Below are 72,089 nucleotides of genomic sequence, written 5' to 3'. Positions count from 1 at the left end.
TAAAATGGTGTGATAGTTAAAACTTAAAAATACTTATTATTGAAATTTTTATATAAAGATAGGATCCATATATGAAACTTATATATATTCTATTATAAGGGTGTGTATATGGTACATTTTAGTGATATACCCTTGTGAGATGATAGAGTGATATACCCATATGAAATGATAGAATTAACATTAAATTAGTTCACCTCCTTCAAGATGATACATTTTTATAAGGGATCTTCTGATTTTAATCCATTGACATATTGAACTAAGATATCATTCTATAGTTCTGTGTGGTGCTCTTATTTTGGCAAAAATACATAGTAATTGTTATTCTCATTAAGACCATATGGGTTAACAGAATTAAGCAAATAAATCCATTTGCATTCTGCCTGGAGTAATGCATCTTCCAGGTCACCTCCTCTAATTCCTAGTGATATTTTTTCTAGGCCAAAGAAAGATAAAAAATCTGTGTTGGAATCATGTTTATGCAGAAAATGTTTGGCTATCTGTGTAATTTTTTTGCCTTTTTTAAGGTCTGATTCAGCATTCCTTATATTACACATATGTTCGCCTACCCTCTTTTTGAGTAGGCGTGAGGTCATACCTACATAGTTTAATTTGCAACTACATTGTAGTACATATATCACACTTGCAGTGGTGCATGTGATGTGTTGTTTAATGTAGTGTGTTTTTCCAAATCTATCTTTGATTTTTTTCAATTTGAAAAGTATTTGGACAATACGTGCAATTTCGGCATGGATAGTTGCCTGGATGTGTGATTTTTGTCTTCTTCCTTACAAAGTGACTTTGGACTAATCTGTCCTTTAAATTCCTAGATCTACGATAACAGATAGAAATTCTATCTCCAAGACTCTCACTCAAATCTGGGTCATTTTGAAGAATATACCACGATTTTTGTATGATGTGTGTTACATCCTTAATTTGTGAGTTGAATGTAGTTATAAGTCTTGTTTTGTTATCCTTTCTCTTCGGTTTGGGAAATAACAGATCTTGTCTCGGGGGGGGGGAAGGCTCTATATTTTGCTTTTTTCAGGCTTCTATTACTGTAGCCTCTCGCTTTCAATCTGGTTTCCAATTCCTTTGCTCTTATTTTGAATATTGAATCTGAAGAACAGTTTCTACGTGTTCTCAGAAATTCGCCTACTGGTAATGATCTGAGAGTACTTTGGGTATGAGCACTGCTATGATGTAAGATAGAATTAGTTGCAGTTTGTTTGCGAAACAGATCAGTTGTCAAATTGCCACTCTCATCTTTGGTTATTTTTAAATCCAGAAAATTTACCTCTACTTGACTGCATTCGTATGTTAATTTAACATTGATGTTATTATCATTGAGTTTAATCATAAACTCATCCAGATCTGGTTTGGACCCTTCCCAGATAAAGAGGATATCGTCAATGTAGCGAATCCAGAGTGGTATTTGTTCCATTTGGGTGGCATTGATGTCTGAAAAAACTGTCTCCTTCTCCCACCATCCTAAAAATAAATTAGCATATGTGGGTGCACATGCTGTGCCCATGGCAGTTCCACGTGTCTGTAAATAATAACGATCGTTGAATACAAAAAAATTGTGATGTAATATGAATTTGACTAAATCAAGGATAAAGATGTTGTGTTCATGAGATTCAGTGGAGTCTAAATCAAGGAAATATTTTACTGCCTTTATACCTAGGTCATGATGAATGCTCGTGTACAGAGACTCAACATCCGCTGTAATTAGCCATGTTTCTCTGGCTACCTGAATTCCTTCCAATCGTTGGAGTACCTCTGTTGTATCTCTGACATATGAGGGTAATTCTTCTACAAAAGATCTCAGTCTCTTGTCCACATATATACTGGCCTTTTCAGTTAAGCATCCATTGCCAGACACGATCGGTCGGCCTGGCGGATTTGTTATATTTTTGTGTATTTTCGGAATTAAATATAGTGTTGAAATTCTTGGATTTTTAACTTGTAGGAATTTGAATTCTTTGTTATTAATGATATGGTTATCCTTGGCTATTTCAATCATAGTATCATATTGCCTTTCATAGGTTGCTGATGGATTGAATATTAGTTTTTTATAACAGTTAACATCATTCAGTTGTTTGCTTGCCTCACATAGATATAATTCAATCGGCCAAATGACAATATTTCCACCCTTATCAGATCCTTTAATCAATACATCATCCCAGCCTTCAAAAGTGCCTGTTGCTCTTGTAATGAGATATTAGTACCTTTGTTTTTAACAGTGAGTGAATTAATCTCATTACATACTATTTGGTTAAAGGTTTGTATATTATGAAATTGTGAGATGTTTGGAATGTATTGCGATTTATTTTGTATTAAATTACGCCATTTCTGGTTAGTTTCCAGGTCATCACTTTCTTTTAGAAGTTCTTCCAAATCTTGTAAACTTTGTAATTCATCTCTAGACCATTCTGTGTTGTCTGTACTATTTTTCATGCTATGAATCTTTTTAAGCATAAGTTTCCTGACAAACAAGTGAATATCTTTTGTTAGTAAAAATTTGTCAAGTTTGTTATTGGGGCAAAACGATAAACCCTTGGCTAATACAGAAGAATGGTGTTCTGATAAAATATGGTTAGAAAGATTGATTATGTTTAATTGTTCAGTCTGATATGGGAGAATGGGTTCACTGTTCTCTTCCTCTGTTTGGCCCTTCTGGTTTCCCTTCTGTGGTATTCTTGGGGTTTGCGTTTGGCCCTTGTTTTTGCCTCTCCCCCTCCTGGTGTGTCTGTTTCTGATCCTGAACTGTGACCTAAAAAACTAGAATGGGTGCGTGGTGGAATGCTTGTACTTGGGATTGAAACTATGTTATTTGAGTTATCAGAATTTGATGTTTCCGATTCCTCTCCATCTGTATCTGATATGTCAGTTTGTATGATGTTACTGGATGTTTTGTTATTTTTGAAAAAACCTTTTTGTCTCCATCTATATACTTTTTGATTCGCAAAGTCAGTTTTATCTCTGTACAGTTTTTGACCTTTTGTTTTGGTTATCTCCTCCTCCAACTTATCCAGTTCCTTTTGATATTGTTGATACAATTTCTGGAAATCTTCCAGATGTTCAAATTCTGTTAACTTAGATTTGTAGTTATCAATCTCTATTTGGAACCTTGCTACCTCAGATTTATCGTGTTTGACTAAAATGGACATTAGTTTTTGTGAGCACTCTGTTAGTGCTTCCTCCCATTCAGTGGTTAAATTTTTATCTTTAAATTGGAATGCCGGAAAAAGCTGGACACGTAGTCCTCGTGGAATTAAATTATTTGTAATGTAACGCTCAAAAAAATGATGATTCCACCATACTTTCGATTGTTTATATAGTGATTTATGTAGTTCCCTTAGTATGCTGTTCATATCTGGTGTATCATTACAATTTCCAGTAGGTGTGTTAAATACTGCATTTAGATCTTTCATTCTCTTTTGTTGCCTGGCAGCCAGATCTTGATCTAATGAAGTCATGGTAAGTATTGGTCTTATAATTACTTTCCTTGAAAAAAAATTTTTTCTAGGAGGGTAGAGTGTGCTCTATTGAAGAAATCTAGTGTAAACTAGACACAAAGTATGTATAAACAAAAAGGGAGATAATGGCACTACTCAGTTTATTGAAGTGTTTTTTACATTCCCCTACTAATTCGTACAGTGATGAGTATGCATAGTATTTGTATACTCCAAAATAATATGTCTGATAGGGATAGGTGCTTGTACCTTAAAGTAACTTTTACAGAAAATCAGTAAGAGACTGAAAAAAGGGGTACAAATGTACCACTCAGTGAATGTATTTGTGTATCACAGGAGGTGAAAAGAAATATAAAATGTAACTTTTATTAGATCAAATTAAAAACAGGGGATTTACAAACATTCTTTAAAAGATAGAAATTTGGATCCACTACCTATTCGCCAGATAATATCGTTACTGGCTAGTAGAGACACATACCCAAGTTAGGTTAATGTATGATCTCCTTATAAATCAAATGACAAGGCTATCCCTTGGTATATTATTCTGAGTACAGATAATCTGTTATTCGTGTAGGTTTGAATAAACAATCTGGCCTTGCAAAACTTGACTCAATAAATTGTGATTTTAAATAAATATTATGTTACCCACAATACTCTAGAAAGTAAGAGGTTTTGTAACCTATTTGTTATTACCCGTTAATGCCACACAAAATTAAACTTGGGTTTACTTAGGTATTGTGGTAAAGAGTCAGTTTGATACTAGAGTTGCCTTTTATTACCATTTAAATTATCACTGATACCTATATGGGTTACCTTTCATTACCGTTTTTGTCATTACTGATAAGTATGTAGATCCATAGAGGTAAATATTGTGATACCTACGATACTATAGAAAGTAAGAAGTCTGATAAACTCCTTGTATTACCTATTAATACCGTGATGAATTATACTTTGGTTTCCATGAGTATCGTGGAGATTTAAATCTAACAGAGACATAGTGAGACTGCCCTTTGATACAGCCACCACGGCGAAACGCGTCAGTGGCGTCCCCCTGTTCTTCCCTATCTGTTGTTTTTAATTTAATTTGTTGACTCACTACCTTATTTAAATGACAAGGCAATAATAGTATAATGGTATAAAAATCCTGTTTGCCGCATTTGCGGGGTTTAGCGTAAGCGATCTAGCCATATTGGCTATATTAGAAACTTTGATTAATCATAGGTAACACAAATATGGGATCAGACTTATTTTGACCAATATATTACCAAAGATATTTACAAAGCCATAGAAAAAACAAGGTTAACTTTATTTACGGTATCATAAAGTGGTATCTATAAGGCAATATTGATACAAAGGCCTGATCTCCTTGAACCTAGATACTAAAGAGTGATATTTAATAACGGTTTAAATGAGGTAACTAACTGTCAGAGTTTATTAGTAAACTCCTTATAACGATACTCATGGAAACCAAAGTATAATTCATCACGGTATTAATAGGTAATACAAGGAGTTTATCAGACTTCTTACTTTCTATAGTATCATAGGTATCACAATATTTACCTCTATGGATCTACATACTTATCAGTAATGACAAAAACGGTAATGAAAGGTAACCCATATAGGTATCAGTGATAATTTAAATGGTAATAAAAGGCAACTCTAGTATCAAACTGACTCTTTACCACAATACTTAAGTAAACCCAAGTTTAATTTTGTGTGGCATTAACGGGTAATAACAAATAGGTTACAAAACCTCTTACTTTCTAGAGTATTGTGGGTAACATAATATTTATTTAAAATCACAATTTATTGAGTCAAGTTTTGCAAGGCCAGATTGTTTATTCAAACCTACACAAATAACAGATTATCTGTACTCAGAATAATATACCAAGGGATAGCCTTGTCATTTGATTTATAAGGAGATCATACATTAACCTAACGTGGGTATGTGTCTCTACTAGCCAGTAACGATATTATCTGGCGAATAGGTAGTGGATCCAAATTTCTATCTTTTAAAGAATGTTTGTAAATCCCCTGTTTTTAATTTGATCTAATAAAAGTTACATTTTATATTTCTTTTCACCTCCTGTGATACACAAATACATTCACTGAGTGCTACATTTGTACCCCTTTTTTCAGTCTCTTACTGATTTTCTGTAAAAGTTACTTTAAGGTACAAGCACCTATCCCTATCAGACATATTATTTTGGAGTATACAAATACTATGCATACTCATCACTGTACGAATTAGTAGGGGAATGTAAAAAACACTTCAATAAGCTGAGTAGTGCCATTATCTCCCTTTTTGTTTATACATACTTTGTGTCTAGTTTACACTAGATTTCTTCAATAGAGCACACTCTACCCTCCTAGAAAAATTTTTTTTTCAAGGAAAGTAATTATAAGACCAATACTTACCATGACTTCATTAGATCAAGATCTGGCTGCCAGGCAACAAAAGAGAATGAAAGATCTAAATGCAGTATTTAACACACCTACTGGAAATTGTAATGATACATTAGATATGAACAGCATACTAAGGGAACTACATAAATCACTATATAAACAATCGAAAGTATGGTGGAATCATCATTTTTTTGAGCGTTATATTACAAATAATTTAATTCCATGAGGACTACGTGTCCAGCTTTTTCCGGCATTCCAATTTAAAGATAAAAATTTAACCACTGAATGGGAGGAAGCACTAACAGAGTGCTCACAAAAACTAATGTCCATTTTAGTCAAACACGATAAATCTGAGGTAGCAAGGTTCCAAATAGAGATTGATAACTACAAATCTAAGTTAACAGAATTTGAACATCTGGAAGATTTCCAGAAATTGTATCAACAATATCAAAAGGAACTGGATAAGTTGGAGGAGGAGATAACCAAAACGAAAGGTCAAAATTTGTACAGAGATAAAACTGACTTTGCGAATCAAAAAGTATATAGATGGAGACAAAAAGGTTTTTTCAAAAATAACAAAACATCCAGTAACATCATACAAACTGACATATCAGATACAGATGGAGAGGAATCGGAAACATCAAATTCTGATAACTCAAATAACATAGTTTCAATCCCAAGTACAAGCATTCCACCACGCACCCATTCTAGTTTTTTAGGTCACAGTTCAGGATCAGAAACAGACACACCAGGAGGGGGAGAGGCAAAAACAAGGGCCAAACGCAAACCCCAAGAATACCACAGAAGGGAAACCAGAGGGGCCAAACAGAGGAAGAGAACAGTGAGCCCATTCTCCCATATCAGACTGAACAATTAAACATAATCAATCTCTCTAACCATATTTTATCAGAACACCATTCTACTGTATTAGCCAAGGGTTTATCGTTTTGCCCCAATAACAAACTTGACAAATTTTTACTAACAAAAGATATTCACTTGTTTGTCAGGAAACTTATGCTTAAAAAGATTCATAGCATGAAAAATAGTACAGACAACACAGAATGGTCTAGAGATGAATTACAAAGTTTACAAGATTTGGAAGAACTTCTAAAAGAAAGTGATGACCTGGAAACTAACCAGAAATGGCGTAATTTAATACAAAATAAATCGCAATACATTCCAAACATCTCACAATTTCATAATATACAAACCTTTAACCAAATAGTATGTAATGAGATTAATTCACTCACTGTTAAAAACAAAGGTACTAATATCTCATTACAAGAGCAACAGGCACCTTTGAAGGCTGGGATGATGTATTGATTAAAGGATCTGATAAGGGTGGAAATATTGTCATTTGGCCGATTTAATTATATCTATGTGAGGCAAGCAAACAACTGAATGATGTTAACTGTTATAAAAAACTAATATTCAATCCATCAGCAACCTATAAAAGGCAATATGATACTATGATTGAAATAGCCAAGGATAACCATATCATTAATAACAAAGAATTCAAATTCCTACAAGTTAAAAATCCAAGAATTTCAACACTATATTTAATTCCGAAAATACACAAAAATATAACAAATCCGCCAGGCCGACCGATCGTGTCTGGCAATGGATGCTTAACTGAAAAGGCCAGTATATATGTGGACAAGAGACTGAGATCTTTTGTAGAAGAATTACCCTCATATGTCAGAGATACAACAGAGGTACTCCAACGATTGGAAGGAATTCAGGTAGCCAGAGAAACATGGCTAATTACAGCGGATGTTGAGTCTCTGTACACGAGCATTCATCATGACCTAGGTATAAAGGCAGTAAAATATTTCCTTGATTTAGACTCCACTGAATCTCATGAACACAACATCTTTATCCTTGATTTAGTCAAATTCATATTACATCACAATTTTTTTGTATTCAACGATCGTTATTATTTACAGACACGTGGAACTGCCATGGGCACAGCATGTGCACCCACATATGCTAATTTATTTTTAGGATGGTGGGAGAAGGAGACAGTTTTTTCAGACATCAATGCCACCCAAATGGAACAAATACCACTCTGGATTCGCTACATTGACGATATCCTCTTTATCTGGGAAGGGTCCAAACCAGATCTGGATGAGTTTATGATTAAACTCAATGATAATAACATCAATGTTAAATTAACATACGAATGCAGTCAAGTAGAGGTAAATTTTCTGGATTTAAAAATAACCAAAGATGAGAGTGGCAATTTGACAACTGATCTGTTTCGCAAACAAACTGCAACTAATTCTATCTTACATCATAGCAGTGCTCATACCCAAAGTACTCTCAGATCATTACCAGTAGGCGAATTTCTGAGAACACGTAGAAATTGTTCTTCAGATTCAATATTCAAAATAAGAGCAAAGGAATTGGAAACCAGATTGAAAGCGAGAGGCTACAGTAATAGAAGCCTGAAAAAAGCAAAATATAGAGCCTTACACACCCCGAGACAAGATCTGTTATTTCCCAAACCGAAGAGAAAGGATAACAAAACAAGACTTATAACTACATTCAACTCACAAATTAAGGATGTAACACACATCATACAAAAATCGTGGTATATTCTTCAAAATGACCCAGATTTGAGTGAGAGTCTTGGAGATAGAATTTCTATCTGTTATCGTAGATCTAGGAATTTAAAGGACAGATTAGTCCAAAGTCACTTTGTAAGGAAGAAGACAAAAATCACACATCCAGGCAACTATCCATGCCGAAATTGCACGTATTGTCCAAATACTTTTCAAATTGAAAAAATCAAAGATAGATTTGGAAAAACACACTACATTAAACAACACATCACATGCACCACTGCAAGTGTGATATATGTACTACAATGTAGTTGCAAATTAAACTATGTAGGTATGACCTCACGCCTACTCAAAAAGAGGGTAGGCGAACATATGTGTAATATAAGGAATGCTGAATCAGACCTTAAAAAAAGGCAAAAAAATTACACAGATAGCCAAACATTTTCTGCATAAACATGATTCCAACACAGATTTTTTATCTTTCTTTGGCCTAGAAAAAATATCACTAGGAATTAGAGGAGGTGACCTGGAAGATGCATTACTCCAGGCAGAATGCAAATGGATTTATTTGCTTAATTCTGTTAACCCATATGGTCTTAATGAGAATAACAATTACTATGTATTTTTGCCAAAATAAGAGCACCACACAGAACTATAGAATGATATCTTAGTTCAATATGTCAATGGATTAAAATCAGAAGATCCCTTATAAAAATGTATCATCTTGAAGGAGGTGAACTAATTTAATGTTAATTCTATCATTTCATATGGGTATATCACTCTATCATCTCACAAGGGTATATCACTAAAATGTACCATATACACACCCTTATAATAGAATATATATAAGTTTCATATATGGATCCTATCTTTATATAAAAATTTCAATAATAAGTATTTTTAAGTTTTAACTATCACACCATTTTATTTAATATTACTCCAATCACTGACCACAATTTATTTCATATGGTCACTATATATTCAGCACTTCACACTATGTATATTTTCACAATATGTTCTGCACAGTAAAAAACTTATAAAAAAATACTCCCCAAAAAATGTTTCATTTATTGATTATCTTCTAATTTATACACTGACTCAATAGTTTCACATATATTACATATCATTTTTATAAGCAGCATCCAACATTCACTATTATTATTTCTTTATTCAATGATAGTCACACACAAATAACACAAATTTCACGTTTTCTTTTACTCATCTTTAATTTATTCTTTTTTCACTTTATTGCTTCACTTTGTCACGAGATTCATGTTAAAATATCATAATAATACAAATATTAGAAAGTAGGAAGTCTTTCAACATATAATAGAAAGATATGTAACCCAAATAAAATGACAAGCAAGTTCATGGTATGCTTTTAAATAGACAAGATGATAGATATTAGCCATTACGAATATCGGAATCCTAAATAGAAAGATCAATATAGAATGTACCCAAAACATCAATATGTAATACATATAATCTATAAGAAAATGTGATTACCAATTCATCATAGCTATTAAATAGGATACGGGATAAATAATATAGAATGAGCTCCGAGTGACACAATGATGGACAGGTCTGTTATCCAATGAAAGCCTGATAGTGAAGCCAAATAATAAAGATGACGTTAGTCTGATCAATCTGACATGCACGCTAGACAGAAAGTTCCTGCAGACCAATCATCACCCGTGTCTCTGTCTTTCCAATCTGACCTACTATGATTGACAGACTCGGCAACCAATAACAAAAGGCTACGATGACGATCAACGTAATCAATTAACACTCATATACAAACCAATATGTGATACATGCTTTAAATTTTCTATTAGGCACAATAAGACCACGCGACTAACTAAATAGCATTGTCAAATCGAAGCAGATAATAATATTTGTAATGCAAACAGAAATTAACGACCATGGCAAATGAACCAATCAACGTGTGTCTTTCGTTACACACCTACCGTTATGACCAATCAAATCCATTGATACAAGCAAGGCCCTCTCTAACAGCCAATCTGCGAACACTAAAGGGTATTTAAATCTCACGGAGACATAGTGAGACTGCCCTTTGATACAGCCACCACGGCGAAACGCGTCAGTGGCGTCCCCCTGTTCTTCCCTATCTGTTGTTTTTAATTTAATTTGTTGACTCACTACCTTATTTAAATGACAAGGCAATAATAGTATAATGGTATAAAAATCCTGTTTGCCGCATTTGCGGGGTTTAGCGTAAGCGATCTAGCCATATTGGCTATATTAGAAACTTTGATTAATCATAGGTAACACAAATATGGGATCAGACTTATTTTGACCAATATATTACCAAAGATATTTACAAAGCCATAGAAAAAACAAGGTTAACTTTATTTACGGTATCATAAAGTGGTATCTATAAGGCAATATTGATACAAAGGCCTGATCTCCTTGAACCTAGATACTAAAGAGTGATATTTAATAACGGTTTAAATGAGGTAACTAACTGTCAGAGTTTATTAGTAAACTCCTTATAACGATACTCATGGAAACCAAAGTATAATTCATCACGGTATTAATAGGTAATACAAGGAGTTTATCAGACTTCTTACTTTCTATAGTATAGTAGGTATCACAATATTTACCTCTATGGATCTACATACTTATCAGTAATGACAAAAACGGTAATGAAAGGTAACCCATATAGGTATCAGTGATAATTTAAATGGTAATAAAAGGCAACTCTAGTATCAAACTGACTCTTTAAAAGTAAACCCAAGTTTAATTTTGTGTGGCATTAACGGGTAATAACAAATAGGTTACAAAACCTCTTACTTTCTAGAGTATTGTGGGTAACATAATATTTATTTAAAATCACAATTTATTGAGTCAAGTTTTGCAAGGCCAGATTGTTTATTCAAACCTACACGAATAACAGATTATCTGTACTCAGAATAATATACCAAGGGATAGCCTTGTCATTTGATTTATAAGGAGATCATACATTAACCTAACGTGGGTATGTGTCTCTACTAGCCAGTAACGATATTATCTGGCGAATAGGTAGTGGATCCAAATTTCTATCTTTTAAAGAATGTTTGTAAATCCCCTGTTTTTAATTTGATCTAATAAAAGTTACATTTTATATTTCTTTTCACCTCCTGTGATACACAAATACATTCACTGAGTGCTACATTTGTACCCCTTTTTTCAGTACAATGTATGTAGAGTCACTTGTAAGATAAGTTCCATTGATTGTGTCAAACAAGGAATGTATGGTATAGAGCTATCTCATTTTTATACTAAATATTTATTTATATTATTAACTTATAAAACTCTGTTCAGATTTATTCCTAAAAGCTCAATAAATATCCTCAGAATAAAAGTAACTTGTCAACTCAGGCAATTTAAAGGGAGATGGAGGTCAAAATGGAATTTTAAAAAAGCACATAATTGGCTCAGGGTTGTATATGAGTCTATAAGATTGCTACACAAATTATTATAATCTCTGCTTAGCTATATTGTTCAAAGTTATGACAATTAGAATTTTTCCAACTCACATGTTTCAGTTTTTATTTTGTTTTTCACAGAAATTATTTTAATGAATGTTTGAAATGAAATGGGGCAATGCAAAGTCCAAAAGGCATAATTAGATGCTTGTAATGTCATTCGTGACTATTAAACTAGTACAGGTGGCCCTCGTTTTACAACGGTTCAATTTACACCGTTTCAGAATAACAACCTTTTTTTCCAGTCATGTGACTGCTATTAAAAAGCATTGAGAAGCAGTGCATTTATTAAAATAGCCAGTAGGTGGAGCTGTCCGCTTGTTTTGCAGCAAAGCCAAGCAAGCTGAAATTAATCAGTTTAACCAGACCTGAGCTATCGAGCAGATTTCAAAGGAACAAGATCTTCCTGTCTATAAATCAGTCCAGATTGGAATGCATAGAAAGAACTGTTTGCAGAAAAATGCAAGTGAAGTATGTGTTGTGTGATTATTTTATTAGGTTTCTTATGCTGTTTAGCAATTTTTTTTGTTCATTTAACTTAGTTTAATTATATATTCTGTGTTGTGTGATTATTTGATTAGGTTTATAATGTTGTTTAGCATTTAAAGTCTTCATTTCAAAGCTTTAAAAATAATGTATTAGGTGTTACTTATGACAATTTTGAGAGGGGTTTGGAACCTAACTCCCTCACTTCCCATTGAATTACATTATAAACTGGGTTTCAATTTACAACGGTTTCAATTTACAACCATTCCTTCTGGAACCTAACCCCGGCGTAAACTCAGGGCTACCTGTATTCCATTTTCTCCCTCCTTGATCCTTTCTCTGTGTCCTTTTCTACTAAGGACAAGCTGAGAATTCTGCAATTGCATCAGCTGACACCTTCAGTTTTACGTGATCTGTTCTGATGACTAATGCTCTTTTGACGAGGAAGATGTGCTACCGAATTTGGCAGCACTTTACAAATAAATAATAACAACATTAATAGTATGGATCATTAGTATCAAAAGTTATACACAAGCAATTAATGCCCTAGAATGTTTTTATTTGAATTTCAACTACAGCTTCATTACTGTCCAGTCATAATCTGTTGTTTTATCTCTGCACATAAAATCTGCTATTTAACCCTATCCCATATTAAATATTGATACCTCTTGGTTGTAAGCCAAAATGAAAAAAAAAAAAAAGTTGTTGATACACAAAAGGGCTAGTAAATTCTGTGACAACAAATAAAAACCTTGTCCCCAAAGACTATGACAATAAAAGTTGCTAGCTTAGAGGAATTCCAATTGTTTTTCCTTGTAATACTGCTTTCTATGACCTCATAAAATGCATTCCCTTTTGGCCCATACTATAATATAAGTACTTATTTTCTATATAAATTTGATTATTTAATAAAAAGAACATTGTTTAGGGGATTAATTACAAAAGATTACTACAGTGACCAACTAACATGAGCTATACTGCACTATACTCTATACAAGATGTAAACCCATTTATATGCTTAAGCCTGTTGTAGATGTTTAGTCTAAGCTGAATTCTAGTAATAATCACCCCTGCTGTTCATATCATGTTTATATGCTGCATTCTCTAGCTCTCATATCCTTGTGTTTTATTCTTTGTAAATTAAATATGACATTTTTATTACCTTTGCAGCAAAGCTTTCTGTATGAAATTGCTTCTGTAGCAACACAGATTTTGAAGCAAAACATTAAAATTTAGTTTTTTTTCTCCCAAAGATCTGTAAAATAAATTAGATTTATTGTGCTCTTAAAAACTATTCTCTGTGTCATAAAAAGTGCATTGAAACACAAGGAAAATCTTCCATGTAGCCAAAAATGGTGAAATTTTAAGCAATCGTTGATGATGTTCTCAAAAAGTCACATCCATAACTAATATACCTGTAGCTAAAATTTAAAATTCAAATAATTCACACTTTTCTGAATACACAAATCCCCTTCTCATTATTTTGGTAATCCAAAAAAGGGAATCAGCAAATATGAAGCCGAAACACAGTATCTAGATCCTGGTACGTTTGCACTTCAGGGACTGTACTGCATTTGTCTATACTAACATTACTGCATAACAGATCTTATTTCAGTCATGAGTTTGTCACTTTTTATTTTAAAAGTGCATAAAAGTTGCCACTGTAATATATTCTAACATTTTGCATAGCTCTGATCTTGAAAAAAATCAAACATTAATGGGTAGTGTTAGTCACAATACCTTGACTTCTGGTGTTACCTCATTATCATTCTCTACTCATATATGGGATACACTGTATATATATATATATATATATATATATATATATATATATATATATATGTGTGTGTGTGTGTGCGAGTGCACGTATGTAAATCCCTGTTAAAGGGACAGTCTAGGCCAAAATAAACTTTCATGACTCAGATAGAGCACGTAATTTTAAACAATTTTCCAATTTACTTTTATCACCAATTTTGCTTTGTTCTCTTGGTATTCTTAGTTGAAAGCTTAACCTAGGAGGTTCATATGCTAATTTCTTAGACCTTGAAGCCCACCTCTTTTCAGAATGCATTTTAACAGTTTTTCACCACTAGAGGGTGTTAGTTCACGTATTTCATATAGAAAGCAATGTGTTCGTGCATGAGAAGTTATCTGGGAGCAGACACTGATTGGCTAGACTGCAAGTCTGTCAAAAGAACTGAAAAAAGGGGCAGTTTGCAGAGGCTTAGATACAAGATAATCACAGAGGTTAAAAGTATATTATTATAACTGTGTTAGTTATACAAAACTGGGAAATGGGTAATAAAGGGATTATCTATCTTTTAAAACAATACAAATTCTGGTGTAGACTGTCCCTTTAACTCTACACTCCTGCGGTTAAAATGTCTGGGGTTAGCCAGTGGCACAAGCTAAAGAGGACCTTTACAGGTAGATATAAACCTAAAAACTAAATATATTAATCTTTTTAAATAATTAAATGCTGTCATTTTTAAAGTAGCATTAACTGTCCCTTTAAATCCAGGTATTAAATGGACATGACACCCAAAAATGTTCTTTTATACTTTAGATTGAGCATTTAAACACATTTTCAACTAATTTCCAATATCACATTTGCGTCATACAGGAGCAGCAGTGCACTACTGGAAGCTAGCTGAATGTCTCAGGTAAACCAATAAGAAGAGGCAAATATGTGCAGCTACCAATCAGCAGCAAGCTCACAATAGTGCATTGCTGCTCCTGAGCCTACCTAGGTATGCTTTTTCAACAAAGCAAACCAAGAGAACAAAGCAAAATAGATAATAGAAGTAAATTGAAAAGTAGTTTAAAATTACATACTCTATCTGAATTATGAAAATGTATTATTGCCTTTACTGGCCCTTTAACCTATTTTAACAAAAACATCTTTGATCATTGCACCTAAGTAATTAAGTTTATTTTTTAGATTATTTAAAAATATTTCTAAATATAGATCATGCAACCCTTGCACTGTATAAGCAGCAAGCGTATTTGCAAGTCTGCTCATTTCTGAATGAGTAATATTCACCTCAATATTAAAAAGAATTATTTCAAAAGTGTTTTACTTTTCCTAATGACATTTCATAGAGAAACAGAGGCATTAATCCCATTATAGGCAAAGTTAGGACCAGGTAATGGGTGGGGCACTAACAGTTACGAACAACCAATAAGAGGTATATCGTGGGTGTTTGCGCACGTTGGGTTTTCCGATCATATTACAGAATAAATATTGCACAAAAATATTATAAGGGCTCAAAGATATGAGGTCTCATGTGTTAGAAAAAAAGGCAGACAAAGGGCTTTAACATAGACATACATACATTTACATCTTTAAAGATTTATGTATATATATATATATATATATATATATATATATATATATATATATATATATATATATATATATAAATATGCCGATGTATGTGTACAAATGTATTTATGTATTTATATTTGTGTATATATATATTTATTTACAGAGCCCTTTGTTGTTACGTAGATGAAAACATGAAAAACTATAGTTATGCAATAGTCATATTTAATAAAGTTTTTAACTATGTATTTACTATTTCACATACGTATTTAAAAAATAGATATTCCTATATAAATCTGTATATATCTATACCTTTGTTACATATAACATATTCTTCTATGTGAAAAACATTGGAATGTGAAATATTCATATTTTCATATCGGGTTAGCGCACATGTTAATATGTAATTAGATTTTAACGTAAATTGGGTGGGTTTTTCCCCATATTTTTGCTCCATTGACTTCTATGGGGAAATACATTATCGTGCATGATATTCTAAGTATGGCTTTTTGCGATTGATGGGTTACTGCACAAACAAAAATAGTTTACTTTCAACTCATAGTGGCATATTTATCAAGCTTGAGCTTGATGTCCCTTGTTTGGCTCCCCAGAATCAGAAGTTATGAAGCAGCGGTCTAAAGACCACTGCTCCATAACTTATCCACCTGTTCTGAGGCCATGGACAGAAATCAACCTGATCGAATACCTGCTGCTAGTGGACACGAATCTGCAGGGGCGGCATTGCACCAGCAGTTCACAAGAACTGCTTGTGCAATGATAAATGCCGACAGCGTATGCTGTCGGCATTTATTGATGTGCGGCGGACATGACACGCTACTTCGTATCTTGTCCGCTCGCACATTCATAAATATGCCTCATAATTCAAACGCAACTCAATGAGTATAAAAAGGTTACTTCTAGCATAGTTAATAATGCTCCACTTGTAATCTGGCCCTTAATGTATTACGAAGCAAGCTCAGTACACAAATATTCTACAATGCATATTTGTTTGTCATTTAGCAATACACAACAATGAGCTATACATTTAGGATAGTTTTAGTCTGATCTCTGTAACATCTTTTATAATTTAAAAAAATGTAAACATTAGTTGCTCATAGTGGGTCAAGAACATGACATGTTAAGTGGAGTTGTTATGTCTGCTCATCTATCTGCTGGGTAGTGTTTTTTAATTTTATGATGGAAATTCACAGAGTTGACCCTTGGGGGTAGATTTAGTAAATGTCGGATGGACATGATCCACTGTAGCGGATCATGTCCGCCCAACATCAATAAATGCTGACAGCGTATGCATTTATCATTGCACAAGCATTTCTGGTGAAATACTTGTGCAATGCCGCCCCCTGCACATTCGCGGCCAATGGGTGTCAATCATCTTGATCATATCCAATCATGATGATTGCAGTCCGTCACCTCAGAGGTGGGGGATGAGTTAAGAAGCAGCAGTCTTACGACCTCTGCTTCTTTATTTATGTTTCTGGTGAGCTGAAAAGCTTGCGTGGAAACAGCAGCATACGCTGCATGATAAATCTACCCCCTTGTCTATAATAGACTTGGGTGAAATGAGTTAACAATTATATACTGTATGCAACATGTATTAAATAGTTATATTACTTGCTTAAACTATTCACACAACAATTTTTTTTGTTTTTCTTATTCTCAAACATCTACACCCCTTTGAGAAATGATCTATGTTCTCTCAGGTGTAAATAAATCCATTCTAGGGGGCCAGGTAACCCAACTGGGCTTATGTGTACTCATGCCATACCTTTGTCTGTGTATTATTATCAAAAATCAACTTTAAGCAAATGTGTTTCTGTAACCATGTGAGTTAAACAATAATAAAGGAGATTTTTTTTTGTTTACACATCAGTGGAGTTGTGTGGCTACTTATTGTAGAATGTAACCTCTTTGTAGTAAATTACTCCTTGTATTATGTCAACAAAGCCAGTTGTAGTGGGAACTAAATGAATGGCATTTTTTAGTATTGCCTACATTTTGTCCATTTAAGTAATTACACCTGTTATTATTATTAATTCTAGCACTAATTTGCTACTAAATGTTAAAACTAGTTGCAAATATGGTAATAAACATGCAGGTGAGTAAACATTGTTGCTCTTAATTTTACAATGCACAAATAGAAAAATCACCCTATGGAATTCCGAACTTGTGTATAAAGGAAAAAAACATAATAATGTCTTTCTGGGGAAATAATTCTTATGCAATATATGTATATATGAAAAAAAATCATTCATTTTAATAGGCCTTTATTATGTATGCTTAGTGCGTATACTGCATTGATACTATCAATGAATACATAAACCAAGCTACAAATAGACGCTGGGGAGGTATTTTGTTTATTCATACCTTTGTAACAATGTCAACATGTACAACACAAAGATTAATAAAATCTAAAGATTTATATACAGATTGTATTCCTGTCAAAATTTATTCACACAACACATTTTATTTCCTTTTTTATTGTAGCTGTAATGCACAGTGGTTAGTAATTATATGAGCAAGTTAATAGTTAAATAATATACTAGGATAGTAGGATTTTATTCTATGGCACATTTGGTGTTAAACATTAATTATAGTTTACTTAGTAGATAGAATTGAAAGAATATAGATCTCTTGTGGTCTATGATAGACTTGATATTTGGTATCACGGGTAAGAAAAAAAAAATCCTTCCTATTAATAAATATCAGAATCTGTTTCACATCTTAAGGAACCTGAAGAGGATTTCAGACTTTAAAATCTTAGTGAAATTTAAAGGACTCTAAACAGGAATTGGGAAGAACTGTGAGCAGATTTTTTTTTTTCACAAAGTCATTTCTCACTTTAGTAAATGACCCGGTTCCTACAACAGTATTATTCAAGTCAATCCCAACACAACAACGGCAGGATTTTTTTAAATTTAATTGACTTCAATTTTAAAAACCTTTTTTAATATTTAAAAGTTTTGACACTTTTTACAAGTTAACAAACACAATTATATTTTTGTTGTGAATGAAACTATTGAACAGATCACAATTTTAAAATGTATACTTGTATTTAAAATGTTCTTCAGGATGTCCAATTATGAATGTAATTAAGTGTTAATTATAACATTAATTAGAATTATATAAAATTATTCATTCATGCTTCAAACTCACCTGGATCATGCAGGATAGGATTGTCACAGGTTTGGAAAAGGTCTCTCAAATGCAGCTCTCCCAGAGCTGATGATGGTTATTCAGAATTGGATGTGTATTAAGCTGGGGCTCTTCTGAATCCACTACTGCTGGAAACCCACTCACCTAATCTTGATAGGAACTTTTTTAGCATTAATTATAGAATCTCCAAGACTTTTTTCACTAGCTAAATTCAGAAGATTTGTTTTCTCATAGCACCCCCACAAATATATTATCTGTATCTGTGTATGCAGATTTGTTACATTTGTATAACAATCACAATAACAGTACGGTTGAGCTTCAAAAACTGCCCTTTCAATTTTGACTGTAAGTTATAAAGTGTCGCTAATTAAGAGCAGCTTATGGCTAATTGTAATGACGATACAGACTCTGCCAAAATAAGCGCTAGCAACTATAATATAAAGCTACCTGTGTTATTCTTATATATTAGGGTTTCCTCTCATTCCTCATACAACATGGTTCCTCAGTAACTATATCCGCAACTTCTCTACTGGAGTAATCCTTACCTATCAGAACACTATACAACTAGATTCCCTTATTGCAGTTAAACCCTAACTATTTCTGATGCCATCACCATTGGCACTGATCAAGCTGGACCACAATGATATTAACCCTAATGGATAAATAATCACTACTAGCCCAAACTAACATGAATGCTGTTATGTCAAATTGACCATGATCTTTCGATTGCATTAACCCTCCACTGATTATTAAGCCTATAGTGTGATCTCCATCACATAAAATATATACCGCCCAGAAACCCTGGCACATAAACCTGATCTAATGGTCCCAAGTTATCAAGGTCTGTCGCACCTGATCCGACAGTGCGGATCAGGTCTGACAGACCTCTCTGAATACGGCGAGCAATATGCTCGCCGTATTCAGCATTGCACCAGCAGCTCACAAGAGCTGCTGGTGCAACGCCGCCCCCTGCAGACTCATGGCCAATGGGCTGCCAGCAGGGGGGTGTCAATCAACCCAATCGTACTCTATCGGGTTGATTTCCGGCGATGTCTGTCCGCCTGCTCAGAGCAGGCGGACAGGTTATGGAGCAATGGTCTTTGTGACCGCTGCTTCATAACTGCTATTTCTGGCGAGCATGCTGGCTCGCCAGAAACACGGGGCATCAAGCTCCATACGTAGCTTGATAAATATGCCCCAATAACTTCTCTCTACTTCAATCCTATACCATGACATTAAATAACATTTACTCTATACAGCAGAGTGTGCTCATTTTTAAACTCTATACTATCTTAACTCCCACATTAATCCTATAAAATCTAGAGCCCTACTGTAATAAACCTAAACCCCTACACAACTTGCACCCATGCAATTCCATAAACATATAAATATACACAGTTGCCAGCACACACCATAATCTGTTTAGCTGATGAGGAATTTTATACCCCTGTGCCAAAGCTATTTTATTATTATATAGATAGGGGGTAGGGAGATAGCCTTAACAGTAGATTATCCTGAGTGTAAAATTTAACTTCAGGAGTATATATGTTACCTTATATGAAGGAACATTGTGCAGACCCTTAAAAATACTATACAAATTTTTTTGGAAAAGGTAGATAGTGTAGAAACCTTAAATTATTGAACTACACACAAGATAGGGATGTCAGCACAAATATTTTATTTTGAATTAAATATTCAAGAAAAATTGTTGTTGAAATAAAACACAGAGTGTCCTCAAAGATTGCAAATCCACATGTTGGATAGGATGTCATTTATTTCACAAACAGACAAGTGAACCATTTTTAAGTACTCTAGAGCAAGGACAAACAAGTTGTTTCATGACACCGGATTTCACTTAATGAGGTGCCCTCTGAAATTGGTGTTGCATATAACTCGGTAGTCTTTGGTATGTAAACCGGAACATTTATAATTACATAAGTGCTTAAAATTGAAAGGTACTTGTTTGTATTTGACAAAACGTCTTCTTATAGGATGTTAGATGTATCCAGCAGGCATAGATCCTCTAGGATCACTATGATAGCCAAATATTATGCCTAGGGCAGTGCTATCCTCTAGTGGAGGTGTTGTCCTGTGGATACCTGGTCATTGTATTCGAAGTATCTTGGTTAATCATTTATATCCACAACTTGTTTGTCCTTGCTCTAGAGTACTTAAAAATGGTTTACTTGTCTTTTTGTGAAATAAATGACATCCTATCCAACATGTGGATTTGCAATCTTTGAGGACACTCTCGGCTAGATTTAGAGTTTTGTCGGTAACGACCCGCATAGCTAACGCTGGCTTTTTTCTGGCCGCACCTTTAAAATAACTCTGGTATTGAGAGTCCACAGAATGGCTGCGTTAGGCTCCAAAAAAGAAGCGTAGAGCATATTTAACGCAACTGCAACTCTCGATACCAGAGTTGCTTACGGACGCGGCCAGCCTCAAAAACGTGCTCGTGCACGATTCCCCCATAGGAAACAATGGGGCTGTTTGAGCTGAAAAAAAACCTAACACCTGTAAAAAAGCCGCGTTCAGCTCCTAACGCACCCCCATTGTTTCCTATGGGGAAATACTCTCTAAGTCTACACCTAACACCCTAACATGAACCCCGAGTCTAAACACCCCTAACCATACACTTATTAACCCCTAATCTGCCGCCCCTGCTATCAATGACCCCTGTATATTATTTTTAACCCCTAATCTGCCGCTCCGTAAACCGCTGCTACTTACATTATCCCTATGTACCCCTAATCTGCTGCCCCTAACACCGCCGACCCCTATATTATATTTATTAACCCCTAATCTGCCCCCCACAACGTCGCCTCCACCTGCCTACACTTATTAACCCCTAATTTGCCGACCGGACCTGAGCGCTACTATAATAAAGTTATTAACCCCTAATCCGCCTCACTAACCCTATAATAAATAGTATTAAGCCCTAATCTGCCCTCCCTAACATCGCAGACACCTAACTTCAATTATTAACCCCTAATCTGCCGACTGGAACTCACCGCTATTCTAATAAATGTATTAACCCCTAAAGCTAAGTCTAACCCTAACACTAACACCCCACTAAGTTAAATATAATTTTAATCTAACGAAATTAATTAACTCTTATTAAATAAATTATTCCTATTTAAAGATAAATACTTACCTGTAAAATAAATCCTAATATAGCTACAATATAAATTATAATTATATTGTAGCTATTTTAGGATTAATATTTATTTACAGGTAACTTTGTAATTATTTTAACCAGGTACAATAGCTATTAAATAGTTAAGAACTATTTAATAGCTAAAATAGTTAAAATAATTACAAATATACCTGTAAAATAAATCCTAACCTAAGTTACAATTAAACCTAACACTACACTATCAATAAATTAATTAAATAAAATACCTATAATTATCTACAATTAAACCTAACACTACACTATCAATAAATAAATTAAATACAATTCCTACAAATAAATACAATGAAATAAACTAACTAAAGTACAAAATATAAAAAAGAACTAAGTTACAAAAAATAAAAAAATATTTACAAACATTAGAAATATATTACAACAATTTTAAACTAATTACACCTACTCTAAGCCCCCTAATAAAATAACAAAGCCCCCCAAAATAAAAAAAATGCCCTACCCTATTTTAAATTACTAAAGTTCAAAGCTCTTTTACCTTACCAGCCCTGAACAGGGCCCTTTGCGGGGCATGCCCCAAGAAGTTCAGCTCTTTTGCCTGTAAAAAAAAACATATAATACCCCCCCCAACATTACAACCCACCACCCACATACCCCTAATCTAACCCAAACCCCCCTTAAATAAACCTAACACTAAGCCCCTGAAGATCTCCCTACCTTGAGTCGTCTTCACCCAGCCGAGCCAAATTATTCATCCAAGCGGAGCAAGAAGAGGTCCTCCATCCGGTAGAAGTCTTCATCCAAGCGGGGCAGAAGAGGTCTTCGATCCGATTGAAGTCTTCATCCAAGAGGCATCTTCTATCGTCATCCATCCGGAGTGGAGCGGCAGCATCCTGAAGACCTCCGACGCGGAACATCCATCCTGGCCGACGAATGAACGACGAATGAAGGTTCCTTTAAATGACATCATCCAAGATGGCATCCCTCGAATTCTGATTGGCTGATAGGATTCTATCAGCCAATCGGAATTAAGGTAGGAAAAATCTGGATGATCAGAACAGCCAATAGAATGCAAGCTCAATCTGATTGGCTGATTGGATCAGCCAATCGGCTTGAACTTGATTTTGATTGGCTGATTCCATCAGCCAATCAGAATATTCCTACCTTAATTCCGATTGGCTGATAGAATCCTATCAGCCAATCAGAATTCGAGGGACGCCATCTTGGATGACGTCATTTAAAGGAACCGTCATTCGTTGTTCAGTCGTCGGCCAGAATGAATGTTCCGCGTCAGAGGTCTGCAGGATGCTGCCGCTCCGCTCCGGATGTATGACGATAGAAGATGCCTCTTGGATGAAGACTTCAATCGGATGGAAGACCTCTTCTGCCCCGCTTGGATGAAGACTTCTACCGGATGGAGGACCTCTTCTTGCTCGGCTTGGATGAAGAATTTGGCTCAGCTGGGTGAAGACGACTCAAGGTAGGGAGATCTTCAGGGGCTTAGTGTTAGGTTTATTTAAGGGGGGTTTGGGTTAGATTAGGGGTATGTGGGTGGTGGGTTGTAATGTTGGGGGGGGTATTGTATGTTTTTTTTTACAGGCAAAAGAGCTGAACTTCTTGGGGCATGCCCCGCAAAGGGCCCTGTTCAGGGCTGGTAAGGTAAAAGAGCTTTGAACTTTAGTAATTTAGAATAGGGTAGGGCATTTTTTTATTTTGGGGGGCTTTGTTATTTTATTAGGGGGCTTAGAGTAGGTGTAATTAGTTTAAAATTGTTGTAATATATTTCTAATGTTTGTAAATATTTTTTTATTTTTTGTAACTTAGTTCTTCTTTATTTTTTATACTTTAGTTAGTTTATTTCATTGTATTTATTTGTAGGAATTGTATTTAATTTATTTATTGATAGTGTAGTGTTAGGTTTAATTGTAGATAATTATAGGTATTTTATTTAATTAATTTATTGATAGTGTAGTGTTAGGTTTAATTGTAGATAATTATAGGTATTTTATTTATTTAATTAATTTATTGATAGTGTAGTGTTAGGTTTAATTGTAACTTAGGTTAGGATTTATTTTACAGGTAAATTTTTAATTATTTTAACTATTTTAGCTATTAAATAGTTCTTAACTATTTAATAGCTATTGTACCTGGTTAAAATAATTACAAAGTTACCTGTAAAATAAATATTAATCCTAAAATAGCTATAATAAAATTATAATTTATATTGTAGCTATATTAGGGTTTATTTTACAGGTAAGTATTTAGCTTTAAATAGGAATAATTTATTTAATAAGAGTTAATTAATTTCATTAGATTAAAATTATATTTAATTTAGGGGGGTGTTAGTGTTAGGGTTAGACTTAGCTTTAGGGGTTAATACATTTATTAGAATAGCGGTGAGCTCCAGTCGGCAGATTAGGGGTTAATAATTGAAGTTAGGTGTCGGCGATGTTAGGGAGGGCAGATTAGGGGTTAATACTATTTATTATAGGGTTAGTGAAGCGGATTAGGGGTTAATAACTTTATTATAGTAGCGCTCAGGGCCGCTCGGCAGATTAGGGGTTAATAAGTGTAAGCAGGTGGAGGCGACGTTGAGGGGGGCAGATTAGGGGTTAATAAATATAATATAGGGGTCGGCGGTAGGGGCAGCAGATTAGGGGTACATAGCTATAATGTAGGTGGCGGCTCTTTGCGGTCGGCAGATTAGGGGTTAATTATTGTAGGTAGCTGGCTGCGACGTTGTGGGGGGCAGGTTAGCGGTTAATAAATATAATATAGGGGTCAGCGGTGTTAGGGGCAGCAGATTAGGGGTACATAAGGATAACGTAGGTGGCGGTCGGCAGATTAGGGGTTAAAATGTTTTTATCGAGTGGCGGCGATGTGGGGGGGGCCTCGGTTTAGGGGTACATAGGTAGTTTATGGGTGTTAGTGTACTTTAGAGCACAGTAGTTAAGAGCTTTATAAACCGGCGTTAGCCCAGAAAGCTCTTAACTACTGACTTTTTTTCTGCGGCTGGAGTTTTGTCGTTACATTTCTAATGCTCACTTCAGACACGACTCTAAATACCGGATTTAGAAAGATCCCATTGAAAAGATAGGATACGCAAATGACGTAAGGGGATCTGCGGTATGGAAAAAGTCGCGGCTGAAAAGTGAGCGTTAGACCCTTTTTTTAATGACTACAAAAATCGGCGGTAGCCTAAAACCAGCGTTAGGAGCCTCTAACGCTGGTTTTCACGGCTACCGCCAAACTCAACATCTAGGCCTCTGTGTTTTATTTCAACGACAATTTTTCTTGAATATTTAATTCAAAATAAAATATTTGTGCTGAAATCCCTGTCTTGTGTGTAGTTAAATAATTTAAGGTTTCTACACTTTCTACCTTTTCCAAAAAATTTTGTATTTTATTATTATGCTCTAATTGGGTTCAAATACCCATTTCAGTGGTTTTGAGCACTACTACCACAGATTATATGTTGGTTTTTTTTATTTAGCAGAACAAAAACTTTTAGAAATAACTTTAGTGTGTAGAAATGCAAAAAATGTCAAAGGTTATAATATGGAAGTGATTATGTTGCAGTGTTTTATATGATGTCCGCGGTAAACACCAGCATGAAAGTCATTGTTTACTAAGTACTACTGTGGATATTTTGGTACTGGTTGGACTAATCAGATCAAGGGAAGTAAGGGGGTAGTTATGGAGGTGTTGGATTTCTTAGGTGAGTGGCACAGGTGGTGTGTTGGGGTCTGGGAGAGGGGGCTTAGGTTGTTAAGTGTCTACATCAGATGCAGCTGCAAATATGTACTAACTGCCTTTAATGAACAATAGGATTGGACTGTTTTTTAAGCATTCTCATATAATTCTTAGTTCAATTATTGATGTATGCTTCCCTTTTTTGCATCTGTATTTAGGTATATAGGACTGTTGCTTGCAGGTGCTGTGGTTACTGAGAGAAGGTGGGAGAGGTCACTTCTGATAGGTACAGGTTGACTTTTGTAAACGTTGAGATCTTGGCTTATATTCATCAAATTATGCTGACATGAGATAGAATTATAACTATGTCATATAAGGGTTAAAATGTATTTATTAGTGCTGTCAGGAAAAGCTGTAAGACATAAGATATAATTACTGTAACAAGTGTAGATGAAACCTAGCAAAAAGCAAAACCACAGAATTGTTTTATAGATCTGGGGCAAGATAAAGCTTTGAACTGATATTTATTTTCTTTGTATGAAGTAAGTGCTTTGTTAGCGTAATTATAATATTGTTCACACCCATGTTTATTAAATAATATATGTGGGATGTAAACTGGCTTTGGATTTCACTTGGGAAATTTTACCAGACCAGGAGCAGTTTTCCAAATAAAGAGCAGGTGGAGATTTACCTGTTTTGTCTTCACTGCTGAAAAATCTAAAATCACAGCACATTGGGCAAGATTACAAGTGGTGCGCTATTTATCGCTTTCACTCGCGCACAAACACTGCCATAAGTAAACTTGTAATATATAAACACGTATACACACACACACATATATATATGTGTGTGTGTGTTTATACATGTTTATATATGTGTTTATATGTGTATATACATATATAAATACATAAATACACATATATACACATATATACATGAATATATACACCCATACACATATTTAAACATGAATATACACGTTAGAGTCCTTTCCAGTAAAACACCTTATCATATACCATATACCTTTTATCCCTAAAAAAAAAATTTTTTAATGTTTATATGAATATTTTTTATCAGCTAGTGTAGATATAAGTGTAACACTTTATTTTAATGTATTTATGTTGTGTTTAGTGCAACTTTAATTTTAGCCCTAACCCTTTACGCAAGATCTTCAGTCAAGTTAACTCGACAAGCACAAATTTAGATTGCGCTCGGCGGTGCATGTTTTTATTTTCAACTTGCAATACGTACGCAAGTTAGCGCTAATGTTAGTGCACACCTTGTAATCTAGCCCAGAATGTTTTATTTATTAATTGTTATTTCAAATAAATTATACCTGGCTGTCTAGTTAGGGAACATAACTCCTCCATATGGTCTTACCCTCCTGAGAAATATATGAGGCAAATTTATTCTAAATATGTTAGGGTCGCAGCAGAATTTTAACCACTGATAAATAGTGATTGAAAATCAAAATGTATTTTTTTCTAACTGCAGAAAGAAAAAAAGATTATGCATAACATGCCTAGCAATTTAATTTATATGTACATGTTAACACTAAACAAACTTCTGATTTCACATAGTTGTGACAATGTATGTATGTTTCAACCATTGTTTGATGCTGCTTTTAAAAAAACAGCATAAAATACTTCCTTTTTACGCTAATCAAATTCCCCAATTTATCTGGCTTCATGAAAATCAATTATTTTGTATGAATTAAAGGGATAAGAAATACCTTAAGATTCTGATATAAAAGGGTAAATTTATCAAATGATCCGCTGTAGCATACGCTGTCGGCATTTATCATTGCCTAAGCATTTCTGGTGAAACGCTTGTGCAATGCCGCCCCCTGCACATTTGTGGCCAATCGATCGCTAGCAGGGGGTGTCAATCATCCCAATCGTATCAGATTGGGATGATTGCAGTCCTCCACCTCAGAAGTGGCAGATGAGTTAAGGAGTTAAGGAGTCTTACGACTGCTGCTTCTTCACTTAAGTTTCAGGCAGACTGAAACTTTGGGGGTAGATTGCAGCATTCACTGCTTGATAAATCGACCTCAATGTTTAGTTCTGCATAGTAAAACCGATTTAGCAATTTCTGTCATTAAATATTTTTCCCTTTTCATGTAATTTAGATTTGAAAATTGTGGATTTTGAAATTCTAAAAATTGGTGATGCACACTGCAGATTTCTCAAAGCTAACCCTGCTACATATATTTCTATAAATGGCTTTTTACACAATCACCGGTACTAGCTTCTCAAGAAGCAAGCCTGTATTGTCTCCTCCTACTAAGGTAAGTGGTGAATTGAGACTTGGCTGATATTTTATTCTACAGCAAGACAACTTGTTTTTAATTTCAAAGTGTTAAAAATACCAGGCATCCACATGTGTCAAAAAAACGTGGCCCTCACTTGTCAGCAATAAGGTCATGAAATCCCATTTATGAATAAAGTAACCCTCCAATTTCAAATTATGGGTCTTCTATGTTGAAGGAGTATTTAGTGCTTCTTTAGAATCCCTATAGCACTGGAATAGGACTAGTGCTATGTGTATTACCTCTTTTGAAATGGGGTATTGTAGTAGGCAATATGCATTTGGTTCTATCAGGTAATTACTGTTGCCATAGTGATCACCTTAGACATATCTGGGTATAGAAATTCCTCATTCAAGAGAGGGCCTTTTCTTATTTCAAAAGAAATGTATTATGTGTGTATGCTTTATGCTGTCTTTAGACAATGGAGGCATTTTGGTGTTCTCTTCATATAGTATATGCATTAGGCATTTAAATTTCCAGGACAAAGTACATCCCATAACTGGGAGGTGGGGATCAAATGGTAAAATATTCCACTCCATTAGAAAACCACAAGGTTATCAAATGCAATAATGGCATTAAAACACATTCTAAACATTGAATAGAGTAAATCTATTAACAGTATAGCAATACAATATAAAAAAAAAACCATGGTGGTATTTTTGTTTCTTCACATTTTAACTTGTCCTGTTCAAGTGACATTTTAGATATCTTTATACAAACAACGATACCCCTAATAAAATAAACAAAGCAACTCTTAATAAAGGTTGTCTACCAATAACCTTAAAAAACTAAATAACACCAAAAAGAGTGAGCTAAAAACAGCTGCTGCAAATGAATAATTATTTAATCACACATTAAAAATCCAATTCTTAAAACTCTAACGGCTAGATTTAGAGTTGGGCGGTAGCCGTCAAAACCAGCGTTAGAGGCTCCTAACGCTGGTTTTTACCGCCCTCTGGTATTTGGAGTCAGGAAAGGGTCTAACGCTCACTTTTCAGCCGCGACTTTTCCATACCGCAGATCCCCCTACGCTATTTGCGTATCCTATCTTTTCAATGGGATCTTTCTAACGCCGGTATTTAGAGTCGTGGCTGAAGTGAGCGTTAGAAATCTAACGACAAAACTCCAGCAGCAGAAAAAAAACAGGAGTTCAGAGCTTTCTGGGCTAACGGCGGTTTATAAAGCTCTTAACTACTGTGCTCTAAAGTACACTAGCACCCATAAACTACCTATGTACCCCTAAACCGAAGTCCCCCCACATCGCCGCCACTCTATTAAATTTTTTAACCCCTAATCTGCTGCTCCGTACACCGCCACCAGCTACGTTATCCCTATGTACCCCTAATCTGCTGCCCCTAATACCGCCGACACCTATATTATATTTATTAACCCCTAATCTGCCCCCCCCAACGTCGCCGCCACCTACCTACACTTATTAACCCTAATCTGCCGAGCGGACCGCACCGCTACTATAACAAAGTTATTAACCCCTAATCCGCCTCACTCCCGCCTCAATAACCCTATAATAAATAGTATAAACCCCTAATCTGCCCTCCCTAACATCGCCGACACCTAACTTCAAGCATTAACCCCTAATCTGCGGACCGGAGCTCACCGCTACTCTAATAAATTTTTTAACCACTAAAGCTAATTCTAACCCTAACCCTAACAACCCCCTAAGTTAAATATAATTTTTATCTAACAAAATAAATTAACTCTTATTAAATAAATTATTCCTATTTAAAGCTAAACACTTACCTGTAAAATAAATCCTAATATAGCTACAATATAAATTAAAATTATATTGTAGCTATTTTAGGATTAATATTTATTTTACAGGCAACTTTGTAATTATTTTAACCAGGTACAATAGCTATTAAATAGTTAATAACTATTTATTGTTACCTAGCTAAAATAATTACAAAATTACCTGTAAAATAAATCCTAACCTAAGTTACAATTAAACCTAACACTACACTATCAATAAATAAATTAAATAAAATACCTACAATTACCTACAATTAAACCTAACACTACACTATCAACAAATTAATTAAATACAATACCTACAAATAAATACATTTAAATAAACTAACTAAAGTTCAAACAATAAAAAAGAACTAAGTTACAAAAAATAAAAAAATATTTACAAACATTAGAAAAATATTACAACAATTTTAAACTAAACTCTAAGCCCCCTAATAAAATAACAAAGCCCCCCCAAAATAAAAAAATGCCCTACCCTATTCTAAATTAAAAAAGTTCCAAGCTCTTTTACCTTACCAGCCCTTAAAAGGACCTTTTGTGGGGCATGCCCCAAAGAATTCAGCTCTTTTGCCTGTAAAAAAACACATACAATACCCCCCCCAACATTAAAACCCACCACCCACATACCCCTAATCTAACCCCAACCCCCCTTAAATAAACCTAACACTACCCCCCTGAAGATCTTCCTACCTTGTCTTCACCATGCCAGGTATCACCGATCGATCCAGAAGAGCCTCCGATGTCTTCATCCAAGCCCAGGCGGGGGCTAAAGAGTGACGTCCATCCTCCGGCTGAAGTCTTGATCTAAGCGGGCAAAAGAGGACATCCGGACCGGCAAACATCTTCATCCAAGCCGCATCTTCTATGTTCTTCAATCCGATGACGACCGGCTGATCTTCAAGACCTCCAGCGCGGATCCATCCATCTTCACCGACGACTTCCCGATGAATGACGGTTCCTTTAAGGGACGTCATCCAAGATGGCGTCCCTCGAATTCCGATTGGCTGATAGGATTCTATCAGCCAATCGGAATTAAGGTAGGAAAATTCTGATTGGCTGATGGAATCAGCCAATCAGAATCAAGTTCAATCCGATTGGCTGATCCGATCAGCCAATCAGATTGAGCTCACATTCTATTGGCTGTTCCGATCAGCCGGTCGTCATCGGATTGAAGAACATAGAAGATGCGGCTTGGATGAAGATGTTTGCCGGTCTGGATGTCCTCTTCTGCCCGCTTGGATCAAGACTTCAGCCGGAGGATGGACGTCACTCTTTAGCCCCCGCCTGGGCTTGGATGAAGACATCGGAGGCTCTTCTGGATCGATCGGTGATACCTGGCATGGTGAAGGCAAGGTAGGAAGATCTTCAGGGGGGTAGTGTTAGGTTTATTTAAGGGGGGGTTGGGTTAGATTAGAGGTATGTGGGTGGTGGGTTTTAATGTTGTGGGGTATTGTATGTGTTTTTTTTACAGGCAAAAGAGCTGAATTCTTTGGGGCATGCCCCACAAAAGGTCCTTTTAAGGGCTGGTAAGGTAAAAGAGCTTTGAACTTTTTTAATTTAGAATAGGGTAGGGCAATTTTTTATTTTGGGGGGCTTTGTTATTTTATTAGGGAGCTTAGAGTAGGTGTAATTAGTTTAAAATTGTTGTAATATTTTTCTAATGTTTGTAAATATTTTTTTATTTTTTGTAACTTAGTTCTTTTTTATTTTTTGTACTTTAGTTAGTTTATTTAAATGTATTTATTTGTAGGTATTGTATTTAATTAATTTATTGATAGTGTAGTGTTAGGTTTAATTGTAGGTAATTGTAGGTATTTTATTTAATTTATTTATTGATAGTGTAGTGTTAGGTTTAATTGTAATTTAGGTTAGGATTTATTTTACAGGTAATAATGTAATTATTTTAACTAGGTAACTATTAAATAGTTATTAACTATTTAGTAGCTATTGTACCTGGTTAAAATAATTACAAAGTTGCCTGTAAAATAAATATTAATCCTAAAATAGCTACAATATAATTTATATATGGTGAGAAATTATATATGGTTAAAAATTTCCATTTTCAATGAAATGATAAAAACTAACACTTTCTGTTCAATTTGGAGATGATGGTAACAGTACTGTTCTGTTTAATCAGCAATATTTATGAAATCCCAGCTTTTAAAGCTTAATTTTCAGAATGTATTGTCTGTAAAATGTCTGCGTTGTAATCCATTCAGTATGGTAATACAGAGTCCCCAACTATTCATAGTCTTACTTACTGGTCTTATTGTGGTTCGTGGCAGTCTTTTCCTTACCCCATTCTCTCCCCTACTAGATTTCTTTAGCTAATTGCATATATTGCATCTTTCCTAAAAGCTCCCACAGCTCAGTCTCAGCCTTTCCATTTTTCACAGTCACGTGCAGCTCTTCCACCAATCAGAGTAGTGGATAACCAGTATTACACACATGGACTCTATATGTGCCTAAATATGTCTTGATTCCAATTTTCAATGAGTGCTCATCATATACAACAGTGAACAGATGACATATGACTTAGATACATAACCTCCTTTCCATAGAAGGGCACAAAAGAGTAAGATCCTCAACTTTCAAAGTACATATCAACGCATTTCAGTTTAGAAGCTTTTTTCAAGATGTGCATACAACCAGTTTTGGGAGGTTTAAATAGCAGACATTTTCTCCACCTCCTTTTTTCCTCTTAAAGTGAAATTGTTACATTAAATCCATTAGTAGTCTGTCAACCATATCTAACCTGAGTGCTGGGAGGAGTCACTGTTAAATGAGGAGTCAAATTAGATGGGCAGTGACCAACAGTAGAGGTTTGATGTGCATCAGTCATTGGTGGGCAGTGTTTGAGTTAATTTAAGTGAGCGAAATGTAGTTAGTGGCAGTTAAGTTTAAACTCAATGGCGTAGCTGGCAATAATTAATAATTGTCAGTCACTCATTTTTTCCTTTTTTCATTTTTACTGGTTAGCATACATTTTTTTTGCTTAGCACATACTAAATAGTGGTCTATTATCAGCTCCCAATGAAATTAATGGGATATTCTAGACAATAAGTTGTACCAAGTTTTCAAAGATGATCATTTTGCCATTGCGTAACTTTCCTAAAACGTACATCTCACAAAAGGAGATAGTAAAAATGTTAGAATTTTTTTTTTTTTTAAACATTGTGGTGTTTAGATTCATTAATTTGTACATTAGGAAAATAATCATTTACACTCTGTTGTACCCAAATAACCATTTGGGTATAATGTTGCTTTAAGAATGCCATTTCCATAGGTTGTAGTTGTGTTTCCTACAGATCTTGTTAGTTCTATGAGATAACACGGGCAAGATTACATATGCGGCATAAGTTTCAGCGCAACTGCTGAAACCCACGTCGCCCATAAGTTCACCTCGCACATCGGGTGAATCACATAAACAGTGCCAGCAGATACTATACTGCTGTAAGTCGAACAAACTAGTGAGGTTCACAAATGTGTGCAACTACACATTTCTGGTGTCGCCAATGACTTGCACCAGTGTATCATCTTGCAGCGTGTAAGTTAAAAAATAAAAAGTTGAAATACCCCGTAAAAATCTAATATTGCTATAAAAAATTAAACTGACATGTCAAAACCCCTAATCCGCCATTCCCCCACATCGCAACAACTAATAAAAGTTATAACCCCTAATCCACCACCCCCCCAAAACGCAAACCACTATAAAAACCTATTAACCCCTAAATCGCCATCCCCGACATCACAACTGCTAATAAAAGTTTTTAAACCTTAATCCACCATCCCCCCACAACACAAACCACTATATAAACCTATTTACCCCTAAATCGCCAACCCCAACTACGCAAACTACTATATATACACTATTAACCTCTAAACCGCCATCCCCCCACAATGCAAACTATCTAATTAACCTATTAACACCTAAACTGCCAACCCTCCACAACGCAATCTATCTAATTAACCTATTAACACCTAAACCGCCAACCCCCATAACGCAAAGTATTAACCTAATAACTAAGCCCCCTAACATTACAAAAAAAAGCTAAAATTACAAGAACAAAAAAACCTAACATTACAGAAAATAACAAACAAAATTATCCGAAACAAATAAAAAAAGTTATTACTAATCTAATACCCCCATAAAAAACACACACACACACACAAAAAAACACTCTAATCTGCCAATTATGTGCTTTGGATATGTTTTGTTCAACTTTTTTTTTACACTTACATTTCAAGTCTCAAGTTGTGCTAAATATTCTAGCGCAGATTTCACTTTCGCTAGAGTGAAAACAATAACTTTCAACTTGTAATATGAGCACAAGTTAGCACATTCGCAATATTTATTGAAAGTACAGGGTGCTCTAGAGCTTTGTCAGTCATGCTAAACCTTCTCATGTAAACACGCTTTACCATGGACTTGCAATATTAATTACTGTGCTAATGTTAGTGTGGCCTGTGACCAGCACCAGTAGAAATTTGGCCCGAAATAGGAATTCTACCTATAAATGGCGCATCAGTGTGAAAGGTAATAAGTATAAATAACTTTTTAAAAAGCCATTTACTTGAACTAGTTTTTTATTTGCTTTTTTGGGTAAACACTTATTTGTTTATTCTAATTCTTGCATTAACAAAAAAATATATAATTTTTCTAATATTCTGGTGTGAAACTCAAAAATATGAGAGAAGTTGCACTGTTTAAGAAATGTATAATATATAGCTTTACAATAATTGATGTAATCCTGAAAATATATCATTATGAATTCTTACTGTTGCTTAAAACAATGGGAAGTTACACTATTGTAGTGTACACTTGATTGGAAACTTTCTTGGTTCAACATGGTGTGTAAATGAAGTATACACAATTAGATTGCACATACACACATACACACTCTCAATATGTTTACTTGGGTAAAACAGTTTATTCATTTTTATTGTTATTTTCTAAATTGATGAATATAAAAAGTTACTGCTTCAGTAAATCATTTAAATAGTTAGTGTTTTTACATATTGATATAATTTCCCAGGGACACGATTTATTAAGATACTCCTGGAGAAATTAATTCACATGTAATTCATCAATTACTGATGTTATATTGATAACATATTCAAACAAAGAAAATGAATCCATTTTAATCTATTACTTAAATAATATGTATAGATAGATAGATCACCTATTATATTAAGTATGAAAGGTGTAATTATAATATAACACAGTGTAATACTTCACTGTACTTGACATTAAAAAGAAAATTGTTTATAAGACTTTTTCTCTGCTGAAATGTAACTATATACTAAAAGGAACTATTCAGCGCTGAGTTAGTATCATAAAAGGTTAAAAGCACAAATATACATTCCAATTCATAAGAACAAACTTATACAATGTCTTTATGGAAATACAATTAAAAATCCAAAAACAAACTTTATATAGATATCATATAAATAATATATAGAGTCCAATAAAATCTTGCAATTAATATATGATATATATATGATACCTTAAGTACCCAAATTGAAAGGAGAAAAAAATATATAATTCAGGTCTTTGGAAATCTTTACAATGTTTCCAAATTATGCAGTTAATTGTTGTCTCCGTCTTTGCCGCTCCCTTAAACCAGCCTTATACATAGAGAAAACGAAGCGCAAAGAAAAACGATTCAAGTGTAGTTTTATTAAAACGATATAATGCACTAAATATAAATGATTAAAAACATCTCATAAAGTATGCAATTACAATTATTGATATAATATTCATACACAATAAAATCCTATTAGTTCATAACAAAGATATATATAATGTAATCTAATGGTTTATAAAATACTACATATGCCTGTCTTCCATTGAATTGATATATTGTCACAGATTTATCTAAAGGATGAATAACTCTCTCAATACAAATAAAAACCTGTTTCTCCTAATACATAAAAAAATTAAGAAAAATGCAAACGAAAAGAAGTTGCCATAAATAACCCTAAGTTCACATATATGCTGCTTCATCAATATCAATATTGAGACCTAGGGGATGTAAGCTATTTAATTTATATATCCAATATGTCTCCAATTTTCCTAACTCTAAAAGTCTATTATGTTTGGTTGGAGATATCCATCCAATAACCAGTACTTTTAAAGAAACAGGATCACCATTATGGTGATCTAAAAGATGCTTAGCTACATTATGTTTGAGTGATTTTTCTTTAATGTTATACACGTGTTCATAGACTCTGCATCTGATCTGGCGTTTGGTGCAGCCCACATAGATTAGGCCACACCCACACTCTAAAAGATAAACCACATGTCTGTGTTAGGTGATCTTAATTCTTTTCTTTTGTCGCTATACTTACAAGCTTTGCAGGATATACAGGGGTAGAAACCTTTTAATTTATTTCCATTTATATCTCCATCAACAAATGTTTTTCTTTCTATATATTCACTAGGTGATAATATCATTTTTAAGTTTTTAGCTTTTTTGTAGATAATATCTGGTTGATTTCTTACCCTTTTTCCTAGCATCTGGTCTTGTTTTATTAAATACCAATTTTTCTTTAGAATTTTCTTTATTTCAAAATGTTGAGTGCTATATTCGGTTATGAATGGTATAAAAAATTGTCTTTCTTCTCCCTTTCGTTCTATATTGTCTTTTTCATTAATAGTGTGTCTCTATCTATTTTTGCTACTTCCTGTTTTACCTTCTCTACAGTGTTCCTATCATACCCTTTTTCTATGAATCTTGAGGTTAATACATCAGATTGAGATTGATAGCTGTCATTTGTGGAGCAATTTTTTCTTATTCTCATATATTGTCCTTTAGGGATGTTTGACTTCCACTGTTTCAGATGACAGCTTTCAAAATGTATATAGTTATTTGCGTCTATTGTTTTTAAATAATTATTTGTGTTTATTTGTTGATTATTGATTTCAATTTCAATATCTAGAAAATGTATTTTCTGACAGCTATATTCATGTGTAAATGTGATCCCTAATCCATTGGTATTAAGATCTAACATAAAGGTATCCAATAATTCAGTGTCTCCTTGCCAGATGATAAATATATCATCTATATACCTGCAATAGAGCACAAGGTTTGCCCCCCATGGACCATTGTGTATATTTTCTTCCTCAAAATAGCCCATGAATAAATTAGTGTAACTGGGGGCGAACCTTGTGCCCATTGCAGTCCCTTTGACCTGTAGGTACATCTCATTATTAAAGAAGAAACTATTGTTTTGGAGAATAAAGTTTATACATTCCATGATGAATTCATTCTGACTAGTCGGGAGGTTTATATCTCTATCTAAAATTGTCTTAACAGCTTTTTGTCCTAGCTCATGTGATATATTTGTGTACAGTGAATTGACATCACATGTCACTAGCGTATAATTCTCCTTCCATACTATATCTTTTATTTTTTTAATGAAGTGTGTGGAGTCCCTGAGGTAGGCCGGTAGTTCGGTGACATACTTCTGTAGATAAAAATCTACATACTGAGATAGGTTAGATGTTAAGGACCCAATCCCAGAAATAATGGGATGGCCCGGGGTTTTTTTTCAAATTTTTATGAACTTTCGGCAGAAAGTAGAAAGTGTTTTTTTTTTTATATGGTATGGATATGAATTCAGATTCTGAGTCATTAAGAATTCCTTTATCTTTTGCCTTTTGAGTATAATTCCTAGTTTATCCTTTTGTTGTTTAATGGGATTGTGTTTAAGTTTCTCATACGTTGACCTATCTTGTAATATTCTATTTGATTTCCACATAGATTAGGCCACACCCACACTCTAAAAGAAAAACCCCATAGGTGGATTCGCAATTACTTTTGAACTCTATTTCATAGGTATCCGTTCTATTGGAATTTTTAAAGTACTTTGATTTATTGATATGTGGACACATAGTACACCTAGATTTAGAGCATTGTATAGTTCCTTTCCAATTGACAAGCCAATTTCCTTTTTTTTAAGACTCATACCTCTCTTATATGTTATGTTGGCTTTTTCATGTAGATGTGGTCCAAGGAGAGGATCGGCCTTTAATATAGGCCAATGTTTGTTTATGATACCTCTTATTGCCCCCGCCCCTTCATTGTATGTGGTTGTAAATCTTATACAATTATTATTTTCTTTTCTCATTGGATTACTTTTTTTAGGAGATCATTTTCCTTTCACTCAAAGCTGCTTTCTTCCTAGCATCTTTTATTTTATTAACATCATAGCCTTTGGGTATACATTTATTCTCCAAAATATCTGCTTCCTTTTCATAGTTCTGTAGATGTGTACAATTTCTTCTAATTCTTAGAAACTGACTATACGGTACATTATTAATCCAACATTTCTTGTGTGCACTAGAAGCTTCTATATACCCATTTCTTTCTGTAGGCTTCCAATAATTTTTAACTGAGATAATGTTCTCTTCATTAAAAAGTACTAAGTCTAAAAATTCTATTGATACTTGTGAAGTTTGTTTCGTAAAATTTAAATGATATGTATTATTATTCATATATGAGACAAAATCATCCATCTTAGAGTGATCACCCTGCCAGAGGATGATGATGTCATTTGTAAATAATACTTTCCTTCAAATAAAAAATAATTATGCCTGAGGACAAAGTTAATGCTATCCACTAGAAATAGTGCATGAATATTTGGAATATTCCATTTTAGGAGCTCATCCTGTATTGAATGTACGCCTTTCGTATGCGGAATGCATGTCTAAAGAGCAGATACATTGCATGTTATCCAGCTCATATTTTCTTCCCATTCTAGGCCTTCAAACATGCATATAACAGCCTGGGTATCCTTAATATATGCTTTGGTGTTTTTTACCATTGGCTGCAAATAATAAATAGTCTATATATTTAGACAGATTATCACACAAGGACCCGATACCTGACACAATAGGCCTGCCAGGTGGACATATCGGGTCCTTGTGGATTTTAGGTAGATGGTAAAAAACAGCTGTATTAGGTTGTGTTGTAAATAAAAAATTATATTCATCACTATTCAAAACATTATCATTTTTGGCCGTATTTAAAAGTTTTCCTAGATCTTTAATATACTGGTCAGTGGGATCTTTTACTACTGTATATGTATTTTTGTCCTCAAGCAAATGTAATGCTTCCTTTAGATAATCCCTCCTATTTTGGATCACTATCCCTCCGCCCTTATCAGCAGAGCGTATGACTATATTGGCGTCCTTTGACAATTTTTTGAGGGATTTTCTCTCCAAAATAGTTAGATTATTGTTACACTTGGTGATGAATGATTCCTCCTTCTGAAAGGTTTTTTCTATATCTCCTAAAACAAGTTTAGAGAACATGGAAATCTGATCACCCTGGAATCCTATGGGGTTGAAAGTTGATTTTGCTTTAAAATCTGAATGGTTGATATCTAGCCTAGTCTCGTGTAGGGACATATTTAAAATATTCTCATCTTCCATTACCCTATTTCTAGTCTCTACATTTAAACATTCCCTTTCCAAATTCTTTAAGGTCTGGAGGGTATCCAAATCTGTATATTCCAAATGACTAGATGCTTTTTTAGATCTATTAATTGGGTTTTTAAGGAAATATCGTTTTAGTGTTAATTTTCGTACAAATTTATGAACATCAATGAACATTTCTAATTTGTTTGGTTTAGTTTTTGGGGCAAATTTTAAACCTTTGTTCAACAGGTGGATATCATTTTCATCAAGTTTAATTTTGGCCAGGTTGAAAATCTCTTTTTCAGCTTGTCCTAATCCCTCCTTCTTCTTCCTACCTGCCTGTATTTGTTTTCTGTTTCCTCGTCTATTTCTAAGGACCTTTTCATAGGCCTTCATTTGTCTAGGTCCTCCGTATATGTTCTCAAATACTCATTTCTGTGAACTCTACATTATCTGCTGAAATGTAATATGTGCTAAGCCAAGTCCTTATTATTTTTTTCTGTATATTAATGTCCCAAATTAGTCTGAATATTTTTTTACACTAGTTTGTACTGTGTTTTGTTTCTGCAGCACTTTAGTTTATTGAAGTACCTTTGCTCAAAATGAACATTGTATTTTGATGCTGTATTTAAGTAATTCCTTACTTGCAATTGTGCATCTTAGTACGTTTGCACATCATGGTTCTGTGGGCTATATTACAAGTGATGCACTCACACTAACTTGCAGGCATATTACAAGTTTAAAGTACATGCGAGCACAAAGAGCTATAATGCATATATACATACCTATACATCTTTAAATATGTGTATGTATATATAGGTATGTATATATATATATATATATATATATATATATATATATATATATATACAAGCTCACTGCATGTGGTGTAACTGTACCAATGGTCAGAATTTAGTATGCCCCGCTAAAGATAAAAGATGTAGAAAGTGTAACCGAATGGGACATTTTGAAGTGGCATGTAAAACTGAATACATTAAGGAGATGCAGGTGGATAGTGACCAGAAGGGTCAAGAAGTATCCTTTGTAGGGTCTGTTGTTGAATGGTCTGGTTCAGATGAAGATTGGCGGTTACCCTTACTGTATGGGGAGCCAAGGTTGCCTTCAAGATTGACACAGGAGCAGACATCACTGTTATGTCCCTTGTAGCATTCATAAAACTGCCTCGACAGCCTCAGCTGGTGAAAGCTACAGCGAAAGTTCATAGTCCTGTTGGTCGCATCGATTGTGCGGGGAAATTTCTTGCCAGCTGTGAGTACAAGCAGAGGAAATTCACCATGTGGGTACATGTAATTAGAGGTCAGTGTGTTAACAACCTATTGAGCAGGAAAGCAGCATGTTGTTTGGGCCTTGTAGCCAGAGTGAATGAGATTTCGGAAGACATGTTTGGTGAGTTGGGCCTACTGAATTGCAACCCAGTCCAAATATCACTTAAAAGTGATGCAGTCCCATACAGCATTACCACTCCTCATAAAATTCCTTTCCCACTCATGCCTCAAGTGGAGAAGGAACTTCTGCGTATGAAGAATATGGGAGTTATTGAAGAGGTTGTTGAAGCAACTGACTAGTGTGCCCCCATTGTGCCTGTTGCGAAGAAAAATGTGAAGGTACGCATCTGCGTAGACTTGAAAAGGCTGAATGAGGCAGTGAAGAGAGATATGTGCTGCAGATGCTTGATGACATAGCTCCGAAACTGGCTGGGCCAAAGCTCTCCTCTACATTGGATGCTTCCAGTAGCTTCTAGCAGATACCTCTAGATCCACAGTGCCGTAAACTTACTACCTTCATTACACCGGTAGGTCAGTTTTGCTTCTGCAGACTTCAGGATATCCTCTGCTCCTGAAATTTTTCAAAGAGAGATGAGTTCCCTCCTAAGGGACCACAAGGGCACGGCAGTCATCATGGACAACAATTTAGTGTATGGGTCTACATTGGAAGAACATGATCAGCGATTGAGCTGTGTGCTGCAGACCATTAGAGAGTCTGGGCTGAAATTAAATAAAGAGAAATGCCATTTCAGAAAATCTGAGTTTACTTTGGGCATATCATCAATGGACATGGCATCAAGCTGGACCCTGATAAAATCCTTGCTATTGAACAGATGAAAAGTCCTTCTGATGTACACGAGCTGAGACAAATATTGGGCCTTGTGAATCATGTGGGCAGGTTCCTTCCAGATTTATCCACAGTACTGCACCCATTTATAGAGTTGTTGAAGAAAGATGTTGCCTGGGTCTTCACAGGAATAAGCTTTTGTACAGGTCAAGTCCTTGCTGGGGTCTGCTCCAGTGTTAGGGTTCTATGGCCCTTCTAAAAAGACTGTATTTAGTGCTGATACGAGCAGTTATGATACTCATTTTCTTCCAGCAGACTCTCAATCACCTTCTGTATCAGAGGACAGTTCATGTAAAATGACATCAAGTGGAAGAGTTGTGAAACTTCCAGCCCGCTATCACGATTAGCACTAGTTAGAGCAGTGACAAGAAGAATGGGCTGAATAATCCCATGATCACTGTGGACTAGGGTAGTCTACCCCAATGTTCAAGACAGGATTGTATTTCTTGTTGTTCATATATATCCTCTTTAACTGTTATTTGTTGTACACTAATCAAAACTATTTTTGTATGCTTCTTGTATACTTTGTAATTTGTTGTACTCTAGAAAAAAAATGTATGCTTTTTCCTTTGAAAAAGGGGAAGATGTGATGAGAGTGAGAGGTAGCCGTTATTAGTCTATGTCGCAGTTACTAAGTTAGATGTCTTGTACAAGCTGTTTACTTTTATGCTCTACAATAAAATAGCATTGTACCTCCTATGCTGTGTCCTGCATCTCATGACATGATGAACATTGGAATGTTAAAAATTTGCTTAACTAATGTCGTAAAAACAGAAAATAAACTCTCAAAATAGTAAAACTAAAAAATGACAATCTCTATTAGATATATATATATATATATATATATATATATATATATATATATATATATATATATATATATATATATATATATATATATATATATATATATATATGTAAATATGAAAAATAAAAAAATATGTAGCATGTAATGCAAAATGATATTCTATTACCACTGTTTACAGTTCCTTTAAGATTCACATTTTGACTATAAGTTTTTCAGTAGCTATAATGTGTCCACGACCACGTACTGTTATATGTTTACCAGAAGAATAAGAGATGACAATATTCTAAACTGATTTACCTAGAAGCTACCTGGCTAGCCAAATTCTAATGGTATTCACCCTCATGATTTTCTAAAGGATAAGAAATAATCTTATTGTGTGCAAGAGATACCAATGAGATACAAATATCTGGCTTGAAGACATATGGCTTTTTCTAAATTTGTAAGCCAACCATACAGATGATTCAACATAATGGGCTAGATTACACTAAATTTGCACTCTTTGGGTTAGAGCAACTGAAGACCTCACATAAAGGTTGGATTAAACACTACATAAATACATTAAAATAAGGTGTTACACTCATATATACACTATCTAATAAAATATATTCTTAAAATATTTAAAAAGTTCTAAGGGTTAAAAGGTATATGGTATATGACAAGGTATTTGAATAGAAAGAGCTATCATTGATAAATACATACATATACATGTGTATCTGTATACATTTGTATTTATGTGTATATTTGCATAAATGTATATACATACATATATACACATGTATATATACACACATCCCTGACGAAGTGCTGTTTAGCAGCAGGAAACGCGTTGGATGTAGCTGTTGTGTGTGGAGTGGTGGAACCTTTGTTTTCTTCGATGTGACAATAAATACACAGTGTTGATTTAGCTCGGTCTATGATTGCTTATTTTTTCGCTATTGTGGTATTACTGGATTCCTTTTTGGTGTGTGAGATACACCGCGGAGATTTTTAAGCTACAAGTTCTGTACTGGATAACGGCTATCTGGTGAGAAGGAGGATTGCCTGAACACTTTCCAATATCCCGCATAGTGGGGCCGGATAACCGTGAGTAACCTGGGTTGATGTTTTTACCATTACACAAAGTTCGTTCGATACCACCAATATATTTTCATGTTATTTACTTGTGATACAATATAATATACTGGAATACTGGAAGTTTTGGAGGTTACCTGAACATATATTTACCTACAAAGGAGAAACATAATACCTAATAATGTATGTGTAAAACTCACCCAGCTGAATATATGTACCCGGAAACTAGAGTGTTACAAGTAAGAACTTTGTAACAATTTAATTCCTGCAAATAACCAGGTTGTGGCAACAATACATGTGAGATTATAAACCCATTTAAAAAACAACAGTCTGTTTGAGTTGCACACAGCTAAAAGGTTAAGTGATTACATGTCTTATGGCTCATATACACAGTTTTGCAACAGTGTGTCTTTGCTTGATATATACACACATATATATATATATATATATATATATATATATATATATATATATATATATATATATATATATATATATATATATATATATATATATATATATATATATATATATATATACTTTGGAATCTTTTCCAGTTAAATACTTGAAAAAAAGAAAATATATTTTTATTCTATTTTAATATTTAATAATGTTTTTTACTGTGTATTTTTGTAAATATTTTACATTCCAATGTTCTTTACATAGGGGAAAAAGGTCTATGTATTTTTAAATAGATTTTCTTACATATATCTGTATATATATATATATTCTGGTATATATATGTATATACTGTATATACTGTATATATATATATATATATATATATATATATATATTTACAAAAAATACATTAGATATATATAGAAATATATATTTAAAAATAAATAAAACATTAGCTTCTATGTGAAGAACATTGGAATGTAAAATACTCATAACTACCTTTGGGTTAGCGCTAATGGTTAAACTCCTGTCGGGTTAGCACGCAAGCGGTAAGTATTATGTTTTTTTTCTATCTGCACCCTCCATTGAAGTCCATGAGAAGAAGTTAGCATGGTTGCGATATCCGAAGTTCTGCAGTTAGCGCGCCGGCTTTCAGGCAAGCGAAAACACCAAATAACGCATGAATAACGCTTGAATTATGAATCAAGCACTACCTGGATTGATTTCTGTTGAACCAATATATGAGCATATTCATGGCCTAATTATAAGCTATGTTGGTGGAATTAAACACAGGAAGGCACAAGGAAGAATGTGGTTTTTAAATGCTTATATTAGGGCATTTACAAACAGAAACCTTTTTTTACTGACTACTGAGGTGTAATTACAGATATGATATTGCACAAACAACACTATGAACACAAAAACACATGAAACTATTATTTAATCCATTTTGTTTTTTAATCCATCTTTATTAGTAATTTTTGTTGCAGGATTCTCAGATGAAGAATAAGTGCCATAAAACACAGATATTTTTTCTGTGTGAGGCACGGTTTTATCTCCTTTTATTACATTGCTTACAATGGCATTCACCAGCAAGCAGATAATGAACTTTTGTGGCATGATCTGGTGGAAATTAGCCTGAGTCTGACAAATGTTCTTGTTTTTTTAAAATATTCACACAATACATCTAAAATATGTCTGGTGTTAGTATGAAGGATGCAAGTGTAGTTTAGTAAAGTATGCCATATAAAATTACTTATGCCTGTTATTTATGCTGGTTTGCATGATTTTGAATAATAGGTGCCCTTTTTTCAAGGGGATTTGATAATATGCTTAATTTTGAATAGGGCAGATTGTCTTTATTGTTTATCTGTTTACAATCTTAGGATAGTATATAGGCTTGTAATGGAGGTTACAATCCATTTTGCCTGAAGGACTCTGAAAGGGTTAAATAGTATCCTTTCTATAGAAAAAATGAAGGGAGGGTCTGTGAGCAGTGCAGAGATTGCAGTCTTAATGGGATGCAGGCGTCTGTTAGCTAAAACTAGTAGGATTGTTCTCAGGTTAACACAGACAAGAGAGAGATACTGAACCTGCAGGACATTTGACTAAGAGCTATAAGATGCCTGGTAAGAAAACTTTCTTTAAAAACGGTTTGACACTGTTAGGTTTATGTTAAAGTTTGTAAATATTGTCTTTATTTGTTGCATTGTTTAAGTCTCTGAGTGAAAGAGTACTCTTATGTGAAAAATAAGATTGCAGAGCTGAACCGTGTTGAGCAGTTTATTGATATCCTGCCATCTGGAAGAAAAGGGGGAGTATGTCATCACCAAGTTTCCACTATCTCTGAGGTGGTAAAGTTAATGGAAAATTATTTGTCTGCAAAAAAATCCAAACCCTGATCATTGTCTTCAGGGGGAACCTTTCTACAAAAACAAGGAACAGTAGCTGATCAGAGCCGTAGTTTTTCCAATCATGTGCCCCATGAGAGAAATCCTTCAAACAGCATAGAAAGATTGAAAAGGGACATAAGTCTACAACTTCCCCTACAATTACACCATCATTTACACAGTCTGCAAACAAGGATGTTATTGTGCAGGACTATAACGGCTAGATTTAGAGTTGGGCGGTAGCCGTCAAAACCAGCGTTAGAGGCTCCTAACGCTGGTTTTTACCGCCCTCTGGTATTTGGAGTCAGTCAGGAAAGGGTCTAACGCTCACTTTGCAGCCGCGACTTTTCCATACCGCAGATCCCCCTACGCCATTTGCGTATCCTATCTTTTCAATGGGATCTTTCTAACGCCGGTATTTAGAGTCGTGGCTGAAGTGAGCGTTAGAAATCTAACGACAAAACTCCAGCCGCAAAAAAAAGTCAGTAGTTAAGAGCTTTCTGGGCTAACGCCGGTTTATAAAGCTCTTAACTACGGTGCTCTAAAGTACACTAACACCCATAAACTACCTATGTACCCCTAAACCGAGGTCCCCCCACATCGCTGCCACTCTATTAAAAATTTTTAACCCCTAATCTGCCGCTCCGTACACCGCCGCCAGCTACGTTATCCCTATGTACCGCTAATCTGCTGCCCCTAACATCGCCGACCACTATGTTATATTTATTAACCCCTAATCTGTGGCCCCCGCTATCGCTGACACCTGCATATTATTATTAACCCCTAATCTGCCGCTCCGTACACCGCCGCCAGCTACATTATACCTATGTACCCCTAATCTGCTGCCCCTAACACCGCCGACCCCTATATTATATTTATTAACCCCTAATCTGCCCCCCACAACGTCGCCTCCACCTACCTACAATAATTAACCCCTAATCTGCCGACCGGATCTCACCGCTAATATAATAAATGTATTAACCCCTAAAGCTAAGTCTAACTCTAACCCTAACACCCCCTAACTTAAATATAATTTAAATCTAACGAAATAAATTAACTATTTTTAAATAAATTATTCCTATTTAAAGCTAAATACTTACCTGTAAAATAAACCCTAATATAGCTACAATATAAATTATAATTATATTGTAGCTATTTTACGATTAATATTTATTTTACAGGCAACTTTGTAATTATATTAACCAGGTACAATAGCTATTAAATAGTTAATAACTATTTAATAGTTACCTAGTTAAAATAATTACAAAATTACCTGTAAAATAAATCCTAACCTAAGTTACAATTAAACCTAACACTACACTATCAATAAATAAATTAACTAAAATACCTACAATTATCTACAATTAAACATAACACTACACTATCAATAAATTAATTAAATACAATACCTACAAATAAATACAATGAAATAAACTAACTAAAGTACAAAAAATAAAAGAACTAAGTTACGAAAAATAAAAAAATATTTACAAACATTAGAAAAATATTACAACAATTTTAAACTAATTACACCTACTCTAAGCCCCCTAATAAAATAACAAAGCCCCCCAAAATAAAAAAGCCCTACCCTATTCTAAAATTAAAATAGAAAAGCTCTTTTACCTTACCAGCCCTGAAAAGGGCCCTTTGCGGGGCATGCCCCAAATAATTCAGCTCTTTTGCCTGTAAAAAAAAAAAAAATACAATACCCCCCCCAACATTACAACCCACCACCCACATACCCCTAATCTAACCCAAACCCCCCTTAAATAAACACTAACACTAAGCCCCTGAAGATCTCCCTACCTGGTCTTCACCTCACCGGGTTCAGCGATTGGTCCAGAAGAGGGTCCGAAGTCTTGATCCAAGCGGCGGCTGTAGAACTCCATCATCTGGCTGAAGTCGGAGGTCTATCATCGGGATGAAGTCTTCTATCAAGCGGCATCTTCAATCTTCTTTCTTCCGGAGCGGAGCCATCTTCTTCCCAGCCGACTCGGATCCATCCTCTTCAACCGCCGCCTACTCGCCGAATGACGGTTCCTTTAAATGACGTCATCCAAGATGATCGGAACAGCCAATAGAATGCGAGCTCAATCTGATTGGCTGATTGGATCAGCCAATCGGATTGAACTTGAATCTGATTGGCTGATTCCATCAGCCAATCAGAATATTCCTACCTTAATTCCGATTGGCTGATAGAATCCTATCAGCCAATCGGAATTCGAGGGACGCCATCTTGGATGACGTCATTTAAAGGAACCGTCATTCGGCGAGTAGGCGGCGGTTGAAGAGGATGGATCCGCGTCGGCTGGGAAGAAGATGGCTCCGCTCCGGAAGAAAGAAGATTGAAGATGCCGCTTGATAGAAGACTTCATCCCGATGATGGACTTCCGACTTCAGCCCGATGATGGAGTTCTTCAGCCGCCGCTTGGATCAAGACTTCGGACCCTCTTCTGGACCGATCGCTGAACCCGGTGAGGTGAAGACAAGGTAGGGAGATCTTCAGGGGCTTAGTGTTAGGTTTATTTAAGGGGGGTTTGGGTTAGATTAAGGGTATGTGGGTGGTAATGTTGTATGTTTTTTTTTTACAGGCAAAAGAGCTGAATTATTTGGGGCATGCCCCAAAAAGGGCCTTTTTCAGGGCTGGTAAGGTAAAAGAGCTTTTCTATTTTAATTTTAGAATAGGGTAGGGCATTTTTTTTATTTTGGGGGGCTTTGTTATTTTATTAGGGGGCTTAGAGTAGGTGTAATTAGTTTAAAATTGTTGTAATATTTTTCTAATGTTTGTAAATATTTTTTTATTTTTTTGTAACTTAGTTCTTTTTTATTTTTTGTACTTTAGTTAGTTTATTTCATTGTATTTATTTGTAGGTATTGTATTTAATTAATTTATTGATAGTGTAGTGTTAGGTTTAATTGTAGATAATTGTAGGTATTTTAGTTAATTTATTTATTGATAGTGTAGTGTTAGGTTTAATTGTAACTTAGGTTAGGATTTATTTTACAGGTAATTTTGTAATTATTTTAACTAGGTAACTATTAAATAGTTATTAACTATTTAATAGCTATTGTACCTGGTTAATATAATTACAAAGTTGCCTGTAAAATAAATATTAATCCTAAAATAGCTACAATATAATTATAATTTATATTGTAGCTATATTAGGGTTTATTTTACAGGTAAGTATTTAGCTTTAAATAGGAATAATTTATTTAATAATAGTTAATTTATTTCGTTAGATTTAAATTATATTTAAGTTAGGGGGGTGTTAGGGTTAGAGTTAGACTTAGCTTTAGGGGTTAATACATTTATTATAGTAGCGGTGAGATCCGGTCGGCAGATTAGGGGTTAAATATTGTAGGTAGGTGGAGGCGACATTGTGGGGGGCAGATTAGGGGTTAATAAATATAACATAGTGGTCGGCGATGTTAGGGGCAGCAGATTAGGGGTACATAGGGATAACGTAGCTGGCGGCGGTATACGGAGCGGCAGATTAGGGGTTAAAAAAATATGCAGGTGTCAGCGATAGCGGGGCGGCAGATTAGGGGTTAAGAAGTGTAAGGTTAGGGGTGTTTAGACTCTGGGTACATGTTAGAGTGTTAGGTGCAGATGTAGGAAGTGTTTCCCCATAGAAAACAATGGGGCTGCGTTAGGAGCTGAACGCTGCTTTTTTGCAGGTGTTAGGTTTTTTTTCAACTCAAATGGCCCCATTGTTTTCTATGGGGGAATCGTGCACGAGCACGTTTTTGAAGCTGGCCGCGTCCGTAAGCAACGCTGGTATTTAGAGTTGCAGTGGCGGTAAATATGCTCTACGCTCCCTTTTTTGGAGCCTAACGCAGCCATTCTGTGAACTCTAAATACCAGCGGTATTTAAAAGGTGCGGGGGAAAAAAAGTATATGTAGCTAACGCACCCCTTTGGCCGCAGAACTCTAAATTTAGCCGAATGTGTTTTCCTGTGGGGAGGTAGGTTATTAATGGGGTGACTGCCAATATATGGAGTGTGGTTATGCACAATTATATACTAAAAAAGGATTGTGTATAAAGATCAATTTGACTAAGTTTGTCACCCCAGTACAAATAATTGGTCAGGAAGTGCTAGCCTTAGTAGACTCCGGTTGTAGTCAGACTTTAGTATGTCATGCTTTTATGGGAAACAGTATTGTTGATGCTAAGAAGGGAGTGCATACTGAATGTATTCATGGTGATGTAAAATGTTACCCTGTAGTGCAGCAACTGTTACTGTCCAGGGACAAAAAATGGTAATTGTAGTAAGGGTGGCCCCAGTGAGCAGTGAGCCATCTTCTCAGTTCTGGCAACATACACCATGTGGCATGCCGATAACTACTCTCACAGAGTTGATTCAGAGGAGCCCAAACTATTTAATCTCAGTCCCCGTACTTGGTGAGAGGAAACTATGCCTTGGAGTAGCAGTAATGCCCTGAACAGCTGGCACACTACAGAGAAGATTGTGAGATATGCATTTCTTGCAGTGGATCAACTTACTCCCATGCTGCTATAGCGAGGGGATCAGCTGTCTGTTAGGACTTTTTTGACAGGTAATTATAATGATCAGTCTCTCACTTTACTTTGCCATATGGGAACTGTGCCACAACATGGAGATTTACTCTTTGCAGATTCTGCAGTTTATGTTGCCTCATTATTTTTGTTTGTTTTACACCATTTTATGTGCAATTTAGCAACATCCCTTACTACTTTTATGTTTGTGAATTTTTAGGGTGTTGGCCACGCTCTGGGGACATTTTTTATATATTATTGAGCTCTACACGGCTCATTATGGAGGTTGATGCTGCAAACTTTTATTCTCTGTGCCCTGTACAAGAAAGAGACTTTGCCACTCAAGATTTGGAACATTTTTTTTTTCCACTGACCATGCCAATTTCTTTTTTCTTGTTGTTTGAAGAAATGGAAAATGTAATGATTAGAGAAAATAAACTTAAATGAGACATTTGGATTCTCAATAAATATATACAATTGCAAATGATCCCCAGGGGACTATGCATCATGAAATTCTCCATTTGTCAAGTCTATGACAGAGAGGGATATTTATCAAGCCATCAACCGCAAATATGCTGGAATTCTGCAGCGTAATTGTGGCGAGCCGGATTTGACCTAGTTATCAAAGCCTACAGACCGGCAAAAGTTGAAATTTGTGATGTAACATATAATCCGCCGGTCTCAATCCGACACAGATAGATGCTTACGTCATTACAGATTTTCTGAATACAAATTCGGCACTATCTGACAACTTTTGCAAGTTAGCAAATTTCTAACAGGTGCGCTCGCCACTATTCCACCCCAGCATACCTAGTTTTCAATCCGCCACCCTGGAGGCCGCGGATGCCATAGGAATCAATGGGAGTCTGAGAGCAGCGACAGCTTATGTTCGCTGCTGCCAGATATCCCATTGATTTCTATGGTAGAAAACCAGTAACATTTACACCTAACACCCTAACATAAATCCTGAGTCTAAACAAACTTAATCTGCTGCCCTGACATTGCCACAACCTAAATAAAATGAATTAACCCCTATCCCGCTGCTCCCGGACCCCACCGCAACTAAATAAATGTATTAACCCCAATCCCGCCACTCCTGGACCCCACCACAACTAAATAAATGTATTAACCCCTATCCCGCCGCTCCCAGAGCCCACCGCAACTAAATAAATGTATTAACTCTATCCCGCCACTCCCGGACCCCGCCGCAACTTTAATAAAATTATTAACCCCTAAACCCCTGGCCTCCCACATCACTACCACTAACTAAACCTATTAACCCCTAAACTGCCAGACCCCCACATCTCCATAAACTAAATTAAGCTATTAACCCCTAAACCTAACAACCCGCTAACTTTACATTAAATATTAACGCATCCCTATCTTATAAAAAATTAAAACTTACCTTTAGAATTAGAAAAAACTATATTAAACTATTAATTAACCTACCCTAACTATTATACTAAAATTACATACAACTAAAAATTAAATTAACTATATTACATATTTAAAAAGCTAACCCTACTCAAGTTATTAAAATCTACTCTTAAAAATTACAAAATTACAAAAAAAACTGAGTTAAAAAAAAATAAGAGCCCTATCAAAATAAAAAGACCCCCCCAAATAAAAAAAAAAACCTAGCCTACACTAAACTACCAATGGCCCTTAAAAGGGCCTTTTGTGGGGCATTGCCCCAAAGAAATCAGTTCTTTTACCTGTAAAAAAAAAATACAAACACCCCCCCAATCAGCCAACAGAATGCAAGCCCAATCCTATTGGCTGATTGGACCAACGGCCAATAGGATTTTTTCCCCTTTAATTCCTATTGGCTGATAGAATCAGACAATTGGAATGTAAGGGACGCCATCTTGGATGACGTACCTTAAAGGGAAACTTCATTCGTCGTTGACCATTGGAAGAAGAAGATGCTCCGAGCCGGATGTTTTGATGATGGAGCCATTCAGCGCCGGATGGATGAAGATAGAAGATGCCGTCTGAATGAAGACTTCTGCCCACTTGGATGAAGATTTTTGCTGGCTTTGCTGAGGACGTCTGCCGCTTGGATGAGGATGGATGTCCGGTCTTCGAAAACTTTAAGTGGATCGTTGGTGGTTAGTGTAAGGTTTTTTTAAGGGTTTATTGGGTGGGTTTTAATTTTAGGTTAGGGACTTTGGGCAGTAAAAAAGCTAAATGCCCTTTTAAGGGCAATCCCCATACAAATGCCCTTACAGGGCAATGGGGAGCTTAGGTTTTTTAGATAGGGTTTTATTTGGGGGTGTTGGTTGTGTGGGTGGTGGGTTTTACTGATGGTGGGGTGTTTGTATTTTTTTTTTACAGATAAAAGAGCTGATTTATTTGGGGCAATGCCCTGCAAAAGGCCCTTTTAAGGGCCATTGGTAGTTTTGTGTAGGCTAGGGTTTTTTTTTTAATTTGGGGGGTCTTTTTTATTTTGATAGGGCTCTTAGATTTGGTGTAATTCTTTTTTATTTTTGATACTGTTTTTTTATTTTTTGTAACTTTGTGCTTTTTATTTTTTGTAACTTAGTGTTTTTTTATGTTTTGTAATGAATTGTTATTTTTTTGTAATTTAGTAATTTTTAATAGTAAATTTAAATAACTTGAGTAGGGTTAGGTTTTTAAATATGTAATATATATATATTTATTTGTTAGTTTAATGTAATTTTAGTATTATAGTTAGGGTAGGTTAATTGATAGTTTAATATAGTTTAATGTAATTTTAGTATAATAGTTAGGGTAGGTTAATTAATAGTTTAATATAGTTTAATGTAATTTTAGCATAATAGTTAGGGTATGTTCTGTCTATTATATGGTTATTATGTTGATGACATCTGGTGGTTTCATGTTGCAATTACAGCTTGGTTCCTCTCAAGAATGAAACAGGAAGTGTTAATAAAGTTTGTTAATAAAAAGTTTTACTTTCAGTTTCTCATCAGTCATCTTAGCTTCAAGAAGCATGGAAATCAGCTCTTCATATTTGCCTCTAGATATACATATGCCTGTAAGTTATTTATTGTTTGCTAAGAGTTCATTGTATATTTGAATTGCATTGCTATTTGCTGTAAGGTTTAAATGTAAGCTCTCTGTGTTAGAAACATGTTTTATTGTATGTATTGCAAACACCATGTGTAAGTACATATTGTAATTTAAACTTTTCTTATTGTATTGCAGTTTTACAAAATAACTATTCAGAAGTAAAATCAGTTTGGAATAAACACAAAGCTATTTCTGTCTGGTTTGTTAACTAGCTGTCTAGCTATCAGTTAGTGAGGACAGTACAGTAAAAAGGCATGCTATATCAAGGCAAGATACAAAGGCTGCATTTTATAATAAAAAGGCATGCTATATCAAGGGAAGATACAGAGCTGCATTGTAAAGTGAGAAGAAATAACAAGCAAAATACAAAGGCTGCATTTTAAAGTAAAAAACAATAAATAACAAGAAAACATACAAGACCTGCAATTTAAAGTTAAAGGCAGTAAAAATAATTTGCACATGAACTGCATTTAAAATATTGCACTACTTTAACCTGATCACTATGAACCAAGATAAGAATGTTGATATGACGCAGCAAACTTTAGAGACCAGATCCTATGCCTCTGGCTCTAAATATTCAATGCGCTCCTGCAGATCATCAGCCAATTCTGCAGGACTCAGAGCCCATGCTAAAGCACAAGCAGCCCAGGCACAAGTTTGCTATGCTAAAAAAGAAGCAGACATGATAAAGCAGAAAGCAGCACTAGAAGCAGAGGCAGCTAGGCGCAAAGCAGATATGGAAGCAGAGGCAGCAAGTTGCAAAGCAGATATGGAAGCAGAGGCAGCAAGGTGCAAAGCAGATATGGAAGCAGAAGCAGCTAGGTGCAAAGCAGATGTGGAAGCAGAAACAGCGCAACACAAGGCAGAGTTAGAAGCTAATATGCATGTGCTAAAGATTCAAAGGGCAGCAGTTGCAGCATCTGCAGAAGCAGCAGTCTATGAAGCAGCTGCTGAACTAGAAGAGGAACCACTTCAAGATTTTGCAAAAATAACTACCCATGATTCAGTACAAAGGACTCGTGAGTATGTACAGAACCATGCTCTGGACCAAGATAAAACAGAGCATGCTCCAATTCAATCTATGTCCAGCATGACTTCTGGCGGAAGCGGTCACGCAGCAGGCAAGCAGTAAGCGTCTGCATCGAAGCATCAGCTACAAGCCAAGCTCCAGGGGTATATCTCTCTAGGCGGTCCCGGACACACGCCGAGACCTAACGAATTGGAGCGATACTCAGGAGATGTCCAGGTGTTTGTTCGGAGAGTGCGAAGAGGAGGCACTGTACATATCATCACAACCTCCAGCGCACCGGGCTAAAGCTCCCCCTCCTCCACGTGGGCAGAGGACACCAGGGTATCACTTGGCTGAAGTAAGCCTTTCGGACACGCACAGGTTCCCAAGGTATAAAGATCAGCGGACTAGTTCCAGCTGGGAACCCTGATAATCCGCCGTCAAGTAAAGCTGGCAGTTGGATCAGCAGTGCAGGTACACAGCTGTGTAGAGGAAAACGGGGACAGACTTGGACGGCGAACATTGAAAAACAACAACCAGATAAGTACCCTGTTTAAAGTAGTACAATTGTTTAAAAGGGTAACTGATATCAAAACAGTTAAACGGCTTTATAAAGGCTTGAGAAGACAAACAGAAGGGGCAACCTGGGTGGACAATTCTTAGGAGTGGATAGAGGGATTACCTGCTATATGTAGGGCCCAGAGTTGAAGGCACACCGTTAAAATTGCCAAAACATTTTTTAATAAAATCTTGCTTTGGTCTATTAATGAACACTGATAAGAGGTCAAAGAACACACTGGAACTGCCATAAATAGTCTGTCCTGCACCAACACTTTGGCTAAAGACAACACATAAGCTCTATAAGCTCTTATTAAGGAAAAGGGAAGAACACCAGTGTCGCAGTCTACATATAAAGAGGGCCTATACTCATCGGAGTTAAACAAAGTAGTCTGATTTATGAACGACTTGGATGGACTCTTACGATTAATATACAAAAAATCCAGTCTCTACATTTAAAGATTTCACAAGATAAGGCAGCTCTCTTTTTAAGATAAGTTGAATGCAAAGAAAGGTGGAACAGAATTGCCTGCTGAGTATTAAAGGGACATACTGAAGTTAACAGTTAAGACATCTCCCCTGCCTTTACCCTAATAGAAATCTCCAGCAGTAAAAATTGGGGTCTGATTTGGAAAACATCTGCTTTTTTCTTTTGGGCTGCTTTTTTCCCCTCTATCTCCCTATATATATCTCATAAGATCTGATCAGAAGATAAGTTGGGCAAATACCTCGCAACCAGAAGGAATACAAATAGATCATATTTACTGACTGGGACAATTAAAAGCTGTATTGAGGAGTACTAAAAATACAACTGGTTGATAAAATAGCAATAAGCTCTTTAAGGAACACATATTGGGAAAAGGGAGGGGAAAAAGAGAAAAGAAAAGGAAAAAAAAGGAGAAAGGAAGAAGCCTGAAACTGAACACTGAACAATTTAAAGAGATAAGAAGCATATCATATACTTTAAAGAGCTGACAATGTCAATAGCACAATAATTTCTATTGAATCTCTATGTGTTCCCCCATACCTTTTCTTTACTTGTTTTGAAATATTACTTTATCATATATGGTTGTTTTCAATTATGATTGTAATCTCATATACATCAATATACATGATATGACAGGGATAGATTGGATAAAGTGGGAAAAGTGGGAAAATTGACTAACGGTGGAAGGATATATTTATAAAAATACTGGACATATTGGTCCTTTTTCTCTTTCTTTGCTTTTCTTCTTTTTATGCTCTCTCTTTTTGTCTGGCCTTGCTCTGACTCTTCCTCTTAGGCTATCTTTCTGCAGACTGGCATAATTCAACTGGCATAATCTCCTTGATTAGATCAGCATGCTTGTATGTATAGCTCATTAAGCATAGGTATAAATAGAAAAATTGTCTGGAATTAATAGCCAATAACAGCGAGATACTTTTCTACTAGAGAAACAAAGCTAAGAGTAAATGGATTGGTTATGAAAGGGTATACATCTAAATAAGGAAACCGCTGAATATTGTACATACTGATATCAAGGTTCTCCCTGCTTGTACATGTGCCTTTCCTCTCATAGATTAGAGAAGCACTATTTATAACTATACAGAGTAAACGGAATTGGAACTAATAGTCAACAGCAGCAAGGGAACTTGTTGCTGGAGTAATAGTGTCTAGAGCATAATAAAGAAATATATATAAGAGATTGACAAGGTGGTATTAATATAAGTAGCTCTCTGAAGTAACATGTAAAACAAAAGAAAGAAGCAATAGAACATTAATACGAGAGAAGAAAAGGGTAGTAGGTAGACACTCAGACACTTTTTTTTTTTTTTTTTTTTTAATTTAAAACACGGGGTAAAATAAGTTCACTAGGACATAACACTTAAAAATCACTTGGTATTTCACAATTAAATATATACACACAGATACATGCACAAGATTTTACACATAGATTGATGGATAAATATATATCCAAAAATAAGTTAAAATCACCCACAATGTCATCCAGAAATAAAAATCAAGATAAAAAAAGTAACAAATCTAACCTAGAGGTTCTGGAAGATGTAGAAGAAAACACCGCACAAAATAATGGAGATTTAGTTAGGCAATTAAATGCACTCTTCTCTCCAAAATTTGATTCTATACAACATAGTATAAATGAACTCTCTAACGAAGTTAAATATTTTGCGACAAGGATTAGCCATGTAGAACAGAGGGTATCAGATATTGAAGATAGAGAGCTACAAAAGGACCAGATAACACAAAATATGTCAACACAACTCGAAGCAATTAAAGCAAAACTGGAAGACTTGGAGAACCGCACAAGGCGGAACAACATTAGATTAATCGGCTTACCAGAAAGCATAACAGATAGAGAACTCAAGGAGTTCGCAGAGAGCGAATTACCGCATATTAGATAGAACTGAATCTACAATTATAGTAGAAAGAATTCACAGGATAGGCCCAGTCAAAAAAACAACACAAGGAGAGAATTTTAATAGAGCAGTCATCATGAAGATGTTAAATTTTCAGGATAAGATAACAATATTCAACGCATATAGGAAACTAAATAATGAACTAATGTATAAAGGGAAAAAATTATTATTATTTAATGATTATTCGATTGAAACCTCCAATAAAAGACGCATTATGGCACCTTATTGCACGAAGCTTATTCAAATGGGCTGGAAAGCCAGGTTATTATACCCAGCAAAGATAAATATACAACTGAAAGAGGGCAACAAATTGTTTACAGAGGAGGCAGAAGTTAAAATTTTCTTAGAAAATAACCATGGCAATGAAAAAGTATAACGTGAGGATATATAGTAGACAAAGGGTCTTACAAGCGGGTACAGGCAGGCAGTGGGCCCGCTTTTTTTTGAGTTTTTATTTTTTGAAGCAGGAATGCTGGTTTTACTACTGGGCTAGATGCCCAAGATTAAAAGATGTATTTTTAAACTATCACTCAAAAAGAGTAAAATGTCTCTTAAAATTATATCATGGAATATAGGTGGAATTACGTCACCTATAAAAAGGAAATCTGTATTGAAGCATGCAAAGAAACTGGGAGCCCAGATAACCTTCCTCCAAGAAACACATCTAAAAAGCGAGGAAGCAGCTAAATTAAAGGGGGGGTGGATAAAGGAAGTAATCTTTACTCCATGTAGTTTAAGGAAAAAAAGGAGTAGCCATCTTATTTAGCAAGACGCTAGAATATACTATTAGTAATATAGATAAGGAGGAAAGGTATATCATTTTGTCAGCTGTAATTCAAGGCAAGGAATATATACTTTGTAATATATACGGCCCTAATAGTGAGGATCCAGAATTCTGGAGGAAGATAAGAGACCAATTATATTCAGATAAAAAACTAATAATTGGAGGAGATTTTAACCTCACCCCAAACTTACTCCTAGATAGACAGAAAGTAATTGGGGAAAGTAAAATAAAGGATTTGAGAGGTCAAAGGAACATGGGGGCCAAAAGGAAAAGGGAAAGTATAATACTTAAAAATTTAAAAAAAGACTTAAATATACAGGATATCTGGAGGATTAAGAACCCGGGTGGGAGGGAATTTACATGTCTTTCCAAAACTAAACATTCACTTTCAAGAATAGATATCTTCTTGGTATCGGAAAGTTTGATCAATCCAATACAAGAAGCTAAGATAGAGCAAATCACACTATCAGACCATGCCCCTATTAGCATCACCTTTAATACACCCCCTATAAAGCAACCAGGCTCATTTTTTTTTCCCAAAATATTTATTAAATAACCCCAAATTCATAAGTTTTCTGAAAGAAAAGTGGAAGGAATATGATAGATTTAATAATAGCTATTGGAATAAAACCAATATATATTGGAATACTGCGAAAGCAGTACTTAGGGGAGAGATTACCTCTTTCGTAATTAAGATGAAAAAAAAATTAAATTATAAGAAGCAACAAGTAACCAAGGCTTTAACTAATGCGTATACTAAATTCCTGGATAAAAGATCAAAGTTTAATTGGGAAAAATATGTGTTGGCAAAACAGAATAGGGATGATTTTTTTACCCAAAACGAAATTAAGGAAGATATGAAAAGATGTGCAAAGTTTTACAGATTTGGTAATAAGGCCGGAAGATTTCTGGCCCAAATAAGTAATAATCAAAAGAAAAGTAAGTTTATATCTGGGCTAAAAATAGGGAGTAGGGTGATAACCGATCTTAAAGAGATCCAAGAAGCATTTTATGAATACTTCTCAAAGCTTTATTCATCATTTCCTATAGACGAAAATATAAAAGAACAATTTTGGAAAACAGTAACGATCCCAAAAATTAATACAACCCAGCTAAACAAACTTAATTAAATGATTTCTGAGGAGGAAGTAGCACAAACTATTAGAAACTTAGCTAGTAACAAGGCTGCTGGTCCTGATGGACTACAAAATTCTGGTTGCAGAAATTACACCCACAATAACATTATTACTCAATAAGTTCTGGACAGGGCAACTTATGCCCTCTACAGATTTTAATGAATCCGCAATAATTATTATACCGAAACCAGGGAAAGATCCACAATTAATAGAGTCTTATAGACCAATATCATTATTAAATACTGATTATAAATTAATTACAAGTATTATAGCTAAAAGAATACAAGTTGTACTCGGGGAGGTAGTTCATCAGGACCAAACAGGTTTTATGAAAGGACGCTCATCCAACATTAATCTAAGGAAATTGTATATAACACTGGCAGATGTCTGGTACAATAAAAAATTTAATAAGAAAATAAGTGAGGAAGATCTTTCTATAATATCGCTGGATGCGCACAAAGCGTTTGATTCTATAGTATGGGACCATATATTCACAACACTAGAGAAATTTGGATTGTCTGGAAACTCTTATAACATGATCGAATTATTATATAAAAAATCCCAAGCTACTCTAATTATAAATAAAGATAAAACGAAGTCTTTTCCACTTTTAAGAGGAACTAGACAAGGGTGCCCCCTGTCCCCCTTAATCTTTAATTTAGCCATGGAACAACTACTTAACATACTTAGATCTAAGATTCCAGGAATAAGTATACGAGGGAAGGAAATTAAATTAGCAGTCTATGCAGGTGATCTGCTAATTTTTACTAAACAGTCCCATAGAAACTTTAAACAAATATGTCAAATAGTGGAAGAATTCGGAGCATTCTCTGGTTATAAAATTAATCAAAATAAATCAGAAGTATTATGGGTGCATAAAAAAACAGACTCAGATACTCAAACTTTTAAAGAAGTAAAACATACTCTAACTTATCTGGGCCTAAAATTTTCAGCAGATCCAGAGGAAATATACACATTAAATATAAAAGAAGCTGTCAAAAAATTTGCTGAAACTCTGAAACACTGGGAAACCCTCCCCTTATCCTTATATGGGAAGATAAATTTATTAAAAATGGTGGCACTACCACGCCTATTATATATTTTCCAAAACATCCCCCTACTTTTGAAAAGTACAGAAAGGAAGAAAATAAGTACATCCATTAAAACATACTTATGGGGGGGAAAAAAATAAGGCTAAACCATGGGAAACTAACACTTCCAAGGAGTCGAATGGGAATGGCCCTACCTGACATCACTCTATATAACCTAGTGGCAGTAGGGAAAATTGCTATAGACTGGCTTTTAGATATAGGGCACTTTACGCTATTGCATATAGAATCTCAAATAGTCAAACCCCTGTACTTAAGGAATATAGTCCACTTAGAAACTAATAAACTCCCCATATATATTAAGAGAATTAATTTGTTTAAAGACCCAATAATAGCATGGCATAAAATCTGCAATAAGTTGAATATAAGATTTGCAGTATCACATTTTCTCCCAATTAGAGGGAACCAAGATTTCCAACTAGGATTCCTAACAAATATTGGGGTAGAATGGGAAGAATATGGCTTAATTAATATGACGCAAATTATAAATAGAGAAGGAGATAACGCAAGGATTATAGAATTTAGGGAAATGCAGGATAAATTTCAATGCAAGAAGGAGCACTATTACGCATACATACAAATTAGAGATTACTGTTCGAAATTGATAAGATTACATGGGAAAATATGGGATCACTCATCCCTGACGCCAGTCTATAATGCATATAAAAATAACAAGTTCTCAATATCCCTATTATATAACACTATAAAGCATACAGAATATGAGAAATATGTGGAGAAAATCACATCACAATGGAAAGATATGTATTTTCCCGACCTGAACCCACAGATTATCTTAAAAAATATAGGAAGGATTGAGAAGGCTACGTTAGCAGCAACACTACATGAACAACATATTAAAATTATATGGATGACATATATTACACCTGAAATAATGTCTAAATGGGGGAAGGTTCTCAACGAATATAAATGTAAAAAATGCAGTGGAATTAAAGCTAACCTGATCCACTGCATATGGACATGCCCTAAATTACAGTGATTCTGGAAAATGGTAACATATTGGGCTAATAAAATATGCAGTGAACAATTAGTATTACAAGCAGACCATGTTATATTCCTGAATTTTAAAAAAACTGAAGTTACACACTGTAAACTTTTCTTCTCAATGCTAATTATAATAAGTAGGAATCTCATCTTAAAGGGGTGGAAGAATGAATGAGCACCAACATTGAATGCCCTAAAAAATATAGTACATAAACAATTCTTGATCGAACAACATGATATCTGGTATAATTTGGAGGTAAATGTAGAAAAGTTCTTTGAAAAATGGAAATTCTGGATTAAGATACAAGATAGGGATACACAAAGTGAATTAATTACTAGGTTTGAAAATACCACCTACATAATGGAGAGTAGGCTTAGAGAAGAGTGGCTATGAACTACATAGGGAGAAGGGGAGAAGCTAATTTAATAAGAATGTGACCCTATCCCCCATCTGGCACTCTCTCCTATCCTAAGATAAGGCTTAATTAATGATAAGAAAGGTGGAAAACAAGTTGAAAGTTATGCTATAACAATGTTTCGCTATTGAAAAGTCTATAAGATATATGATTGATAGAAAATATAATAGAAAGGAAAGTGTAAGGTATAATTTAGAATTAGACATTATAATGGTCAAATGATGTTTAGAAACTGTTTATTTTCAACCTGGAGCTGTGTCTCCTAGACAAGATTTGAACAAATTGGAGCTGTGTCTCCATAATTTATGTCTATTTTTGTTATTTATCTTCTTTTCTGTACGTATTGATTGAAAATATGAAAAACAATAAAAAGAAATAAAAAAAAAAAAAAAAAAATCTATGTCCAGCATAATACCACAATTTCCTGACTCAACATATTAACAGTCCACTCCAAGTATTCCTGACTTGCACCCTCCTTCCCAGACTGACACTGCAAATGTCTCAACACCAAGGGTGCGCTTTCAAGAAAGCAGAGGCTATGCTGATCCACAACATCCATCACATTACATGGACTCTCACATATCCCCTCTCAGAAATAGTACATTAGGAACTTCAGAGACTACTGACCTAGCAAAGCACCTGATTCATCGAGAGTTAGTGAGTACAGGGCTACTAACATTTGATGATCGACCAGAGAACTACTGGGCATGGAAGGCATCATTCCAAGGTGTCACCAGAGATCTTAATCTTACAGCCAGAGAAGAGCTAGATCTTTTGACTAAGTGGCTTGGTCCAAAGTCATCTCAATAGGCTAAGAGAATCAGGTCAGTGCATGTTCATAACCCAATTGATGGAGTTAAAATGGTATGGCAGAGACTAGAAGAATGTTATGGCAGCCCTGAAGCTATTGAGAATGCACTGTTAAATAAGCTAGAAAACTTCCCCAAAATCTCAAACAAAGACAACATAAAGTTAAGAGAACTTGGTGACATGTTGTTGGAGGTGAATGCAGCTAAGACAGGAGTCTTTTTGCCAGGACTGGCATACCTAGACACAGCTTGTGGCATCAAACCAATTATTGAAAAACTGCCATATAGCCTGCAAGAAAAGTGGATTTTTCAAGGTTCCAAGTACAAAGAAGACCATCATGTCTCCTTTCCACCCTTCAGTTTCTTCACCAAATTTATTGTCAACCAAGCAAAGACTAGAAATGATCCAAGCTTCATATTCTCAACATGCAGCAACCAAGTTCCAGTAAATACAGAGAAGTCAGTAACAAGGTACAGCAATAGACCAATGGTGTCAGTAAGAAAGACAGAAGTGTCAGCTACTAATGCAACTCCACAAGTGAACAGCCCTGCAAAGAAATCCATGGAACCAGACAGTCCATGTCCAATTCATAATAAACCACACTCACAGTCAAAGTGTCGTGGGTTCAGAAGCAAGCACATTGATGAACGTAAAGCTTACCTGAAAGAGAATTCTATCTGCTTTAGATGTTGTGCATCCACCAGACACATTGCCAAAGACTGCAAAAATAACATAAGATGCAGAGAATGCAACAGTGACCAGCATACTTCAGCTTTGCATCCAGGTCCAGCTCCCTGGGCAGTAGAGACTCCTTTACCAAAGGGAGAGCAAGGCGGGGAGCAAGAGGAAGCTACTCCACCCACTATTGTATCCAAGTGTACAGAGGTATGCAGGAAAGGGACAAGGCCCAGATCATGTTCCAAGATTTGTTTAGTGACTGTATATCCCTCTAACAAACCTGACTGTTCTGTAAAAATGTATGCAGTGTTAGATGATCAAAGTAACCGTTCTTTAGCCAAATCAGAGTTTTTTGATGTGTTTAACATTAGTGGTGAAACATTTTCCTACACTCTGAGAACATGCTCAGGCATTACAGAGAAAACAGGGCGTAGGGTATCCAACTTCACTGTTCAGTCTATGGATGGGAAAACAAACATAAAAGTCCCCACACTCATTGAATGTGACATGATACCTGATGACAGGTCAGAAATTCCAACACCTGAGATTACACAGCATTTCCCTCATCTGAAATCATTAACAGACAAGATCCCAGCACTTGACCCTAAAGCACAAATACTTCTGTTGTTAGGAAGAGACATTCTGAAGGTGCACAAAGTACGTGAGCCAATTAATGGGCATCATAACAGTCCTTATGCACAACATTTAGACTTAGGTTGGGTCATAGTTGGGGAAGTATGCTTAGGAGGAGCTCATAGATCAGCAGATGTGAACTCTTTCAAGACAAATGTGCTGCCTAGTGGACTAACTTCTCTGTTCAGTCCATATACTAGCTATATACAGGTAAAATAGACTTTTAATGCTTATAAACAACAGTCATACACCCCCTCATTGTGTTATTTAGGAACTGCAACTCACAATGTGGGCAGTTTAGATGATAATGTGTTTGTTACTACTCCAAACGATGACAAACCTGCTATGTCTATTCAAGATGGTATGTTCCTTGATGTAGTTGAAAAAGAGATGTTTATTGATGAAGCAAATTACTGGGTAGCACCCCTACCATTTCGCTCACCTCGTCTTAGACTACCAAACAACTTAGAGCAAGCTCAGAAAAGACTACTTGCTCTACAGCATTCCTTTGTGAAAAAACCTGAAATGAAAGAACATTTTGTTAACTTTATGCAAAAGATCTTTGACCATTACCAAGCAGAACCTGCCCCACCATTGGAAGCAGGTGAGGAGTGTTGGTACCTACCAATATTTGGTGTCTATCACCCTCAGAAGCCAGGACAGATCAGAGTAGTTTTTGACTCAAGTGCTCAGTTTGAAGGCATCTCAGTGAATGACACACTCCTCAGTGGGCCTGATTTAAATAATACACTACTAGGTGTCCTTTTACGTTTCCGCAAAGAGCAAGTTGCAATTACCACTGATGTACAACAAATGTTTTACTGTTTCATGGTTAGAGAAGATCACCGTAACTATTTGAGATTTCTTTGGTTTCATGACAATGACCTTAACAAAGAAATTACAGAGTTCAGGATGAAGGTACATGTCTTTGGGAACAGCCCTTCCCCAGCCATAGCCATTTATGGTCTAAGACAAATAGCAAAGCAAGGAAAGAGTGAGTATGGCGAAGATGTAGAACAGTTAATCTTGAGGAATTTCTATGTAGATGATGGACTCGCATCTGTGCCTACTGAAGCTGAAGCATTCAGTCTCCTGCAGAGAGCTAAGGACATGCTCGCAGGATCAAATCTCAAGCTACACAAAGTGGCATCCAACAAAAGTCCAGTAATGGAAGCATTTCCTGCAGATGACAGAGCTAAAGATCTAAAGGACCTTGTTTTAGGTGTCGATCCTCTACCCCTCCAAAGGAGCTTAGGAGTAAGTTGGAACTTACAGACCGACAGTTTCACTTTTCAAGTGTCCAAAGAGGTAAAACCTTTCACACGGAGAGGTATCCTGGCTACAGTAAACAGTCTTTATGACCCACTTGGGTTTGCATCTCCAATCACTATGCAAGGTAAATCTTTAGTCAGAGAACTCTCAACAGACCAATGTGACTGGGATTCCCCACTCTAACCAGATAGAGAAGCTCAATGGAGAGCATGTACAGAAGACTTGATCCATCTTGAAGATCTCAGTATTCCCAGACCCTATGTGCCGGTGTCACTATCGTCTACCATGAGAAAGGAGGTATGTGTTTTTTCTGATGCTTCTACTGTAGCGATAGCAGCTGTGGCATATCTCAGAGTCATAGACAGTAGTGGTCAATGTCATGTAGGCTTTATTATGGGCAAATCTAAACTAGCTCCAAGACCAGCTCATACAGTGCCACGTCTAGAATTATGTGCAGCTGTTTTTTCAGTTGAGCTAGCTGAACTTATTACTGAAGAAATGGACATTGAACTTTATGCAGTTAAATATTACACTGACAGCAAAATTGTGTTAGGTTATATTCACAATACTTGTAGGAGATTTCATGTATATGTCTCAAACAGAATAATTTGTATTAGAAAATCTACTAATCCAGATCAGTGGCATTATATTAACACCAGTCAGAATCCAGCAGATCATGGTACTAGACCAATTCAGGTAGCTCACCTAAAACATACCAACTGGTTCTCAGGCCCAGATTTCTTACATCAGGCAGATACTAGTGATCAATCTGAAGCTAAAGTATTTGACCTCATCGAACCAGATTCTGACAGTGAGATCTGACCTGAAGTGACAGCTTTAAAAACTGGAGTGTATGAACGCCAGTTAGACTCACATAGATTTCTCAGATTCTCAAAGTGGAAGTCCCTTGTGAGAGGTATAGCAACACTTATTCACATTGCTAAGTCATTTTCCAGCAGCACTCAAAAGGAGTCATGTACAGGCGGGCATTGCTGCAAAGGGTTATGCCATTCCTTAGATTTCTTGCAAGCTGAAACAGTGATTATCAAATGTATCCAACAAGAGGTGTTTTCGGTAGAGAAAAGGTCTTTATTAAAAGAAAAGAAAATCCCTGATCAAAGCCCAATCAAATGTTTGAATCCTATAATTGACAAAGACGGATTGATTAGAGTAGGAGGGCGTTTGCTTAATGCAGACATGACTGAAAATGAGAAACATCCTCTTATAATTCCTGCCAACCATCACATAGCTACACTCTTAGTTAAACATTATCATGAAAAGGTAGCACATCAAGGTCGTCATTTCACTGAAGGTGCTCTACGTTCAGCAAGCTTGTGGATCATTAGAGCTAAAAAACAAATTTCCAGTGTTGTTCACAAGTGTGTCACCTTTAAGAAGCTGAGAGGAAGGCTGCAGGAACAGAAAATGTCAGATCTCCCAACAGACAGACTTACTGTAGCTCCTCCATTCTCACATGTAGGGCTTGATGTTTTTGGTCCTTGGAATGTAGTAACTCATTATACTAGAGGACACTCTGCAAAGAGTAAGAGATGGGCTGTGATGTTCACTTGTTTAAGCACTAGAGCAGTTCATTTGGAGCTGATTGAATCTATGTCATCTTCAAGCTTCATTAATGCTCCCTCTCATATGGGAGGAGTGTGGGAGAGAATGATTGGTGTGGCTAGACGTTTTCTAGACTCAATGTTGATGCAAAGCAAAAACACTCGACTGTCCCATGAAGTGCTTACTACATTGATGGCTGAAGTTACAGCTATAATGAACGCTAGACCATTGGTTTCTATTTCAACAGACCCTGAGAGACCTGAAATTCTTACACCAGCAATGCTCTTGACTCAAAAGGCTTGTGCAACATCAGCTCCACCTGGTGAGTTTACCTTGAAGGAAGTTTACAAGTGCCAGTGGAAGCAAGTTCAGAATCTTGCTGAAACCTTTTGAAAACATTGGAGGCAAGAGTACATGTCATCACTCCAAACAAGAAGAAAATGGAATGAGGAGAAACCAAATATTCAAGAAGGAGATCTTGTATTGTTGAAAGACTCTCAAGTAAAGAGCAATGAATGGCCAATGAGTCTTATTGTAAAAACCATTCCTAGTGTTGATGGTAAAATTCGCAAAGTAGAGGTCAAAATCATTAAACAAGGGACTGCTAAAGTATACCTTAGACCTGTGTCAGATTTGATTGTTCTTTTTCAAAGTAAAACGTTATCTGGTTGAATGTAATAATAATTTATAGATCATGTAATAGTGGTATATGTTTATACCAGGCAGGGAGTGTTCTGTCTATTATATGGTTATTATCTTGATGACATCTGGTGGTTTCATGTTGCAATTACAGCTTGGTTCCTCTCAAGAATGAAACAGGAAGTGTTAATAAAGTTTGTTAATAACAAGTTTTACTTTCAGTTTCTCAGCAGCCATCTTAGCTTCAAGAAGCAGGGAAATCAGCTCTTCATATTTGCCTCTAGATATACATATGCCTGTAAGTTATTTATTGTTTGCTAAGAGTTCATTGTATATTTGAATTGCATTGCTATTTTCTGTAAGGTTTAAATATAAGCTCTCTGTGTTAGAAACATGTATTATTGTATGCATTGCAAACACCATGTGTAAGTACATATTGTAATTTCAACTTTTCTTATTGTATTGCAGTTTTACAAAATAACTATTCAGAAGTAAAATCAGTTTGGAATAAACACAAAGCTATTTCTGTCTGGTTTGTTAACTAGCTGTCTAGCTATCAGTTAGTGAGGACAGTACAGGGTAGGTTAATTAATAGTTTAATATAGTTTATTTTAATTCTAAAGGTAAGTTTTAATTTATTATAAGATAGGGATGAGGTAATTATAATGTAAAGTTAGTGGCTTGTTAGGTTTAGGGGTTAATAACATAATTTAGTTTATGGTGATGTGGGGGGCTGGCGGTTTAGGGGTTAATAGGTTTAGTAAGTGGTAGTGATGTGAGAGGCCAGGGGTTTAGGGGTTAATACATATTTAATTAATTGCGGAGTGGTCCGGGAGTGGTGGGATAGGGGTTAATAGCTTTTTTAAAGTCATGGTGGGCTCCGGGAGCTTTGGGAGAGGGGTTAATAGCTTAATTTAGTTTATGGAGATGTAGGGGGCTGGCAATTTAGGGGTTAATAGGTTTTTAGGGGTTAATACATTTATTTAGTGGCAGTGGGGTCAGGGAGCAGCAGGATAGGAGTTAATAGCTTTATTAAAGTTGTGGTGGGCTCCAGGAGCGGCGAGATAGGGGTTAATAACTTTATTAAAGTTGCGGCGGGGTCCAGAAGCGGCGGGATAGGGGTTAATAACTTTATTAAAGTTACGGCGGAATCCGGGAGCGGTGGGATAGGGGTTAAACATTTTAGTATAGTGGCGGTGTTTAGTGACAGGATATAAATAAAGTTGGGAAAAAGCCGAATAGCAGCGAGATCGATGACTGTTAGTTAACAACAGTCCTCTGCTAATCGCCCCGTACTTGGTGCGTGGCATTTTGACAGCTTTTTTGATAAATATGGCAATCGTAATCAGGTCCGCGGCCGCGATGTTAGGTGAGCATATTGGTCCCGGTGAATGCAGCACAGTTGACGGCTTGATAATTTGGCCTCAAAGACTTTATAGCACTATAGAATTTGGCCCCGAGTGACTGTTCCTTTAGTTTTATAATGAAACCAACTTATTATTGGAAATCAGACAATCCATTGATTTGGTACAGGCTGAACTTATCACATGCAAAACAGATGTGTATTACCCAGGTTTGGATCTTGTCTTACAAAATGCAGTAGCAGAAGTTAAAGGGACAGTAAATACCAAAATTTGTATTGTTTAAAAAGATAGATAACACCTTTACTACCCATTCCCCAGCTTTGCACAACCAACATCGTTATACTAATATATTTTATAACCTTTAAACCTCTAAATTTCTGCTTGAGTCTAAGTCATTACAGACAGCCTCTAATCACATGCTATTTTATTTGCTTTCCACAACAGGAGACTGCTAGTTCATGTGGGCCATATAGATAACATTGTGCTCACTTTGAAAAGAAGAGAGGAAAGAAAAGAGAGGCATAATATGGTACACTTATAGGGAGAGAGTCTGCACAATAAGCTTTGCGTGTGGTATGTAGTGATTAAAACATAACTTTTAATATGTGTTCATTATAAAAGAAAGATGGATTCATCCACCACTAAAATTAAATGTTTAAAAATGTGTCAAATTACTATTGACACACAAGCTCCTCTCAAAAATCGGTACAGTGATCAATCTGTACCAATAACCAGCCAAAATTAGCACTGTCTATAGAGCTGTTCTATGTAGACTTGAGAGTAACCTTATCCATAGCTAGAAAGTCACAGGATTTAGATGTATTTACGTTAAATAAGAGGTGACACCATGTATTGTGATATACATATAGTCAGGTGATCTTGTGGGAAAACAATAATTGATCTATACAATAATGTAGCTCATATAGTAATATAACTGAGTCTATATAAATGCTAATAGTGCCTGATTTGCACTGCAATACTGTAATATGGTTGAACTAGCGTGTAAAGGTTATTTATCATATAGACTGTCAGAAAACACTGAGGTCAGCAGTGACCAGAAGCTAGCTAGCTAAATTAATCCACATAAATGAATCCACAAAAAGGCGAAGAAATAAGTAGTGGAGAGACCATACCGCAGTTAGTATTAAAATGAAAGGTTTAGCCATCAATTAAAGCCAAGTAACACAGGAGATACTCAAGGTGGTAATCAAAATATCATAGTCTATGGTAGAACAGTGCCTTAAAGGCCAACAATTAAGCTAGAGAGAAAGCTGGTAGAGAGGAGCAGTGCGAATGCCTGACACGCGTTTCGCAACTGCTTTTTCAGAGGCACCCGGATCTACCGCCACACAGAGATTTTAAAGGACCTGCGACCAATCATACGGCCGCTTTTATCCATTTGAATTATCGCCATCTAATCAGTATCATTGTTACATGTTTCCGGTATCTGGATGACAGCTTGTCATCATCGTATCATTAGCCAATGGGCGAGAGAGGTGTGCATCTCCACGCTCCAATGCCAAACATCCAGAGTCACCCAGCATGTAAGCTGGAACGCTGTCATAACAAAGATTGAGCTGTTGTTGTGGCCAGAGTAATCAAAGTTGTTACTTCATTAATACCATAAATGGAATCATATTGACATACTAAATTTACATGTGGGTTATGTATGTCCACACTTGATGTTATTAATTTGTTACAATTAAGTGGGGAATGTAGATTAGGTTATTGGTAGCCTACTATCATGTATAACTGTTCTATCAGTATAAAGGAGCATAGTTCCTGCTTAAATAGAGTGAACTACTGTAATTAGAGATCTGAGGTAGTTCTAATATGGGCTATCATAGTAGTAAATTCGGAAAATTTTATTTGATCATCCAAAATACAGCTTAGTAACATATCAGTCTAGACGTGTTAATGAGCTTGTGGTTATGTGTAGTATAGACACTATTGATAAAATGCAGAAGGATTATGTCGTCCTTAGGATTCAAGAACCACTATATCTTTGTCCTGAATCCTAAGATCTCCTGAGCGTCATATGTGAATATCACAGTATTACTATATATGCCAGTAATCATTTGACAGTGGACAATAATTAAGCCTAGAGTAATCTTATATGCTGATGAATCACCACAAATATATATATACTGTCGATATTTTACTGTAAATCCTGTGACTTTCTAGCTACGGATAAGGATACTCTCAAGTCTACATAGGACAGCTTTATAGTCAATTCTAGTTTTGGCTGGTTATTGGTACATATTGATCACTGTACGGATTTTTGAGAGGAGCTTGTGTGTCAATCATAATTTAACACGTTTTTAAACATTTAATTTTAGTGGTGGATGAACCCATCTTCCTTTTATAATGAACGAATATTAATAGTTATGTTTTAATCACTACATACCACACACAAAGTTTATTGTGCAGACTCTCTCGCTATAAGTGTGCCATATTATGCCTCTATTTTCTTTCTTCTCTTCTTTTCAAAATGTTTAACACATGAGCATAAGGAACTGCCCACCTTGATTAGGTTTGCACAAGGAGGGATTGTGGAGATAGTCCTAACCCCCCCCCATTCCCTAGGGGCCTTAGGGAATTCTCTCTCAGCATTGTGCTCACGCCCCTGAAGTTGTGCACAACACAGAACTAACTGGCTAAAATGGAAGTCAATAGATTATAAATAAAAAGTCATGTGATCAGGGACTGTCAGAAGAAACTTAGATACAAGGTTTTGAAAGAGGTATAAAGTATATTAATATAACCATGTTGACTGTGCAAAACTGGGAAATGGGTATTAAAGGGATTATCTATCTTTTTAAACAATAAAAACATTTGAGTTGACTGTCCCTTTAAGGCCCAAGTCATTGCAGTTAAACATTAGAAGTATGTAAGGGACAAAACTGATTATGATAGTAAATTTGTATATATCTGGAGTAGATAGTTTAGAACACAAGATAGAAGACATAGGTCTATAGGTAGATCAAAGAGTAGAAGGCATAGAACACCTAATAAGACACTAACAGAGATTCTAGTAAAAGGGTTACTTTTCCTGACAGCAAATTTGAGTCAGGTGAGGAAGTTTCAGTATCAGGTGGGGAAGACAGAGGTGATAACATTCAGTACACATCTTATAAATCAGAGTATATATGTACAATCCCAATCCACAAATCAGAGCCAGCTTAATAGACCATCCATATTACCTCATGGAAAAGCTAGTCAACCAGTTGTTTTTCCTCACAGTCATACACCATATCTCCTGAAACCACAATGAAATAGAAATAATTCAAAATATGTAGGGACTGTTCCATCTAACATTGACACACAGGACAGAGACCTTGCACAATTAGAACAGGTTTTTTTTGTTTGTTTTTTAAAAACAGTGACACATGGAACAGGAGGCAGTCCAAGTACATCACAACCTGACAGAGGATGGTACACGCTCAGGAAAGACACCATGTTCAAAAAAATACCTACCCCCTAAGTTATAAATTTGTCAGATGTCACTCTCACTCAAGCCCATACCAAATGATTGAGCTTCGGCTTAGGCTTTGTACCTAAT

Source organism: Bombina bombina, chromosome 6 (assembly GCF_027579735.1).
Source record: "Bombina bombina isolate aBomBom1 chromosome 6, aBomBom1.pri, whole genome shotgun sequence".
Classification (NCBI taxonomy): Eukaryota; Metazoa; Chordata; class Amphibia; order Anura; family Bombinatoridae; genus Bombina; species Bombina bombina.
The sequence above is the reverse complement of the archived record's forward strand: the minus strand, read 5'-3'. Positions refer to the sequence as shown.